The sequence below is a fragment of the Hibiscus syriacus genome, unplaced genomic scaffold (genome assembly GCF_006381635.1).
Source record: "Hibiscus syriacus cultivar Baekdansim isolate YM2019G1 unplaced genomic scaffold, ASM638163v2 tig00111644_pilon, whole genome shotgun sequence".
NCBI lineage: Eukaryota > Viridiplantae > Streptophyta > Magnoliopsida > Malvales > Malvaceae > Hibiscus > Hibiscus syriacus.
In genome coordinates this window covers 1269371-1341459 of record NW_024063144.1, presented here as the reverse complement: position 1 = coordinate 1341459, position 72089 = coordinate 1269371, and the positions used below count along the sequence as shown (strand labels likewise).

Below are 72089 nucleotides of genomic sequence, written 5' to 3'. Positions count from 1 at the left end.
TACCTCTAATTATTTTATTTGGACAATATTTAGTATGTTAAATACTTTGGGATATTGGATTTAAACATTGTTTGGATTTTGGGATTTGAACTTTGGATTTTTATAAATGCTCGTTTAATGGTTTTAATTATTGAAAATTGATTTTGGATACATTAAGTTTTTGATTACAATAAATGCGAGGGTAAATTTCATTGTATTTAAAGTGACATTTGGGGTTGATTTAAGAAAATAAGATGAAGGTGCTCTTGGATCCGGCCTTTTCCCTCTACGTCGGGTAAAAGGGGTTACACACTTAATTTTAGAAGAATAACATTTAAGTTCACGATTAATTGGGAAAGTGATTGAAATTCTAATTATTTTGAATTTTAGGTATATTATTTAATGATATGTCATTGGAGTTATTCTTTTGGTCGGAAAATAAGTCCACACTCACGAGTGGTTGAAGTTCTAATTATTTTGATTTTCGAGGAAAATTTCCCCATGATTTGTTATTGGAGTGATTCTTTTGATTGAGAGTTAATTTCACACTCATTGCTTTAATTGTCGATGCATAAATAGGGTACGACGAATATAGGCAGTTCACCCTCCTTGGTCCTTAAGACAGGATGAAAAACTATAGGTTATGATGGTGGAAGCTAGAATAAGAGAAAGGGAAAAAATAATCACCCAAAGAAACTTCAAGAGAACTAACAAAAAACATATCCTTCTATGTTTCCTATTGGCCAAGTGTTGAGAGGAACAAACATAAGATGTAACGTTAAAGGGGTAAAATTTTAAAATTTTAAGAGTAAAAACATAATATGAATATATAATTCAAAACAATATAAAATATATAGTAATAATTTAAAATTTTTAAAGAGTGTCATCGGTTGTCCTCATTGGATCCATCCCTAGAGTTAGAGTTCGTATGGATAAGGGCAATCATAATAAAGGAGGTTTCCGAACTTGTGAACTCCATCACGCAACCAACATGTAGTGTGTTGAGTGCCGACCCCCATATTTGCATATAGGATCCGTTGTGCTCTTAATCTGTTTTGCGGCAAGCAGAGCCATAATGATACTATCAAATATTTGGAGAGAACTAAAAAATAAAATGTCAAATAACCTTATTCTTCCTTATCCTCAATCTATCACCCCAAAGATAACTTCCCTACGTTAGATGCAACCTCGCCTGGTGTGTATTCCAAAGTAGAATAAGTATGAATTAAGTGACCTAAGTGATTAAGGGATTGTTCATGCATGGATTTATACGTTCATTGTGAAATGATTGAAAGTCTTTTGAACAGATACTACCTTGTAATCTAACTATTGATACCAAAAACATCCCAAGATACGCACCGGTAACGTCATCACAATTTTTAGGATAAACTACATATTTAGTACTTCAACTATTACTTTTGTTCTGTTTTGGTACCTATTTTTTTTTCTTTCTAAATCATACCTTATATTTAGTTTAGATCTTAATTTGATATCTCACAGTTAAAAAATTAACAGAATTATTGATGTGATATTTTTTTCAGCGATCACGTGACATTACCTTATGGTGATACGTCGACATCACTGTGAAGCTTTTAACAGTGAGGTACCAAAATGAAACATAAATTAAATGTTAGATATTGTTTTTTAAATAAAATTTAGGTATCAAAGCGGAGCAGAAGCAATAGTTTATGTACTAAATATGTATTTTACCCTTTTTATTCAATATGTCATATATGCATATGTTTGCACCGGTATGAATATATTGTGGGATTGAAAAACTTGACAATTCCAAAATCACCATTAAATAACAAATATTTATTAACCAGGAGGTAAAATACTAGCTTATGATTTGGGGTGACCAAATGGAAAACACAATGAAGAGAGCTCTGATCAAGGAGTTTTGGCATTCAAAGTACCAGGCATGGATTTTTCAATGTTCAACAGTTTTTGTAACATGCATCATGGTACTCTCCTGTTCCTACTTTTTAAATATCAATAGCATCAAGAAGTACATCATTTTTAATATAGTCGGATTCATCAAAATAAGAACAAAAAGAATTAATCTTCGACGAGACCCGGTGAATCAAGGAGTGATCAACCCTATTCGCATCACAGTTGGTACAAGGAGGGTGCTTCTAGGGTAACACTTTCCCCGACTGGTGCTTTATAGCACATAAACCAAGGTATGCGTGGCAGGACATTCCACCAATGGCTATAAACGCACCAAAAATAATGGTCGTGCCAGGATTCGAACCAAAAACATAATAGTTTCCAAGGAGGATCACACAAGTTTTGAATTGTCCAAGAACAACAGAGGAGATGGCAGACGTAGCCCTTCAAAAAACAAGAGAGCACACAACAGATGAAGTTAAAGGAAGAAAATTGCTTTATATATGAGAATAACTACTAGTTCCTATGGAAAATAATCCTCCATCCTTTTAACATATTTATCACCATTTCCATTTAGAGTATGAAATTGGAGAAATTATTTTATAAATTCAGTTCACCACGTCATCTATGATCTCAGTAAATCATATCTATTAATTTTAAAATAATTTTCAAATAATTACTCACTCCTTATTTACACGTAGGAAAGAGATGAAAATTTACCTTGGAAAAATGTTATTAGTTAAGACTGCGGATGACGTGATGAGCCAGATACATCTAATAATTTTTTCTAAAATTAAAAAGCATCTTGAAAAAACGGAATATAGCAATTCCTATCCTCTGTTTTTTTTTACTTAGACCGATCTATTTTGTATAAATTAACTTCTAAACAGTACTTTTCTATATAAAAGTGGAGATTTTCTAGAAACTCAAGTATTTTTTTTTTTATATTTGAGAAATGTTTTCTGTTGTTAGAGTTTCATTTTGATTTTTTTTTCTTTCCAAATAGCAACGCTGACATAAATGTATAAGTATTGGATGATTAAAATAATACTATTTAATTACTAAAACAATAATATTATTCATAATTAAAATATTATTTCCAATTTTTTCAAATATTAATATTGGCATAAATATTAAAATACTATTAAAATGATAATATATTATTAAAATATAAATATTTGTTCAATAGTATTCAAAACAGAAATACTGAAAATTACAATATTAAATATTTTCTATTAAGATTTATTTTTTAAGAAACATTTTTTATTAATATAATGATATTAGGCTCAAGTCAAGTCTCAACCTAAAATATTAAGTTAAATCCGTTTGATAGACTGTACTTGGTTTTCTGAAAAATAATGCATGTAAAATGAATTACCTGAAAACTTTACGTAAAAATAAATTACATTTTCTGAAAACTATCTTAAGTGTTTTGACGGTATTGTGTAAACCTTTTTTCACTTGTTGTATACATTGTGATTCATTTTTTGGAAAATGATTTACGTAAATTAAATTACCTGAAAATCAATTTACGTAAAATGAATTATTAAAAAAATAATTTTTGAAAAATATTTTACGATGTTTAAATGATGTTTGTAAATCATTTATAGTAGATAATTTTCCATATAAATATCAAATATAATAAATTATTATTTTACCACCGAAGAACTCGAGGAATAACAATAGTTCCTTTACCATAGAGGTCTTTTGGTTCATGCATTATTATATTAAAATTAAATATATGAAATAATAATACTCATTATTAATAATTTAATAATATTATTAAATTAAAAATATAATATCATATATTATTATAATATAACTGAGTATATATTAATATAATATTATTAAAATTATATTATAAATATTAAATATTTTAATAATTAATATTTTATTAAAATAATATGTTAATATGAAATAAATAAAATAATATTATTTTGAGTTGTTTAGGAAAATATTTTACGAAAAATTAGATAAAAAATATTTTACAAAAAATAAAAAAGAATTAGGAAAATAAACTATATCGTGGAAAACCAATTATAGCTATCAAACATTGGAAAAATATTTTCTGTAAAACCAATTACAGGTATCAAACATTAGAAAACATTTTTCAAAAAATATTTTGCAGCTATCAAACACAAGAAACTGAGGAAAACATTTTCTGAAAAATATTTTCCACCTATCAAAACACACCCAAAGTTTACGGTTCCGAGAGTAGCCTACTAATCACCTCTTTAATCTTTGGGTACTTAAACTTTTTTTCTTTCAAAATCATACATAATGTTTTGTTTAGGTTTCATTTTGATACCCACCGTTAAAATTTTAACGGTAATGTTGACGTGTCACCATAAAATAATGTCACATCAACATTGAAAAATAAAAAAATATCACATCATCAATTCTCTTATTTTTAACGATGGTGTACCAAAGTGAAACCTTAATTAAACATTAGGTATGATTTTAAAAAATAGAGTTTAATTACTAAAATAAAATAAAATAAATAATTTATGAACTAAATGTGTAATTTACCTTTAATTTTTTTCAAGAAACTGTCAGAGAAAAATAATTAGAAAAATTTAATTTTCAGTTTAGGACAGTTAGTTTCCTTAAACAGTCAATATTCTGTCAAATGAACATCAGAAAATGCAAAAATCATTTTCCCAAAGTTATTTTGAAATTGATACACACGTTTCAACACAGACTTTGTTGACCTAGCTAGCCATGAACACACCAGTTTTTCTTTCAACTTTTTCCTTCTGTTAATGCTAAACCCATAAAACAAAAGAGATGAAATCAAAGCAAGTCCTAAACATCTAGGAGAGCAAGTTGCAGCATGGATCAAAAAGTTATTAAAATTAAGGGTAAAGTAAACAAATGGTCTCATGTCTATATGATACTGCTTTGTTTATTCTATTGACTATTGAAAGTTACAAAATGATCCTCCGACTATAAGGTGTTGCTTTGTTGAGTCCTTCAACTATTAAAAGTTACAAAATAGTCACCAACTATTCATATATTCCAAACCAGTCCTTTTTCTTTAAAAAAATAATGACATTTTAAATTAGACGTTAACCTGTTGACTGAGATATGATAGTCAGTACATTAACGTTCAGCTCAAACTATCGTCAATTTTTTTAATAGAAAACAACGAGTTTGGAACATATGAATAATTAAGTGACCATTTTATAACTTTTAATTATCGAGAGACTCAATAAAGCAATACACTATTGCCAATAGACCATTTCGTAACTTTTAATAGTCGGGAGACTCAACAAAATAATATCACGTAGTCGGGTATCATTTTTATACTTTACCCTAAACTTAAAACATAGCTTAGTTGGAACTTACCCCAAGTGTCAAAGCACTTGACCATTGAAGTAAGAAGCCGAGAAAAGCAGACATGAGAATTGCTGATGCATTGCTGAAGCTCCAATGGAATGCAAACACACCAGGAGGATCCAAGAAAGGAATCATAAAAACCAGAAAAAGCAAAGTGATTGGTGTTGTCTTCCACATTAACCTGTTAAGCAAATTCGCAACTTCAACCGGTGAGAAATTGTGAAAAAATTCAGTAACATAATTAACATAAACGAAGAGAAAAATTTCTTGCATGCAGTCAAGGATGGATCGAAGGAGAGGCGGGTGGAGACAGTCACCCATGAAAATTTTAAATTATTATATATTTTAGATTTTTTTATTTTCAATTGATAATATATTTTTATCTCTAAAAATTTTATAAATTTAGACCATCCTAAAATATTATAAGCTTGTCCCCTAATCTAATATATGCGTTTGTCACGCATAAAGAAAAGGAAAATAACTATGAAAGCTATGTTTGGAAATTAACGGGCAAAAGGAAGAGTAAGGATAAGAAAGGATTAATATCCATTTATCGAGAAATTATTTTATAGATCCGGCTCATCACGTCATCTATAGTCCTAATGAATGACAACCACAAATTTTAAAATAACTTCTGTTGAGTTAATCGATTGACTAAATCGGCCAAGAGGGGGGTGAATTGACAATTAAAATTTTGTGGAAGCTTTTGCAGAAAATTGAAAGTAATTTCACAACGATTTAGAGTGGTTCGACTTTATCAACCAAAATCTACGTCCACTACCTTAGCTATCCACACTAAGAATTTTCCAAAATTCACTAATTTGTCTTTCTTTTGAGGACAAAGAGTAACCTTACAAACCCTCAAGAATTATACCCCAAATTCTTGAGAACACTCTCTCCCAAAAAGAACAATACAAATTTGCAAACTTACAAGGAAATCCTCACTAGGTAGGTTGTTTGCATAATTCTAGAACAAGAAAAGAACACTAAAAAATAATTACAAATGAGCACAAATGGTGTTCTTGAAAGCAAAATGATATTGAAAGAAAAATTGGCTTGATTTGCACAAACTTGGTATTTGATGCTTTCTCTCTTGTTTCTCTATGATTTCTTATTGATCAAAGGCTTCAGAACTTGTTTAAATACACCTTGAATCACTTCTGAACGTTGGGGATGATTAGTGGAGATACTAGAGCCGTTTAAGTGTGAAATCATTTAATAAAACAACTTGGAGCGTGGGGGGAATCGGTACCCCTGATGGGGAATCGGTTCCCTAAGTGTAAAATTCAAATATTTCGACCGTTGAACAGTAGGGGGAATCGATACCCCTGGGGGGAATCAGTTCCGTCCGAGCATACTGGAATTCTCGGAGCTAAACCATTCAGGGGGAATCGGTTCCCTCTGGACAAACTGTAATTTTTGGCTTTGAAACGGTTCGAAATACTTTGTAAAATTGTTTTAAAATTATTTTAATATTAAAACTTAATTTTACACTTTAGTAAGGATTTAAAATAAAATTTGAAATACTTTGAGTAATATTTTGATATTTGATTAATATATCGAATGTGCTTAGAAAAATCTTTTTCAAAATTAAAATTCTTTTAATTTAATTTGTTATATCGAAACATCAAAATATTTTCAACAACTTCCAAATAACCACCCACTTTTTATTTACATGTAGGAAAGATGTGAAGATATACCTTGGAAAAAGATGATGTGGACAAATGTTATTGGTTGTAACAACAGATAACGTGGTGAACCAAAACCATCTAATAATTTATCACATTTATCCCTCTAAACATCCAAAAGTAAGAGTTTTGTTTGGGGTAAAGTATATAAATGATTCTACGATTATATGATTAGGGATGACAAAAAAACTCGAATCCGACGGGGAAAATCGAAAACCGAATTAAATGGTGAAGGGAAAAAACTGTTTATGCTAAACGGGGACGGGGATGAGGGAAAAAACGTTTATGTTAAACGGGGACGGGGACAGGTTTAGTAATCCCCGCCCCGATTACTCGGCCTGATATCCTGCCCGATAAATATTAAAAATAATTATTATATATATATATATATATAAATATAATATTAATAAATTTAATTTAAATTTAAAAATATATATTATATTTATATATTTAATTTAAATATATATACTTGGCCCGGTACCCGTTTAAATAATCGTTTATGCTAAACGGGGATACTCGTTTCCTCGTGGTTTTCCTCGATTACCCGATGGGGATCTCCGTTTAAATCCCCGCGGTTTTTTAAGCGGGGACGGGTACGAGTTTTTTAAACGGGGACGGGGACGGGAGGACCAATACCCGGCCCGAAACCGGCCCGTTGCCATCCCTATATATGATGTGTTGTTTTGTTGCTACTTCAATTATTAAAATTTATAAAGTAGTCTCTTAATTATAAAGTGTTGTTTTATTGAGTTATCAAACTATTAAAAGTTACAAAATTGCCACTCGACTATTCATATATTTCAAAGTCGTCGTTTTCTATTAAAAAAATTGACATTTGTTTGAGTTGTACGTTAACTTGTTGATTGAGATATGATAAAATCATATTTTAATGATGTATACTAGCACCGTTGTTGCTTTCAAGCACTAGCTTGATGTCATAATGTAAACAAATAGTCGGTCTACAAAATACAACTCAAATGATTCTGAGATCAGCTATTATCATATCCCTGTCAACATGTTAACGTCCATCTCAGACGACTGCCAATTTTTAAACGAAAAATGATGAGTTTGGAACACATGAATGGTCAAGTGATTATTTTATAACTTCTAATAGCAGGTTACTCAACAAAACAATGCCCTATAGTCGAGAGACCATTTTGTAACTTTTTAATAATCAGATAACTTAACAAAACATAATCCTATAGTCAAGAGACCATTTGTTTTTTGTTTCCTTTCTCACAAGCTCCATTTATTCTTGGCATCCCTCTTAATCTAAAAAAGCCAAATAAGCTGAGAGGGACATGAAACAAACGGCAATGCCGTCCAAATTTGTTGTTTTTGCACATTGGACCAAAGTATTTTATTCACTGCACTAGGTATTATCCACGCCAATGCTACACAGGCACCAAGGAGGCTGAATTGCAAATCAGTGACAGTAGCAACGGCAACCCCAACAGATACAACTGTTAATGCAATCGCCTGAAAGATATCGTGGTCAAGAATTAGCTTCTCGTTTCAGTTCAAGAATTAGAAACGCAAAATTACCTTTGAGAAAGCGATTCTCTTCTTGTACCACATAAATTCTGCTAGGACAATCAATGGAGTAATGGCGATCTTAGCCATCTGATAAAACTGAAATTAGTTAGTAACTTAGTATCTCTTGTTAATTGCACAGTATGTCCCCAAGCTATAACCTTCATTTTAAATTAGTCCTTAAACTTTTAAATACTTTAGTTTCATCCCTAAGTTATGACTCTCATTTTAAATCAATCCTTGAACTTTTGAATATTCTAATTTCATCCCTACACTATGAAACTTTCTAAATTAGTCACCAAACTTTTGAATATTCCAGCTTCATCCCCAAATTCATCCATATATGTAATTAGTTTCAACAATAGTTTAACTTAAATGTTTTTTTTTCTCAAACATATAATAATATAACTTTCCCTAAAGATTTTATTAACAATGGATGTCAATAGTATATACATATAGTTTAGGATGAAATTTGAATATTCAAAAAGTTTGGGGACCAATGTAGAATGAAGGTCATACTTTGGGGATGATGTTGAAATGTTCAAGAGTTCGAGGACCAATTTAGAATGTTAATAATAGTTTAAGGATGAAATTGGAATATTTAAAAGTTTATGGATCAATTTAAACCGAGAGTCATACTTTTAAGGACAAATGATGCAATTAGCTCCAATATCTCACCTATTGTACTTCAAGCTGACATTAGCAAGGCCAGTAGACACAGTTAACCAAGCTGAAAGTAAACAAAGATGAAGGGGTCAACGCTGATGAAGGAGATGCAGGAAGGATAGAAAATAATTTCAAACTCGCCATTAATGCCCAGCTCACAGCATAATGAATAACAGTCAGAAGTACTGGGAACTGGAACCCAACATTTTTAAGAACCTGGATGAACAGAGCAGAGTGGAGCATTCAAATGTTAGACTGATTCTACATCTAAAACAGACAACGCAGGAAAAGACTTATGTAAGAAAAATTGTAGAACGCACGTCGTATACTAAAACACACTATTAATGTGATAAATCGATGTACATCATTTATAGAAAATGGCGCTTGCAGTTGTAGTAAGCGACTCTTGGTGAACATCCAGAATTTGAAAGCATGATAACAATTTATGTCATAGTTTGTATGATCATAGCAGCCTTCGGAGGCTCGATGTTTGGTTTTGACATTGGCAATTCAGGACAATTTTTTCATATTTATTTAAAAGGATAATTTTGTTAGTGATATGCATCAGTGTATCACATTAGTAGCGCGTTTCGGTATACGACGTATATTCTAGACTCAACTATATTACATACACAAAATTAGGCATACATACCCATTTGTTCATGAAAATGATGCCAACAGCAACCACTAAGTTTAAAGTAAGAGCAGCAAGAAGGCCACAAATCTGTCGTTCATGCTTTACACTTCCAGATGAAGGCAACGCCTCATACGAAGAAGCTTCACTGTTCTTTGGATTCATACCTTTTATTCCAAAGGGAAATATATTGAAATGTTCAAAGATTTATAATTTATAATTATAGAATTTACAAATGTTAAGAAGATGTTATTACCTCCGTTTAGGGATGCAAATGAGACGACATAAATTGCGAGTTACTAGAGATCTACTTGGCCAAAGTTTGATCAACACTGAAATTGAATGAACTCGATTTGAACTAGAACTTGACTAAATTTTTTAACGAACCGAAGCGAGCTACTTGATACTCGACTCAAAAAGCTCGTAAGCTACTAAAAAATATATTTAAATTTTATATTTTTAAATTAAATTATTAATAATATACATTTATATGTTTTTTTTTTATAAAAATGAAATGTAAGGCATCCATGTACTTAAGATTTAAGTTCGAGTCGAGCTTCAAATTTTTTATTTCGAGTTCTAGTTGAATTTGAAAATTTTAAACTCGTGAATTTTCAAGTCAAAACAAGTTAAATTTTAAAGTTTTCAAGTCAAGTCGAGCTCAACAACACTTAAACTTGACTTGACTTGATTACATACCTACCTCCATTGACCAAAATGTAAAAAGGGTTTTAGTGACGGATTCAGAAATTTAAGAATTGAGTCCAAAATATAATGGGTATACAAAAATTTTTTTTTTCATTAACATATTAAATTAAATTTTACATTTTTTCCCTAAATAATGGGATGCACTAGGTCCCTTAAGGGCCTTAGTGCATTCGCCTTGAAGAGTGGCGATATGAGGTAACCGTTCCAATGGAATATGTCGATAAATAGAGGTCCAAACAACCAAAGGTAGGCTGTAAACGAGCCGAGTCGAGCTCGTGTATTGCTGAGCTCGGCTCGACTTGACTCGAAAACTCACGAGCATAAAATTTTCAAGCTCGACTGAAACTTGAAACCATGAATTGAAGCTCATAAAAGTTCGAAAAGGCTCAAAATGGAAAAATATCTTACACTTAATTCGATTGAAGCCTCAAATTCAAACTCGAACTTGAACCTTAAATACATGAAAACCTTCTATTGCATTTTTTTTAAAAATCAACACATAAATATTATTAATAATTTATTTTTAAAATAAAATATTAATATATTATTTTTGAGTTGTTCGCGAGTATCAAGTAGCTCGTTTCGACTCATTAAGAACTCGATCGATTATTTATCGAGCTTAAACCGAATCGATTTCGAGTAGCTCATGATCTATCTCGTCTCATTTACTTTCCTCCCAAAGGGACTATTGTAAATAACAAAAATTTGTGTTTTACATATCAATATGGGAGAACTAAATATGCTTAAGCTATAAATAAAGGCTAAAAGAAGATTGCGCCATACATGTAGTAACCGAACTTATAACATTTCATCCAAAATTTTGAAATTAAATAGGGGAAAGTTTACATATGGTAATTGATTATAGGACGTTATTTTTTTAGTCTTCGATTATTAGAAGTTACAAATAGTTATTTGATTATAGAGTGTTGTTTGTTGAATCTCTCGGCTATTAAAAATTATAAAATAGTCATTTGACTATTCAGATGTTCCAATGCGTCTTTTCCCATTAAAAAATTGACAATCATCTGAACTGGACGTTAATTCTCCATTTATATTATATCGTCGAGTCATTACTTGAGAGCAACAACGGTTGATAGATATCATTAAAATATAATTATATTACATTTCAGTCAAGAGGATAACGACCAACACACACATCTGTCAACTTTTAATAAGTTTGGAACATATAAATAATTGAATGATCACTAGTCGGACACTCGATAAAGAACACCTTATAATCGAGAGGCCTTTTTTAACTTCTAATAAACATGAGTCAATAAAATAAGTTCTATAGTTGAGAGAGCATTTGTGTACTTTATCCAATTAAATAATACAAACACTAAATATTAACAGAGTTGTCGATGGGAAATCTAAAAACAGAAGAAACCAAAACTGGGGAATTAATAGCTTAACGCAAGCAAATTTCAAAGTAAAAGAGGGAAAACGAAGGTGAAAACAGAGTACTAATGGGATTACCTGGTTTGGCGTTTGGCTCTTCACATCTGTACTAAAGGAAAGAGACGAAATCTGATTAAGGCGATGCATTTTTGGGGTTGAAGTTTTGGGGCGAAATTTGATTTACAGGGAGCAGACATTGAGCTGATTACCATTGCAATGGAATTCAAAAACAGGGAACTGTTTGGAAATTGTATGTTGGGCAGCCGGCCGGGGTATTCGTTTTTTCTTATTTTAAAATTATAAATACCTTTTGCTTCGGCCCCTTTGAGTCGAAACATATACATATAATACGGAAAATACATAAATTATTCCCGACTATAGAATATTATTTTGTTAAATCCCTCGATTATTAAAGGTTATATAATAATCCCTAATTGTAGGTCATTACTTTATTGAGTCTCCGACTATTAAAAGTTATAAAACGATTACTCGACTATTCATATGTTTCAAACATGTCTTTTTTCATTAAAAAGTTGAAGATAGTCTGAGTTGGATATTAACATGTTAACTGATATATGATAAAATTTGATCTAAAAATCTCAAATGGTTATCATATATTCATATCTCAGTCAGCATGTTAAAGTCTAGCTCAAACGATCGTCAAATTTTTAACGAAAAAGGATTTTGAATATATAAATAGTCGGGTGTCCGCTTCGTATCTTTTAATAGTCGAGAGATTTAAAAAAGCAACACACAATAGTTGAAAGACTATTTTATAACTTTTAATAGTCGGAGACTCAACAAAATAACACCCTATAACCGGTAGATCATTTATCTACTTCACCCTTATAATAGATATTGATCGCACCTATCCAGCAAGATTTAGTTCAAATTGGACAGGCTCTGCATGTAATTGAGTGGTAGAAGTGTAGAACCTTGGGGGAAATTGCAGGCATTTTGGGGAGGGTTGATTCCATTGATGCAAGACAACTTTAGCCATGAACTTAATCTCAACATGACTGATCAGTTGAGGAGAATTAATGATATAATTCTCGATCAGTTGATGGTTGATGATTGTTTTAAACATCGGTTAATTCGGTTTAAAATTGATTAATTCATTGAATTAATCGATTAATTCATCGAATTAATCGATTAATCAAAAATATTAAATATTAAATATATTTTAATTCTTTCGTTTGTTTTCACTTCTTCTCTTTCATTTGATAGAGTAGAAACTAAGAGTTTAGGAACAGAGAAGTAATTTTTGTTCTCAGGTTTTCTTTGTCATTGATTACATAGGTTTAAGCCTCAATATAGTAAGATTACAATAGAAATACAATTCTAGTGTGATACTAACTTATCCTATTAGATTTTAACTGGTTTAGTCAATATCCTATCCACTCTTCTACTTAAATAAGATCTACAATACCTAATTCGTGATTCTTTTTAGTTCGCGAGACTAGTAAGATATCGTAATTCGTTAATTTCACCATTTGCAATTCGTTAGGGTAATCTTCTTTAGAACTTTGGGATTACGATTTGTGATGATATTTTTTTGTACGCTGATAAATTACTTAAAAATTTGTCTGTATGTTAAACAGTAAAAGTATAATGATATTTCAATAATTCTTTAGTTATTAGAAATTAAAAGATTAAATTTATAATTAAACTAATTATCTTAACAATAAAAATACAATAACAAAAAAGAGTTGTTCTTCGAGAGATCTCAATCTTACTTTTCTCTCCATCTTCCTTTCTTTTCCTTTACCAATAGATCGATATAAAAATCTGTGACTTACAAGATCAACCCTTACACTATTTTTATTATCGCTCATTCCACCCCTTCTCCTAGTGAACTCTTACCTCTTTGTTTTTGCAGTGATGGGTTTTCGTTCCTCTACTTTTATTGAGATGAATTTCTGTTTCTTTAGTTTGTTGTGATGGGTTTCTACAGGGACAGAGTCGAAATTATATACTGAGAGGGCCAAGATATCAAAGTTCGAAATAATAAGATTTATTATATATAATCTCTAAAATTGAGAGAAAGTCTAATTTATTTAAATTTAAATTAATAAGGACCTAAAATACTATTAAACTAAAATTTTGTGATATATATATATATATAAATAAAGTTAAATTGTATTAAATTATTAATCAATTATTACATCAAAATAATAATTTAAATTTATTAATATTTAAAACTATTTTATATAATCTAATTTCTAATCTAATAAAATTGATAATCAATAAATAAATCATTTAATAAAATTAATATAATAGATATAATTAAAATTTTAATTTAACTATCATTATTAATATAGAAATTAAATTTATTAATCTAGTGATCATAATTAAATTTATTAATCTAATGGTCGTTATTAATACTTTGTTCTAAATCGTGAAGAATCATTTTTATTAACTTTATCAATCACATGTTATTAACTTAACATGATTTTTAAATATATTTATAGATTATAATTTATAAATATAAAAAGTAAATATATTAATTTAATGATCATAGTTACTCATGTACTTTAAATACTGAAGAATTATTTTATCACATTACAATATCGTAAATTCGTAATCTCACAACTTTATCAATTGCAACTTATAAGTAGTAAATATCAAGTTGGACCAATATCAAACCAGTTCAGTAATAAATCAGATTATTTACAGATTGAGTCAATTACAAGTCATGTTCATAATAGATCAAAGAAAATAACCTCAGTGACAAAAAATGCCTTATAATATACGATTTTAACCAACTTTTTTTGGATTTGCCAAAATGACCAACTAAATCGCAATGCGATCGATAATTTGCAACGCGATCTCCGGTATCGCAAATCAGTTTCCAGATTCGCAACGCGATTCTGACTATCGCATTGCGATTTTCTAAATTCGCGTTGCGATTTTCCGAAATCGCAATGCGAATATGTAAATTGCAATGCGATTCTGACTATCGCAACGCGATTCTGACTATCGCAACGCGATTCTGACTATCACAATGCGATTTTCAAAGCGCCATTATTATCGCAACGCGTATTTTTTTTTTCAAATTCCAAACACGAATATTAATATATCATAACACTGAACCGTCCATAGTATATCCCGTAATTGCAACTCATAACCTAAAACCCTAAATCACAACTCAGTCCCATCTCCATCTCTCACTCTCTAAGGCGACATCCGTCCCCATCTCCGACGAAATCAGTCCCCATCTCTGGCGAAATCCGTCTATCTCCATCTCTCAGAGCCACCCTCACAATCATTCACGGTCAGAAATGGAAAAGCAACCAAATCAACCACCGAGGGTTAGTTTTTTAATTATTTTTATTTTAAATTTTTTGCATTATTATTAGGTTTTTATATTGAAATTGATGATAAGTTTACTGGTAATTTCAATAATAGATTAACCATTTCATTTAGATTGCTTATTAAATTCATTCGATTGCTGCCAATACTGCTAAACTGTTTAGTCTTTAAACCCTGTGAATTTAGTATTTGTCTTTGTTTTGTCTTTTGGTTGAAGTAATGCAATCCATTCAAGTTTCAATTTTAGTATTTGAAACCGAGAATCGCAACGCGAAATGAAAATCGCAATGCGATTTTAGTTTCGCGTTGCAATAGTCAAATTCGTGTTGCGATAGTCATTTTCGTGTTGCAATTTTCATTTTTGTGTTGCGATTTTAAGTTTCAGAAACTATTCTTCTTCTGTAAATTGAAACTTGAATGAATTGAATTACTTCAACAAAAAAAAACAAAGACAAATACTAAATTCACAGTGTTGCAAATTTAAGTTTGAAGAATAAACTACTACTCTTTATGTTTATTGTTCTTGGTATATCTTCACAGTGTAGTTTTAGGTATATCTAACTTGGTATGTTTATTATTTTTGTAGAACTTTTATTCGGCTCAATTGACCTTAAGAAATAAAGTAAGCCTGGCCAAAACAATTGCGTCAAAGCTTTCACCTGCACAAAGAAAAATATTTGAGGATACTTGCTTCGGGCCATGGCTTAAAGTACAACATTCGGTTGGAGATGCTATGTTGACCCATCTGTTTCTTCAAACCATGACTAGCGATCTACCAGAGACTATACAACATCATGATGAAGAGATATGGTTTGATTTTCCACCGGCGTATACTGTTTTGGGCGGGAGGAGTTTTGCTTAATCACCGGTCTACGCTTCGGACACGATGATGTAGGTCGGTACACTAGACATATTACCCGCCTATCATGGTTATCCCGGGTTTTTCCTGAGCTGTCAATGGAGAAGCCGAATTTACACGTGGAAGACTTGACGAGATTATTGAATAAGAAAGATGGTTTTACTCGGATGGATGACGTCGATGTTGTCAGAGTATGCCTTCTAATACTTTTGCATGCCGAACTTTTTAGGCAGAGGCCAGACAACCTATTCCTAATGATCTAATTAAATTGGTAGAGGACCTAAATGCATGGAACCTGTTTCTGTGTCGTATCTATGGAAAGCTACATGGAATAAGTTGTCGTCTGCCTTTGATGATCGAAAAGTTTGTGTGGCGATGGTTCCAAATACACTTTGTCAGGCTTTATTTGGGCCTTTAAGGTAAGAATTTTTTATAATGTTTCCAAAATTATAATTAATTATTTAACAATTACTAATGTTTGTTATTATATTGTTTGTAGATTTGGATATTTGAGGCCTTTCCCGCCATGCAAATATATGCATTAAAAACTTCTAATGATATTCCTAGGGCTATTTCCTGGAAGAGGAAACGGACCTTGCAGCAATGAGAAGATTTAGTATCGTATACGACAATAAATAATGTAAGTTAACACAAATACTACCATATGTTTATAAACAAGTTATTACCAGTACACATTTAACTTTGTTTGAGCTTTTATATTGTTAGGAGGCCAACACTCCATTACAGAGGCTGACACCCACGGAAGCTGAGCTTGCCACTGATTGGTGGCAAGCTAGTAAGCATTTTTTTGATGGCACAGATGATGAGTAACCTCCACTTCGAGAGCCATCACCCACCCAGAGCCATCACCTGATCGACTCGACTATACACCTCCACAACGAGAGCTATCACCTATTCTGTCACATCATCGAGCCTCTTCTCCACCATCACCTCATGATAGGTGACCGGCAAAGATGCCACGACGTTTATCTCCCTGTTCTCCACCTCCACGGGATGGGTTAGGGGAGTTACGTGATGAGTTCAATGCCTTGCATGAGGAGGTCGATACTTTACGCGATGACAATGGTGCATGGCGTGTTGAGGTGTCTACTTTACGTGGTGAGGTAGCCGCTCTACGTGATATGGTAGCATCGTTGCAGAATGAGGTTCATACTCTACGCAACGAGGTAAGTTTAATATTTTTCATATTTAACTTGATGATAAATTTACTCGTAATTTCACTTAGATTAACCATTTCACTTAGATTAACCATTTCACTTATATTGCTTAGTAAATTTATTCTGTTGCTGCCAATACTGCTAAACTGTTTATTCTTTAACCCTGTGAAGTTAGTATTTGTTTTTGGTTGTCTTTTGGTTGAAGTAATGTAATCCATTCAAGTTTCAATTTGCAGAAGAAGAATAGTTTACTTTCGCAACGCGAAAATGACTATTGCAACGCGAAAATGACTATCGCAACGCGAAAATGACTATCGCAACGAGAGAATCTCGCATTGCGATTCTCTCGTTGCGATAGTCATTTTCGCGTTGCGATAGTCATTCGTGTTGCGATTTTAAGTTTCAGATTCTATTATTCTTCTGCAAATTGAAACTTGAATGAATTGCATTACTTCAACCAAAAGACAAAGACAAATACTAACTTCACAGTGTTGAAAATTTAAGTTTCAAGAATAAACTACTACTCTTTATGTTGTCATTGAACCTGCACTAAACCTATATGTTATCCTTTTAAATGTTATATAAGTGATTACTTCTGGAATGTTATCTGATGCATTTTGTGAACAATGATAGAATAATGACTTGGGTGAATACCGTGCAAGTTTGAAATATATTTGTCTTTGATTTCACTGTTTAATATCATGTCTGTTTATTTACTGATTTATGTATTAATTTATTTTTAGCGGCCCGCTAAGGTGGATGCTCTACGTCGGGTTTTTCTTGCAAGACGGAGTTCACGCATCAGACGACGTACATGTGCCATTACATCTCCGTTCACCCCAATAGTGCGAAGAATCCGTAAGAAAAAGCCCGACTCACATGTCATCGTTCAAGAGGCCTCCCCTATCGTTCAAGAGGCCTCCCCTATCGTTCAAGAGGCCCCTATCATCCCTCAAGAGTCCCCTCCCACCGTTCAAGAGGCCACTGTCATCGTTGAAGAGGTCCCTCCCAACATTCTAGAGCTTGATTCACACGGCGTAAAATATCGAATTATTGAGAAACCCCCTCACATGCCGGACATGATGGATGACTGTTGGCTTTCGTATAAGTTACCGGCCAGTACCATTCCGGCAGATGAAGTGGAGAGGAAACAACTACCAGAAACAATTTTGGATAATACCCTTTGGGCTAAGACCGCAGTTGATTTTTATCTACATGAGCGGAGCAAAGGGTTTTACGCTGACATATACAAACTCAACGATGATATGCATTTGTTGATTGAACGGTCTTGGTGGGGTGTGTTATTAGGGGTTGAAGACAATGGCTATTTCGATGGGGGGTAAGTCTTATATTTCTTCTTATATTTCATTTTGATTAATTTTTTTAAAATTTATGTAATTCACTAATATATGTCTTTTTTTGTAAAACAACATATTGACGCATGGGTGTCACGTCTTCTAATAGTAAGGAAATTGAAGAAAAATAAAAAAAATATGCGATATACAATTATGCCGACATCTTTTCACGTAGTTCACTTGAAGAATCAACGACAGGAATCATATGTGTTGGCTAATGGACAAGCTAAACTTTATCCTGCATGGTGGGTGGTCGATAAGGTTAGTATTTATTTGTTTAAATATTTTAAAGGTGTTCATAAATAAGTGCGCAATTTGAATTATTACATTTCGATGCAGGTGTTTATCCCTATTTTGGAACATACTCATTGGCTTCTCGTCGAGCTTCAGCTCCAATCCTAAAGACAATAGTATATAACAGCATGATAAATTATATCATTGTCTAATTTGAGAGATATTATTAAGGGATGGAGCTCTCATTTGGCTAAATTCTTGGATGCGATTAATTATTGGACTTATTCTGGAAACAAGAAGCCAAAGAAGTTCAATGTTATAGTTATCAGAGACGAGACCGCGCCACAAAAAACGCAGGAAGCCAGAGGGGATTGTGGTCCTCTCGTATGCATGTGCTTGGAGCGTTTGACGACAGGAAGTACACAGTTTCTACCTCCCACCGATAGAGATAGAGGTGCAGTAGACTTGTGGTTTCGGTATTTATGGCTAGAGCGATATATGCGAGACGCTGCCTACCTACATCCGCGTTATGAAAGTGTCCATAAACAATTTGTAAGTCAAATGCAAGTGTTGTTAAGTACCTAGAATTCAATAATAATTGATGTTTGTTGGTTTTAGATGTGTAGAAAGTTTTGTTTGAGCAAATGTTTGGTTTCTGCAGGTTAATCCTGAAGTGAGCTGCGTGAAATTGATGTATGGGTGCATAAACAACTGTCTGGGGTACACTTTTTTTTATTGTTTAATTGATTCTTAAAAGTCTGATTTGTTTAATTGATGAGGAAAAAATAAGAATTATTAGCAATTTTTGCTTTTTTAATTGATTTGTAAAAGTTGATTTGTTTAATATTGATGTGTAAATAATTCTTATTTGTGCTTATTTAATTGATTGAAATGTAAAAGTTGATTTGTTGATTTCAATCTGCATCATATTAAAGGAAAAAGACCTGTTGAAGGTACACTTTCGCAACGCTAAACTCAAAATCGCAATGCGAAAGCCAAAATCGCAACGCGAAAGTCAATTCGCGTTGCGATAGTCTAATACGCTTTGCGATTTTCTCGTTGCGATAGTCGAATACCCGTTGCGATAATTAAATTCACGCTGCGATAGTCAAATTCGCGTTGCGATTTTTTCGTTGCGATAGTCAAATTCGCGTTGTGATTTTTGAGTTGTGATAATCAAATTCGCGTTGCGATAGTCAAATTCGCGTTGCGATAGTCAAATGAATGTGTAATAAGTGATAACAACTGAACAGATCATAGCAATGTTCAAACTCAAGTTACTAATACATGCCTAACTGAAAATGTTAAAAGTTTACACATAAAATACACATAATACAACGTTTGCATTTAAAAATCACCTAAGTTAATAGTCCCAAAAGGTGAAGCCGGTTGTGATTGGGATTTTGATTTTGATTGCGATTTTGATTGCCTTTTTCTTGACACCATATGAGCTTTGGATTTTGATGAGGATCCATATTTTGGTAGAGGAAAAGATGATTGTGATGGCACTGGTGATCCACATGTCAACCTTGTATGACCACTTTCCTTGCACCGACTACATGTCGATCTCTTCTTCTCTTCACCCTTAGACGGTATACGATCGTGACTTTTTGGTCGGCCAGGTAGCCTTCTGTCTATGGCTGGTGGTAAAACTGTTTGTAAGTCATCTGATATGTCCCACTCAAGAGGATCATGAGTTTCCTCATCTTTCGTTTCTTCCTTTGATGATGATTCTCCAACGTCATGTCTAACGTCATTTGTATTAATAATACCTACATCATCATTCAAACAAGAATCCTTCCTCGGAAGGAGATTATCATCGAAAACAACATGTATAGACTCTTCTACAACCAAAGTTCTTTTATTAAATACTCGATAAGCTTTAGAATTTAAGGAATAACCTAGAAAAATTCCTTCATTACTTTTAGCATCAAATTTGCTAAGGTTTTCTTTACCGTTGTTTAAAACAAAACATTTACATCCAAAAGGATGAAAATAGCTAATGATAGGCTTTTATTTTTGAAAATTTCATATGGAGTTTTCTTTAAAATTGGTCTAATCATTACTCGATTTACAACATAACAAGCGGTATTTGTGGCTTCCGCCCAAAAATATTTTGGCAAATTATTTTCACAAAGTATGGTTCTAGCCATTTCTTCTAAAGTTCGATTTTTCCTCTCAACAACTCCATTTTGTTGAGGGGTTCTAGGTGCTGAAAAATTATGGCTAATACCATTAGAATTACAAAACTCATTAAATACAAGATTTTCAAATTCAGTGCCATGATCACTTCTAACACTAGTGATAGAGTAACCTTTTTCGTTTTAGATTACTTTTGAAAATGTGATGAAATTTTCTAATGCTTCATCTTTAGTACTTAAGAATAGAACCAAAGTATATCTAGAGTAGTCATCTACCAAGACAAATGCATATTATTTTCCACCCAAGCTAGTAGTCCTAGTTGGCCCAAAAAGATCTATATGGATCAATTGTAATACTCTACTAGTTGACACATCATTAATGGTTTTAAAAGAAACTCGCTTTTGTTTTCCTTTAGCACAAACATCACAGATTTTATCATTATCAAATTTAAGTTTAGGCATCCCTCGAACCAATTCTCCTTGAACTAACCGTTGCAAACACTCATGCTAGCATGTCCTAGTCTCCTATGCCATAACCAACTATCATGCTCATCCTTTGCAACTAGGCATAAATTAGTCATTTCTTTAGAGTCTAAATGCACCATGTATATGTTTCCTATTATATGACCAACAAGCATAATCCTATTAGATGCAATGTCAATGACTTTACAACCATTAGTTTCAAATATGACATTCAATCCCTTATCACATAATTGACTAATACTCAAGAGATTATACTTTAATCCATTCACATATAACACATTTTTAATTTGTATGGAAGAGGTTTACCTATTGTACCTATACCTTCAATGTGACCTTTTGAATTATCACCAAAAGTCACTTCTTCTCCATTTTTGGCGTTAAGCTCTATGAACCAGTTTTTGTCTCCGGTCATGTGTCTCGAGCATCCACTATCAAGGTACTATGAATTTGGATTTGTTTCCCGTGCCTTGTAGCAATGCTCATTTTCCTACAAACATAGATTAATTTCTAATTTTTGGTACCCAAATTCTTTTGGGTCCATATTCATTAGTTTCCAAAATCCTAGTCACATTTGGTATCCATTTATGAAGGACATCCTTATCTTTAATAGTAATGAGTTCTTTAGGAACCCACATACTTCTAACGATTTTTCCATTAGAGGTTCTTCGGGGACCTCTATGATTGTAGTTTTTAAAACTTTTTCTAACAAAGTTGGATTTTAAATTTTCTCCTTTTTCAAAACGTTTTGTTCCAACTTTATCAAAAGAAGCTTTAAGATCATCTCTTTTGATGATCCTCATTGACCTTTGAAAGTAAATTTTGCAAATTCGAATTTTTCTTTTCAAACTCTTCTAGTTTGATTTGCAATCTTTGATTTACTTTCAAGATCGTTGTTGGTTTTGGATATGAGTTTATTTTCATTTTTCAATTTTGAAATATCCTTTTTATGTTTTAAAAATAATTTCTCATAATCCGAAGCTAACCCATTATATTCCTCTAATAGCTCATCATAAGATAAATCATCAAAATCAGATGAGTTAGAGGTTACCTTAGAATCTTCCCCGAATGCCATCAAGCATAAGTTTGCTACTTCTTGTTCCTCTTCATCGGAACCTTCTTTATCACTCCATGTAGCCACATGAGCCTTGTGCTTATTCTTTGATTGACCCTTTCTCTTCAATTGTGGGCAATCATATTGACATGCCCCGATTTTTTGCATTCATAGAAAATGATTGGGTCCTTCTCTTTTGGTTCATTTTTGAGGCCTTCATTTCGTTTGAACTTTCTTCCTTGGTAATGTCTCATCATTTTCTGAACCGTTTGGCAAACAATTCCATTTCCTCATCATCGTCATCTTTATTCGAATCACTCTCATCTTTTGTGGATTTGAGAGCAACTCCAATGTTTTTCTTCTTCTCCTTCTCCTTTGGTGTTTCGTCAATCTTATCGAGATCCACCTCATCTTCAAGCATCATTTCATGAGTGAGGAGGGAACCGATTAGTTCTTCAAGAGTTAAGGACGTTAGGTCCTTAGACTCGATGATTGTCGTCTTCTTTGATTGCCATGATTTTGGAAGTGAGTAAACTAACTTCCTCACAAGCTTTTCATTTGAAACGATCTCTCTATATGATTTGAGACCATTGACAATCGTTGAGAATCTATCCGTCATAGCTTTGATATCTTCATTTGGTTTTATCCTGAAATTTTCATAGTTATACGTTAGAATACTAATTTTAGATTTTTTTACCTCATCGGTACCTTCATAAGTGACTTGAAGTTTGTCCCATATTTCTTTGGCGGTTGTACAAGATGAAACTCTTCCGTATTCAGCTGGTCCAAGAGCACAAAATATGATATGGATGGTTTTGGAGTTGAGCTGAAATATTTTTGTCTCTCCTTCACTCCACAATCTTGGATGAGTGAGAGGCTTGATGTATCCTTCTTCTACGACATTTCATGCTCCCATGTCACTTGCTTGAATGAAGTACATCATCCTATTTTCCCAATAGGCATAGTTAGCCCCATTGAAGAATGAGGCTTGTTAACGGTCATCGAATCGAGACCGAAGTCGAAGTTTGAAGTATAGGCAATGCGATAGTTAGAATCGCATTGCGATTTTCTAAATTCGCATTGCGATTTTCTAAATTAGCGTTGCGATTTTCCGAATTCGCAATGCGAATATGTAAATCGCAATGCGAATATGTAAATCGCAATGCGATTCTAACTATCGCAACGAGATTCTGACTATCGCAACGCGATTCTGACTATCGCAATGCGATTTTCAAAGCGCCATTATTATCGCAACGCGTATTTTTTTTTCAAATTCCAAACACGAATATTAATATATCGGAACACTGAACCATCCATAGTATATCCCGTAATTGCAACTCATAACCTAAAACCCTAAATCACAACTCAGTCCCATCTCTATCTCTCACTCTCTAAGGCGACATCTGTCCCCATCTCCGACGAAATTAGTCCCCATCTCTAGCGAAATCCGTCTATCTCCATCTCTCAGAGTCACCCTCACAATCATTCACGGTCAGAAATGGAAAAGTAACCAAATCAACCACCGAGGGTTAGTTTTTTTAATTATTTTTATTTTAAATTTTTTGCATTATTATTAGGTTTTTCATATTGAAATTGATGATAAGTTTACTGGTAATTTCAATAATAGATTAACCATTTCATTTAGATTGCTTATTAAATTCATTCGATTGCTGCCAATACTGCTAAACTGTTTAGTCTTTAAACCATGTGAATTTAGTATTTGTCTTTGTTTTGTCTTTTGGTTGAAGTAATGCAATCCATTCAAGTTTCAATTTTAGTATTTGAAACCGAGAATCGCAACGCGAAATGAAAATCGCAATGACAGAATCGCAATGCGATTTTAGTTTCGCGTTGCAATAGTCAAATTCGTGTTGCGATAGTCATTTTCGTGTTGCGATTTTAAGTTTCAGAAACTATTCTTCTTCTGCAAATTGAAACTTGAATGAATTGAATTACTTCAACAAAAAAAACAAAGACAAATACTAAATTCACAGTGTTGCAAATTTAAGTTTGAAGAATAAACTACTACTCTTTATGTTTATTGTTCTTGGTATATCTTCACAGTGTAGTTTTTGGTATATCTAACTTGGTATGTTTATTGTTTTTGTAGAACTTTTATTCGGCTCAATTGACCTTAAGAAATAAAGTAAGCCTGGCCAAAACAATTGCGTCGAAGCTTTCACCTGCACAAAGAAAATATTTGAGGATACTTGCTTCGGGCCATGGCTGAAAGTACAACATTCGGGTGGAGATGCTATGTTGACCCATCTATTTCTTCAAACCATGACTAGCGATCTACCAGAGACTATACAACATCATGATGAAGAGATATGGTTTGATTTTCCACCGGCGTATACGTGTTTTGGGAAGGAGTTTTGCTTAATCACCGGTCTACGCTTCGGACACGATGATGTAGGTCGGTACACTAGACATATTACCCGCCTATCATGGTTATCCCGGGTTTTTCCTGAGCTGTCAATGGAGAAGCCGAATTTACACGTGGAAGACTTGACGAGATTATTGAATAAGAAAGATGGTTTTACTCGGATGGATGACGTCGATGTTGTCCGAGTATGCCTTCTAATACTTTTGCATGCCGAACTTTTTAGGCAGAGAGGCCAGACAACCTATTCCTAATGATCTAATTAAATTGGTAGAGGACCTAAATGCATGGAACCTGTTTCCGTGTCGTATCTATGGAAAGCTACATGGAATAAGTTGTCGTCTGCCTTTGATGATCGAAAAAGTTTGCGTGGCGATGGTTCCAAATACACTTTGTCAGGCTTTATTTGGGCCTTTAAGGTAAGAATTTTTATATAATGTTTCCAAAATTATAATTAATTATTTAACAATTACTAATGTTTGTTATTATATTGTTTGTAGATTTGGATATTTGAGGCCTTTCCCGCCATGCAAATATATGCATTAAAAACTTCTAATGATATTCTTAGGGCTATTTCCTGGAAGAGGAAACAGACCTTGCAGCAATGGGAAGATTTACTATCGTATACGACAATAAATAATGTAAGTTAACACAAATACTACCATGTTTATAAACAAGTTATTACCAGTACACTTTAATTTTGTTTGAGCTTTTATATTGTTAGGAGGCCAACACTCCATTACAGAGGCTGACACCCACGGAAGCTGAGCTTGCCACTGATTGGTGGCAAGCTAGTAAGCGTTTTTTTGATGGCACAGATGATGAGTATCCTCCACTTCGAGTGCCATCACCTCACCCAGAGCCATCACCTGATCGACTCGACTATACACCTCCACAACGAGAGCTATCACCTATTCTGTCACATCATCGAGCCTCTTCTCCACCATCACCTCATGATAGGTGACCGTCAAAGATGCCACGACGTTTATCTCCATGTTCTCCACCTCCACGGGATGAGTTAGGGGAGTTACGTGATGAGTTCAATGCCTTGCGTGAGGAGGTCGGTACTTTACGCGATGACAATGGTGCATTGCGTGTTGAGGTGTCTACTTTACGTGGTGAGGTAGCCGCTCTACGTGATATGATAGCATCGTTGCAGAATGAGGTTCATACTCTACGCAACGAGGTAAGTTTAATATTTTTCATATTTAACTTGATGATAAATTTACTCGTAATTTCACTTAGATTAACCATTTCACTTAGATTAACCATTTCACTTAGATTGCTTAGTAAATTTATTCTGTTGCTACCAATACTGCTAAACTGTTTATTCTTTAACCCTGTGAAGTTAGTATTTGTTTTTGGTTGTCTTTTGGTTGAAGTAATGTAATCCATTCAAGTTTCAATTTGCAGAAGAAGAATAGTTTACTTTCGCAACGCGAAAATGACTATCGCAACGAAAGAATCGCAATGTGAAATGAAAATCGCATTGCGATTCTCTCGTTGCGATAGTCAAATTCACGTTGCGATAGTCATTTTCGCGTTGCGATAGTCATTCGTGTTGCGATAGTCATTCGTGTTGCGATTTTAAGTTTCATATTCTATTATTCTTCTGCAAATTGAAACTTGAATGAATTGCATTACTTCAACCAAAAGACAAAGACAAATACTAACTTCACAGTGTTGAAAATTTAAGTTTCAAGAATAAACTACTACTCTTTATGTTGTCATTGAACCTGCACTAAACCTATATGTTTTCCTTTTAAATGTTTATATAAGTGATTACTTCTGGAATGTTATCTGATGCATTTTGTGAACAATGATAGAATAATGACTTGGGTGAATACCGTGCAAGTTTGAAATATATTTGTCTTTGATTTCACTGTTTAATATCATGTCTGTTTATTTACTGATTTATGTATTAATTTATTTTTAGCGGCCCGCTAAGGTGGATGCTCTACGTCGGGTTTTTCTTGTAAGACGGAGTTCACGCATCAGACGGCGTGCACGTGCCATTACGTCTCCGTTCACCCCAATAGTGCGAAGAATCCGTAAGAAAAAGCCCGACTCACCTGTCATCGTTCAAGAGGCCTCCCCTATCGTTCAAGAGGCCCCTATCATCCCTCAAGAGTCCCCTCCCACCGTTCAAGAGGCCACTGTCATCGTTGAAGAGGTCCCTCCCAACATTCTAGAGCTCGATTCACACGGCGTAATATATCGAATTATTGAGAAACCCCCTCACGTGCCGGACATGATGGATGACTGTTGGCTTTCGTATAAGTTACCGGCTAGTACCATTCCGGCAGATGAAGTGGAGAGGAAACAACTACCAGAAACAATTTTGGATAATACCCTTTGGGCTAAGACCGCAGTTGATTTTTATCTACATGAGCGGAGCCAAGGGTTTTACGCTGACATATACAAACTCAACGATGATATGCATTTGTTGATTGAACGGTCTTGGTGGGGTGTGTTATTAGGGGTTGAAGACAATGGCTATTTCGATGGGGGGTAAGTCTTATATTTCTTCTTATATTTCATTTTGATTAATTTTTTTAAAATTTATGTAATTCACTAATATATGTCTTTTTTTTTGTAAAACAACATATTGACGCATAAGTGTCACGTCTTCTAATAGTAAGGAAATTGAAGAAAAATAAAAAAATATGCGATATACAATTATGCCGACGTCTTTTCACGTAGTTCACTTGAAGAATCAACGACATGAATCATATGTGTTGGCTAATGGACAAGCTAAACTTTATCCTGCATGGTGGGAGGTCGATAAGGTTAGTATTTATTTGTTTAAATATTTTAAAGGTGTTCATAAATAAGTGCGCAATTTGAATTATTACATTTCGATACAGGTGTTTATCCCTATTTTGGAACGTACTCATTGGCTTCTCGTCGAGCTTCAGCTCCAATCCCTAAAGACAATAGTATATAACAGCATGATAAATTATATATCATTGTCTAATTTGAGAGATATTATTAAGGGATGGAGCTCTCATTTGGCTAAATTCTTGGATGCGATTAATTATTGGACTTATTCTGGAAACAAGAAGCCAAAGAAGTTCAATGTTACAGTTATCAGAGACGAGACCGCGCCACAAAAAACACAGGAAGCCAGAGGGGATTGTGGTCCTCTCGTATGCATGTGCTTGGAGCGTTTGACGACAGGAAGTACACAGTTTCTACCTCCCACCGATAGAGATAGAGGTGCAGTATGCTTGTGGTTTCGGCATTTTATGGCTAGACCGATATATGCGAGACGCTGCCTACTTACATCCGCGTTATGAAAGTGTCCATAAACAATTTGTAAGTCAAATGCAAGTGTTGTTAAGTACCTAGAATTCAATAATAATTTGATGTTTGTTGGTTTTAGATGTGTAGAAAGTGTTGTTTGAGCAAATGTTTGGTTTCTACAGGTTAATCCTGAAGTGAGCTGCGTGAAATTGATGTATGGGTGCATAAACAACTGTCTGGGGTACATTTTTTTGTTTAATTGATTCTTAAAAGTCTGATTTGTTTAATTAATGAGGAAAAAAAAAAGAATTATTAGCAATTTTTGCTTGTTTAATTGATTTGCAAAAATTGATTTGTAAAAGTTGATTTGTTTAATATTGATGTGTAAATAATTCTTATTTGTGCTTATTTAATTGATTGAAATGTAAAAGTTGATTTGTTGATTTCAATCTGCATCATATTAAAGGAAAAAGACCTGTTGAAGGTACACTTTCGCAACGCTAAACTCAAAATCGCAATGCGAAAGCCAAAATCGCAACGCGAAAGTCAATTCGCGTTGCGATAGTCTAATACGCTTTGCGATTTTCTCATTGCGATAGTCGAATACCCGTTGCGATAATCAAATTCACGCTGCGATAGTCAAATTCGCGTTGCGATTTTTTCGTTGCGATAGTCAAATTCGCGTTGTGATTTTTGAGTTGTGATAATCAAATTCGCGTTGCGATAGTCAAATTCGCGTTGCGATATTCAAATGAATGTGTAATAAGTGATAACAACTGAACATATCATAGCAATGTTCAAACTCAAGTTACTAATACATGCCTAACTGAAAATGTTAAAAGTTTATACATAAAATACACATAATGCAACGTTTGCATTTAAAAATCACCTAAGTTAATAGTCCCAAAAGGTGAAGCCGGTTGTGATTGGGATTTTGATTTTGATTGCGATTTTGATTGCCTTTTTCTTGACACCATATGAGCTTTGGATTTTGATGAGGATCCATATTTTGGTAGAGGAAAAGATGATTGTGATGGCACTGGTGATCCACATGTCAATCTTGTATGACCACTTTCCTTGTACCGACTACATGTCAATCTCTTCTTCTCTTCACCCTTAGACGGTATACGATCGTGACTTTTTGGTCGGCCAGGTAGCCTTCTGTCTATGGCTGGTGGTAAAACTGTTTGTAAGTCATCTGATATGTCCCACTCAGAAGGATGTGGAATAGGGTAGATAATCTCGACATAAGTCTATCGATATACTTCTGTAGTGTAACAATCCATAGCGTATGCGCTTGAATCATCTTGGTTTAGATGAAGAGCAACTTTTATAACATGGCCACACGGATAACCAGATTTTTGTCGTTTCATACAACTACACGTCTTTGCATTTAGATTGACAAGCCCATTTAAGTTATTATCCAGTACTTCAAACAAAGTGTTTGAACATGGTTCAACTCTCCATGACGTTGACTTCACAACACGTTTCGTTATCTTTTTTTCAGTCCATGGTGTAACACGATGTTCCAATGTTCATGTAAATTTAAATAAATAATACTTAGTAAAATATATGATAAGTTACGAATTTAAAGAAATAATACCTGCATGGTTTCTTTTCTTGTAGTACCACTGTTGAATAGAGGCTCGAAAAAACATCATTAACATAGTAATGGGTAATTTCCGGGAATGACGACTTAGAGCGTTGATTGATTCTGCACTATTATATGTCATGAAACCATATCTTGCTCCAAGTTGATGTACTCTTGACCATCTTTCAAACCTGACATCTTCTAGTATTTGAGCACACTGAGGCAAAACACGTCTTAAACAATTTATATGCTTATTAAAATCTATTTCCCGATAAGCTTTTACAGCCTTCCAGTATGTCCATTTGTGATTTTTTATACCAGCAGACCTTGATTTTAGATTTCTATACAAATGAACACCATAAAGTCCATGAAAAGCATATGAGAAACACCTTCTAACAGCGTTGTCAATTGATTTTGCCCTATCGGATATGATTGTCAGATTGCTAATAGGACCTATACAATCCCTAAGATGCCCCATAAACCATGTCCATAAATCAGAGGTTTCAGATTTGCCAACCCCGTAAGCTATTGGCAGTATCCCATTGTTAGCATCCATGGCTACCGCTAATAAGTTTACTCCAAGGTATCGACCTTTTAAATGTGTTCCGTCAACTATAATAATTGGGCACATGCAAGTAATAAACGAATGAATCTACAAAATCATATACACAAGAAATATAATCATTTAAATGTGAAATGCATGTAACTAACAAAAATGAGTCAACAAAATTATATTGATTTACTAACCGCAGCACCAATGGCAATAAACAGTAACTCAACCCAGGATTTTTCAGCTTTAAATTGTGACAATAAGCCGACAGTTGGGCAAACAATGCTTCTGGCGACCCCCTCAACAATTCCAAGGCATAACATTTGGCTCTCCAAGCTTAAGACTATGAGATACTAATCTTGAACCGAGCATTCATGTCAGTTATAATTTCATGTCCCCGATATACCCTGCCATTCAAAAACATTAACTCCGCCAGAAAACCGCCCAACACCTTTTTGTTTGCATGTCTATGGTGAGGAAAAACTTGGGTCCTTGAACATGTATGTTTATCAATAAAAGTCCTAACTTGAAACATTTCACAATCTTTTATCCTCTTTGCAATCATACGCCACGTACAGTTTTTGTCAATCATACACCTTGTTTCGAAACGATCTTTGCTTGATTTGTTAACTTTTAGTTGATAGCTATCTTCCACACATTTCGTATACAAAGCTATCTTCAAGTCTTCCTTTATATCAAAACAATCATCTTTCTTGATACGAATAATTTTTGTGTAACAATCAACTGCTATCTTTACCAACTCTTCTTCTGGTATCTGAAGTAATTCTGGCATATTCCAGTTATACTCCCGTGGTATTTTCTTCGGGGACTTTTCTTTGGGGATTTCTTCTTCTTCTTCTTCTTCAGGGTTATATGAATTACAGAATGAATGTTCAACATGTTCATTCACAATCGTAACTTCCTCCTCATTATCATCAACAACATCTTCCTCGGCAGCGGCTGTTTCATCATCAAAATTCGGGTATTGACCAATATCAAAATCATTACACGCAGGGTTTGTTTCTTCTTCTGAAACATCATCAAAATTCGAGTATTGACCAAGATCAAAGTCCGGGTATTGACCAAGATCAAATTTCGAATACTGACTAGTACTCACAATTTTTTCTGTTGGCTCATCATCATCTAACTGGTCAATACGAAAACCGGAATTTGGTGCTGAAAGTTAATTGGGATTTGGATTAGGGAAAGGTTGTGGGTTTTGAGATTGTGTTTGGTATTGGAAATGTGGTGAAATAAAATTTGCTTGGTGATGAAATTGTGGTGGAACCATTAAATTTTGAGCACCATAAACTGGGGTTGAAAAACTTAGTTGATTACTACCCGCTACTGACCCAACTTCACTACTTCTAGGTTCAATAACATACAATGTAACATCATCTTGCGAAACACTAATGTAAGCAATGAATCGTTCAACATCTTCATTGTCGGTTAACAAATAAACTTTACCTTTTCTCTGATAAGATAGCCTAAATCTACTTAAAGGCTCTAAATTCAATTTATTTGCAACACGTAACATTAGAATTTCATAAGTTAACTTTTTTAATGACAGTTTTAGTTGAAGATTCATGGGTAAATGCATATATTGTAAAATACCATGAACATTCTCCCATGACCCTCCAAAACACAAATTTATCCAAACATGATCAACATTAGATGATTTCATTATTGTAAATTAATTTACTAAACAAACGAGCTGCGAAACTAAAACCTGTTGCCGAATGAGGAAGAATGTCGTTGGATATAGGAACGGATGTCGCCGGAGAGAGTGATAGATGGAGATGGAATGAGTTGCGATTTAGGGATTTAGGTTATGAGTTGCTTATGCTGCGTAGTTATATACCCAAAACATTTGTGTTGAGAAACTAAAACCTGTTGCGAATTTGAAATTCAGTGTTGCGACAATCAGAATCGCATTGCGATAGTCAGAATCGCGTTGCGATAATCAGAATCGCGTTGCGATAGTCAGAATCGCATTGCGATAGTCATAATCGAATTGTGATTTACATATTCGCATTGCGAATTTGGAAAATCGCAATGCGATAGTCAGAATCGCGTTGCGAATCTTGAAACTGATTTGCGATACCGGAGATCGCGTTGCGAATTATCGATTGCATTACGATTTAGTTGGTCATTTTGGCAAATCCAAAAAAAATTGGTTAAAATCGTATATTATAAGGCATTTTTGGTCACTGAGGTTATTTTCTCTAGATCAAATTGATATCAGGTTAGGTACTATAAGTTATTGCTAGATTAATATCGGGTTTGGGGTAGGGATGGCAAAAAAACCCGAATCCGACGGGAAAAACTGAAAACCGAATTAAACAGGGATGGGAAAAAACCGTTTATGTTAAATGGGGACGGGGACAGGGACGGGTTTAGTAATCCCCGCCCTGATTACCCGACCCGATACCCGACTCGATACCCGGCCGATAAATATTAAAAATAAATTATATATATATATATATTAATAAATTTAATTTAAATTAAAATATATATATAATATTTATATTTAATTTAATATATATACCCGGCCCGATACCCATTTAAATAACTGTTTATGCTAAACGAAGATACCCATTTCCCCGCGGTTTTCCCCGATTACCCGATGGGGATCCCTGTTTAAATCCCCGCAATTTTTTAAGCGGGGACGAGTACGAGTTTTTTAAACGGGGTCGGGGACAAGGGGACCAATACCCGACCCGAATCCGACCCGTTGCCATCCCTAGTGGTCATATAAGATCATATGCAGGTCAGATTCAATTATCACATTATCATATTCAATTCAAGTTCAATTCATTCTCGAGTGTAGGTGAAGTTCAAATCCCAAATTAAAAGTGTTCACTTCTTTATTTTAATCACATTAACCGATCAAATTGAATTAGTCCAGTTGATTCAACCAACCACCAAATTAATTCAATCAGGGAATAATTAATTTTCTTTTAATATTCGATTAATGATTAATTTGATTCAAACTCGGTTAATTAATCGAATATATTAAATATTAAATATATTTTAAAAACATATTTTAAACTCAAATTGATTAATAATTAAGACTATTATTTTTTTAACCACACTAGACCGATTAAATTTTCAAGCCCTAATTAAATTTTAACCCAAATAAAAAAATATCTATTAAACTTAAATTAATCCAACTAAAAAAATTGATTAATTCGATCACCGATCAAATTAACCGACTTTGTTCGATTCAGTTAATATTTTTTTTAAAAAAAGTACAATTCGATTAATGATTAAAGGAAAAAAAATTCGATCAATGAAATTTTGATTCTGTAAGTGATCTAGGGCTAAAGAGAGATTGCCAATGCACAAAATGGCCATATTTACTCTAAACAACCCAAGAGGACGACTTAAAAAAAAACTCGAACTAAGGAATTTTATATTCTACCGCAAAAATGTGTAATGATCAATGAGAATGCGGCAAAATAACTTCAGACAGCTTTAACAAAGTAGTCGAGGATAAATACGGCAGTTAGAACCTGAAAATTTGTGCTAATTACAAATCGCATAAATTACACGAAAGATTAATAAGGGGACTAAAATTAAAACTAACCTCAGATTCCTGGTCCAAATGCTACAAGAGGTTGTAGCCTCCGAACAGATCTTCAAAGCAAGTGCTGCCCAAGGTTCTCATTGTTAAGACTCGAGATCCCATCCCGGTTAAATGTTCCTAGATCGTTCTTCATAAATCGCACCGATGGCGGGACGTGCATGAGTTCAAAATAGACGACGGGTTTAAATTCTGCTGCTAATTACCGACTACCTCTGTCAATGCATTTGACGTGTTCTCAACGACGTCTGCCATAACAGAAGCATGCATCTGGTGTCTTGTCAGTTCTTGAGCTTTTCTTCGGTTGCTTTCAAGTATAATCATAAGAGCAGTGATGTCTGCTGGACTAACCCCACCCACTCTGCTCGCTTGACCAATAGTTTGCGGCCTGACCTGTTGGGATCAAAATTAAATTTCAGTTACGATTGAACAAGTCTAATCTGAGGAGAATCAATCTTCACAAACATTTTAACAATTTATCCAGGCAAATTCCCTCTACTGTAAACTTCTTAAAGTTGTGTATTCAATGCAGTCTCCACATCCGGAAAAGAAATATCGTATGTTATTGTGAAATATTTCGAAGCGCACCACAAACGCACAGACAATCACACATTAATCATTGCCAAGTTCTCTCCACAGGCTGAATGCATAAACATGATCCCCAAAAGTAAAGGATCTCCACTCCTTTCGTAGCATGCTTCAAGATATATTTCAAATCCAAATTTTTATACTACAGACCTTGGAGAGTTTTTCACGTGCTTCAAGGGACAAAGTTGTCATTGCATAGTAATCCAAGTCTTCTGGAAGTCGTCTATGCTGTTGATGGACCATCTGCAAGCAAAGAGTGTTGGATTTGACAAATAAAATAAACAAATCAAAGAAACATTGATAAATAATTTCCTCCCTATTTATATGTATAGAGAGAGAGTTAGGATTCACTTGCGCAATGTAAACTCTTTTAATTTTACGCAGATTTAGGACTATTAGATAAGTGAAAATAGATGGCTGAGATTAACTCCTTATTTTTTCCAATGAATATCTTCTCATTTCTGACTGTTACTCTCAACCGTCTATTTTCACTCATTCAACGGTCCTAAATCTGTGTAAAACTAAAAGAATTTTACAGTGTAATTGAATCCTATCCCAAATTTATATATTGATGCAAAGGAGTGTCGAAAGTGGCAGATACATGCAGAGCAATGACGGCATAGAATGATGTTTGACTCTGCAACTCTAGACTCATACCTGTTGGAGCTGGATTTTTTGGCGATTAATGAAGCCTTCATACTTTATATCTATTTCGACACATTCTTTCTCTGTTCTTGATAACGATTCATTCCCAAAACCATGCTTATCAAGAAGTTTATATTCAATGTGTGGCTTCTTTAGAAGACTCTCTAGCGTTGAAGATTCCTTCACAGGTTGACCAGAGAGATGAGAAACCTCGGCAGTGAAGTCTCCTCCTGGAAAGCAATCACAAAATGCAACCATTTTTTTAACTCCAACAAATCACAAACTTCTATCATTGCTTCTAATACTATCAAGGCTTACATCAAGTTGAAGTTCAGATTAATGACGAAATTTGATGCAAAGAACAAAACAATCAAGCATAATAGAAAGATGAGGCCACTGACAACAGGCATGAAATTTGGCCAAACTTCCTATTTATAATTGTTTAGGAACAAGATCCATATCTAGTACGGCAACTCTTTTCAATTTGGCTGGGGTTAAATTTCTCTTAGATTTGCATTAATAAGTTCTATCATGCAAGTTCGAGAAAATTAAAGGTCAACAGTTTCATGGGCAACAAATAAAACGGTAAAGAATAACAATGATCCATAACTATATTGGATTAATCTTAGTCTGTCATACAAAAAAAAAAAAAAAAAACCCAGAGAAAAACAAATGTTCCCCACGTATGAATCTGGATCACTTTCATAAAAGTTTTCCCCTTTCCCAACTATTTATTAGTCATAATCTTCTTCCAAATTATAATTAAAAATAAAAGTTCCATATGAGATGTATAATTTGCAAGCTGCAGGCTGTCGAGGAGGGGGGGGGGGTTAGAGATAATACGAACCTGAAACCCTGACAGTTTTCAATCGCTTTTTCTCATCTGAAATCCTTGATTGTTTGTCCTGGTATATTTTCCAGCGCCTGTCGTTTATCAACCCAATCTCACGCCCCAAAGGTGTGAGACGACTATCCGCATTATCGGATCGAAGAAGTAATCGATGTTCTGAACGGCTAGAGAAGGGAAAAGAACGAGACACAAATAGACATGATTAATATGTGTAGTTTAATGCTAAAACCGGTGCTAATCAAGTCTACCAAAAGAAAGAAAAGAATGGATGATACAACTTCATAAGAACATCACTTATAAACTAAATTAGAACTTACGAGGGAACCAAAAACTAGATTGAACTGTAGTATTGAAACTGCTTTTAATGGCTCCGAATTGGAGAAGAATGAAATACATTCATTTAAGTTGAAACAAAAGGAAAAAATCTAAAAACTTAAACCAAATTTATGTTTTACTGATATAAATGCTAATCATTCTAATTTAAAAGATGAATATGTAAAAAAACATTACTACTATACTAGAAAAAAATCAAGCAGCCAAACCAATCCAAAACATTAGAATTCAGTTTGGTTTTATAGAACTTTTTACACAATTCCATTTGGTTTTGGTTTTGGTTTTTTCCCCTTCTTATTTCTATCCACCGAGAATATAAATTATTCAATTTCGTTTGAACGTAAGAAAATAAAATAGAAAAGAAACAGACAAAAACAACAAACAAGCAAACCAAACCTTATACAACTTTATTCAAAAGGATTTAATGTCAACTCAATAAAACTCTTTTAAGAGACTAATTAGATTTTATTTTTGAGTGTTGACTTTAATAGTTCTCTGATTATTATCAAGTGCATTGGCAGTGGATATTTTTCCCACAAGTGGGATAAAATGGTGACAAGTTCCCCATTCTTTTATTTTTTTTTAATTCTTAAATTTACTACAAAGACAATTGCCATTATTCTATCACTGCTTGTGGAAAATATCTTCCATTGGTATTGCACCAAATAGTTGTCCATAGTTTTTACATCAAACAAAAAATGATTAAATACTTTTAAATCATCTCAAACCAATATAATTATTAGCTAGGCAAGAGCCCACGAAATAATCTTATTGTCTTTTGGCCTAGATTAAGACTAATTGGTGTCGGTACATGTCCAGGTTAATTAAAAGGAAAGTCCTAAGGTAAACAGAGAAATTAAATTTAAATCTTTCAGATTCAATTAAATCTTTCACAAATGAAATATTTGAAAATTTGGATTTTGGAAGTGTCCTCATATCCACAATCATTTCCAAGCATAAATAAATTTAAATTCCTGAACTCGGCATAAAGAAGAATGTCTAATTGCCCTACCTTCAAAAACCAAAGCAAACAGCGAAATGGAAAAAGCATGATATACATAGAGAACTATCATAACCGATTGAATCTGGAGTTGCTTACCTGGTTAACATTCGATAAGGCTCTCGAAGATCCTTAGTGACCAGATCATCAATCAATGTTCCAACATAACTGCTTTCCCTCTCAAGAACAATAAGGGGTTTCTCATCCGAAAGCCTGGCAGCATTGATACCAGAAATGACACCCTGTTTAAAACATTTTTTTTTTTAAATAAGTGATAATAGAAAGAACCAAAAGAACTTGCTGCCATTTAATACAGAAATTTTCAAGTGAATAAAAAATCTATTTTGAATTGGGAAAGGCACCCTAATGTACAGAATTTAGAAAATTAAATATATAAACCTGTGCAGCAGCTTCTTCATAGCCAGTGGTTCCATTTATCTGACCAGAGAAGAATAAACCTTCAATTTTCTTTGTCATAAGAGACCTAGAGCACTGATGAGCTGGTAGATAATCGTATTCAACAGCATATGCAGGTCTTAACATTGAACAGTTCTCTAGTCCAGGTAAAGTTCTCAAGAGTGGCAACTGTAATCTTTCTGGTAAACCAGTTGAGAAACCCTGTTAAATTGATAAAAAAAATTAATAAACCATTTATGTTAAAGAGAAGATGTACGAGAATTTACTTAATAAGCACATACTAGAAAGCAACATGTAACTATTAATATGATAATATGGGCAATTCAACACATCTTCAGCATGTTTAAACAATGAATAAAACTATTATAGAAAAAGAAAACCGGAAATAGAACATTTATAGCACAGCCCAATGTAGCATTCTAGTTACATGAATGAAACTAATTTCAGAACCTTAGTAGTAAAAGATTTTTCAAATAGAAAGATTTTAGTCAACACTTCCAACTAATAAAAAGCAATGTGGAAGAAACATAAGAATTTCCTAGGATACCCATCATAGGACAGCCCAACATAGCAACTAAGATACCCTTCGTACAAAAGCCCAAAATAGAAACAAAGCATATCGTAGTGGAGACCTTATTTATTGCGTTGACACTTTCAAATATGTACTGACCACAAGAGTTTGAAGTATTTTCTTGATCATGGAATTTCTTCTACTGAACAACAGAGATGGGTTACTAAGCTATTAGGATTTGATTATGAGATTGATTATAAGAAGGAAAGTGAAAAGCTAGTTGCTGACGCACTTTCTCACCTTTCAGAACAAGTAGAACTGATGGTAATATCCACTCTCACTTGTAATAAACTTGACATAATCATAAGTGAGTGGCTGAAGGACCCTGAAGTTTTACATGTTCTCAAAAAGTTGGAAGATCCTGATTTAGTTCCTAATTGTAGTTGGAATTCCATAGATTTGCAAAATAAGGGACAAATTGTTGACTTCAAAATATTTTTGTCAGAATCTTATCCTAAAAGAATTTCATTCGTTCCCAACTACAGGTAATTCTGGCTTTCTTCGCACATATTGATGCATTAAACAACTTTTTTACTGAGAAGGTAAGAAGAACACCGTTAAGCAGTTTGTTGTCGAATGTGATGTTTGCCAACATAATAAAAGTGAGACAGTTGTTACTTCTGGTTTACTTCAACCTCTATCGATTCTTGAGGAGGCTTAGATTGATATATCTAAGGATTTCATTGATGGTCTTCCGACATCTCAAGGAAAAAACTATTGTCTTTGTGATTGTGGATCGTCTCATAAAGTATGCTCATTTCTGTGTTATTCGACATCCTTATACTGTCGCAACAGTTGATCAAGACAAGGTATTTACCAGAACCTTTTGGGAAGAGCTTTTTCGCTAATAAGGTACTCAATTGAATGAATATTGTTTATCATCCGCAAATTGATGGGCAAACTGAAGCAGTGAATCAGTGCTTGGAGAACTATCTTCAATGTTTCGCAGGTGACAAGCCAAAAGATTGGCTTAGGTGACTACCATGAGCAGAACGGTGGTACAATACCACATATCACTCTTCCATAAGGATGACTTTATTAGACAGTTTATAGTTGACTTCCTCCTATGATTGCTAAATGCATGTTCGGTTCTTCTAAAGTCGATCAAGTAGATGGGGAAATGTGTGATAGAGATAAGGTGATCAAACTTCTAAGAGAAAATCTAGTTGTTGCACAGGCTCGAATGAAACAAGGAGCAGATAGATGCAGAAGTGAACGGTTGTTATGACAAGTGAAATCCAAATAACACCTCAAGCCATACTCGATAAGCATATTGTGAAACATCACAGATTTTCTACTATTGAAATACTTGTTCAATGGGCTGATTTAACGGTTGAAGATGCTACTTGGGAGTCCTACAAATCGTTGAAAGAGAAATTTCCTGAGTTCGTGGCTGCTCAATCTTGAGGGAAAGACTGTTTTGAAGAGACGAGGAATGATAGGATCCTTGATTTTAGGAATTTATTATTTTAAATAATTGATTACTTAATCTTATGAATTTATATTAGAATATTTAATTTCCTTAAATGTTTTCTGTTTCCTTGTTCGAGAACCCTAATTCTTGGTCACCAAAGATTATAAATCCTATAAATATGTAATGCCACTAGCTTTTTTCTCAAGCAATAAAAATATAACAAAAAGGCTTGTGGAAACTGTTTGGAGGTTGATCCTCTTGAATTGATCAAATTTTTTTATAGAATCTTATATTTAGGGATGGCAAACGGGCGGGTCGAGTGCGGATACCCCCTCCCCCATCCCCATACCCACCTAATATTTTTCAATCTACCACCAGCCCACCACCCATGATGGGTACAAATTTTCAAATCCACACCCGCCCACGCGAGTACATTTTTCAAATCCATCCCCACTACCCACTAGCGACATACCCATCTAGACCCGCCTGACAGCAAACTAATGGGATGTTGGAGTTGGTTCCCAGACAGTTCGTGATGGGGTAGCAACGCATGCTTCAATTTGTCAGAGGAGTGGCTCTACGAATGTTATGGAGACAAATTGTAGGGAGCATGTAGTCGCAGAGCTGGATTGTTGAGTTGCTTTCGATGTTAATGCTCATAGTGCGCCTAATATGGGTTTTGAGGGGCTAAAGAACATGGAAACTACTGCTTTTGATGTTAATGCATATAGTACGGCTAATTTGTGTTTGGATGGGCAGCATGGGCTAAAAAACATGGAAAGTGACGTGGTTAGTGGGATTATGGGTTTAATCAAAGAGCCGAATATTTCCCTAATTAAAGACCAGATTAAAGACTAAATATCCTTAATATTTGGTTAAATTATATGTTATATATTATACAATATTAAAATTTATAAATTAGTCTCTAAAATTATACCTAAATTCATAATGGTCCAAAATTTAATAGATATTTAGCTGGGCGGGCGGATGCGGGGTGGGTAATGTCTCAAACCCATTACCCGCCCACCACCCACGACGGGTACCACTTTATAAATCCACACCCGCCCACTACCCTTTAAAATTATACCCATCCCCGCTCCAATTGGAGCGGATGCGGTGCGGAATCCACGAAACTGTACCCGTTTTCCATCCCTACCTATGTTTAGGGATGGCAAAAAAACCCGAATCCGACGGAGAAAACCGAAAACCGAATTAAACGGGTCGGGTTCGTGGATGATAAACGGGGACGGGGAAAACCCATTTATTTTAAACGGGGACGGGGACGGGGACGGGTTTGGTAATCCCCGCCCCGATTACCCGATTACCCGCCCCGATACCCGACCCGATAAATATTAAAAATAATTATATATATATATATATAATATTAATAAATTTAATTTAAATAAAAAATATATATTTAATTTAAATATATATATATATACCCGGCCCGATTCCCAACCCAATACCCGACCCAATACCTGGCCCAATACCCGTTTAAATAATCGTTTGTGCTAAACGGGGATACCCGTTTCCCCGCGGTTTTTCCCGATTACCCGACGGGGATCCCCGTTTAAATCCCCGCGGTTTTTTAAACGGGGACGGGTACCGGTTTTTTAAATGAGGACGGGGACGGGGGACCAATACCCGGCCCGAACCCGGCCCGAACCCGGCCCGTTGCCATCCCTACCTATGTTCTTATCAACTTTCCTATTAATAAAGGCAGCATAGAATAAAAAAGAAAGAAAATTTTGTGACACCCTTCGTTACTTTCCCAACCCATTTTCCTGACCCAAGTATCCATAAAAGAAAACTCCCCAAGCAAGGGAGAAAAGGGTATCATCACGTCAAAAGGCATAACTAAGCAATCATCTACTGATCGACCCCATATTATTTGTGAATGAGGCACAAAAGCATTACCTGCACATAGAGCTCCGGCACAGTCCGACCCTCTGGTTCAAGAAAAATCTGATGAGACTCTTTGTCTTGAAATCTCACAATCTAAAGAACCAATGCGAAATATGTTTAAAAAAAGAAGAAGCTAAATTACATTATTTGGAAAATTCTAATTCAAATGCAAACAGAAAGGGTTTTTTTTTCTTTTGAAAAATATTATCAGCAAATAAGATTGAACCAACAACGCAACAGCATACTAGGAAGCTTAAACTGTAACAAAAACATAACTATTTGGAAAAATAAAAGGAATCATCCCATGTACTATAAGAAGAGCCAAAGTTACAGCATAAAATAATAGGTTAAACTGTAACAATCCATGCTGTAGTATAGCATTAAAAAAAAGAGTTATGTGTCAATCCAGAGTTACAGCATAACTCCAAGTATGCTGTTAATCATCCATATTTGTATGAGAGAAGAGTTATGTTTTTTACCCGTGAAATGCTAACAATCTATATAAAATAATGGGTAGATCAAATAAAAAAATTAAATATGAAAAAAGAAACAATTTGAATGGCAAAAAGAGCTAGAGTTACACTTGCAAATATACTATCAGCAGAGCATATTGTCAACAAATAAAAGTCTCATGTGATAGCTAAAATCTTCTCTAGGTGTGCATGTGTATGTGAACAGAAACAGCTTGGAGTTCAGCCACCTATATCACAAAGAAATCTTTGCACTAACTTTAAACCGAAGCACATGAAAATTTACATTCTCATAGCATTATGAACACAAGTCAAGATATAGCTCTTTAAAGTTTAAGAATCATGTAGGCTATCACGCCGAACTTATGAAATGCATGGTAACAAACAAAAAGGGAGAAGTGAAGCATCATGGATAGATAAATGCACTACACCGCATAGAAAGACTTCTCACTGCAAGTTCAACCAATAAAGTAAACACAAGAGAATAGTCTTAAAAACTCTAAGATGCCTATGTAGGAATGAAAAAGTGAAAAATTACTTCAGCTAGTGATAAGTGAAACACCATATATGGCTATAACACTAAAGTGCTTAACAAGACATTTAAATGCTGGTTCAGCCAACAAAAGTATAATTCAAACAATAAGACGTTACCTTATCTTCAATTGAAGGGCAGTATCTAGGCCCCTTAGCTTCAACCCATCCTCCATAGGTAGGAGTTTCATGCAAATTATTTTTTATAAGCTGGTGGGTACTCTTAGTAGTCCGTGTCAGATAACAGCACATTTGTTCCCTTTCAATGTGGAAATCAGGATCAAAACTAAACCAGCTGACCTGAAAAATATTAAATCACATATCAAAACTATCATAAGAATCAAAACTAAACCAGCTGACCTGAAAAATATTAAATCACATATCAAAACTATCATAAGAATCAAATATATCAGAAATTTCTCTTTTTTCTCTTACCAGAATAAGTATCAGTAACTTATTGGTAAGAAAGGAAGAATAAGTCTTAAGCAGCTTACAAGCCAACTGTATTGCATCATGTAATCTTATGTTGTTATCAGATACATTCTGAATGACAAAAACCAGAAATTTTCTACACGCGATTACCCATTTCTCTGTGTAATTGATATTATAAAGTTCTTACAATGGTGAAACTAAAAACTCTCTTTCACTATTTTTTTTTATAGAAAGGAGAAGCCTCACTAAAAAACCCCTTCATAACCATCAAGCTACTAAGTAACTCAACTGACATTGGAAGGAGGAAAAGAGTGCCTCATATTTTATTGCTAAAAAGGAGTTGCACCACATACATCACCAGGATATTACAACCAGATCAACCACCATCCTAATCAAAACCCTGTAAACAACAACAAATTACCCAAACAATAAATACAAACAAATTATCCTATACCCTCCTTAGCCAAACTATCAGCCTCCCAATTGACACCTCTCTTTACAATCCTAATAATTACACTACAATCCAATACACAATTGACAATTTCCTTAACTAAATGAGAAAACAAAGCAGGGCAAGCCCCCGGATTATTTATCCAGTTCACTGCAATAGCAAAATTAGTCTCTATAATTAACCGACCCTTTCCCTCCTACTCTGACTCCATAAAGAAGGCTAAACCAGTTTGAATGGCCTTCAACTCGGCTAAAATAGGCGGGCCTGGGCCAGAAGAAACTGAGAAAGAACCCAGCATCTTTCTCTTCTCATCTCTAAGGATTCCACCAATCCCACTGCTTTTCCAGTCTCTGCTCACTGCCCCATCCACATTAACTTCAAAAAGAACCAGGGGGCGGGGGACTCCACAAGTCTGATGAGGAGATTGACTTCTTAGACCATTTACAAGAATCAGCCAACACCAGATCAGCCACTAGACAGTCTGGGGTTTACAATCTATGCACACTCTTTCACTATTTCGAATATAAGAAAATTACTATATGGCCCAAATATTTTTCAATCTATGCACCCTCTGTTAGAGGGTGCCAATTTTTGAAGCATGATTTAATATCTTAAGTTTTACAATATTAATCCACTGAACCTACATATGAGATTAAATGGAAGGACCTCTTCATCTCCACGCTGAGGCTCCAAAATAGAGAAATCAACAGTACGACAGTCCACTCGTGCCGGTGTTCCAGTTTTTAACCGATCAGTTTCAAATCCAAGACGCTGCAAGTTCTCTGTCAGACCATGTGATGCAGACTCACCAGCTCTTCCAGCAGGCAAAGAAGTCCTACCAACCCATATTTTACCACTCATAAAAGTTCCAGTAGTCAGTACAACAGCAGGGGCGTAGAAGTTCATTCCAAAAAATGTGCAAACACCTTCAACATTGTCATTCTTTCCAAGCAAAATATCTGTCACCATTGCCTCCCTAATTGAGAGATTTGGAGTGCTGAAAATAAAAGCAAACCCACAGGTTAGCAAAATAAACAGTTACGTCATCCATGAGTATAGGCATGTTAGCATTATGATAAACATTGGCACAAAGTAGGCAAAAGAGGTGAATCAAGTATATATGATTTGATTTTAGAAAATTAAGGATCTCAACTGCTAATAACTGTTAGCATACAACTTTGTTTCCCTGAAAAGCAAAGGACCAATCAATATCGGTGAATCAAATTAAACTGCAAATTTGAAAAATGAACACCTCAGATAGTCGAGGTGTTCAAGCAAGTTATAAATCAACCACAAGAGAGAAGAAGCACCTTACCCACCTTGTATCGGTAAAACCCTAAGCACGCTTATATGGAATGCAAGAGATGGTTAAAAACAATGTTTCAAAATCAAACTAATTGTTGAATCCATGGGAATACTTATGCCTTCAGTTTGATGCTTAAGACAATAGTTAAAAGCCTTTGTTTGGAAAGTAATTCATAAAAAATTGGCTGTTAATGTGGAACTTGTAAAACATGGGATTTCGCTTGAAATCTTCTCTGCCCGATGTGTGGAACCTTTGGATGAATTTTTTAAAGTTGTGGAATGTATCGTTTGCTATGCCAGTAAACCCGGCTGGGCTGTTATCTGTTTGGGGAGACTTGGTCCCGAGGTCGAGTATTTGGCCTTTAATTCCAACTGTGATTATGTGGTCAATTTGGAAATTCAGTAATGAGGCGGTATTTGAGAAGAAGAAGCTGAATTTTGCGCATCTGTTATCCCTGTCTAGATATAGAGTTGCTGCTTGGTTTCCTGCAAAATATCCCAAGGTTGTGGTTCCATTTGATGTCTTGTGGGGGATCCGTCTTTGGCTGATCAATGCCTTAGTGCCCCGAGTAATCCTTCTTGCTCCTTGACATGGTGTCCTCCTAATGGTTATTTCAAAGTTAAAGTCGATGGGGCAATGGATAAGCATTGGAGTAAAGGGGGTATTCTTAGAGATTCAGATCGTAAGGTCTTGGGGTCCTTTTCGGAAAGTGTTGGCTCGGGACCTCCTATTTTGGCTGAGCTTATGGCGGTGAAGGCTGGTTTATGCCTATTTTTTTTATTCCAGTTGGAGTAGGAAGGGGCGGCTTATCTTAGAAACTACCTGTAATAAAGCTGTGGATTGGATAAAGGAGCCTGGTTCTTGCTCGCCCCTGTTTACCACATTGGTGAAGGAGATTGCTGCTTTAGTTGTGGAGAGGAATGTGATCGTGAGAGTCATTCCGAGATGTGCAAACTGGGAAGCTGACAGCTTAGCTAAATCTGGAATTGGTTAAAGATAGAGGATTGATGTATTGTGCTTTTGGTGTAATTTTGTAATGTGTAAGTTGGTTTTTTAGGTGTTTTTGTTATTTTAGAGGTCTGTCTGGTTTTCAGGTGGCAGGTATAGTATTGAGTCTAGTAGGAGTGGCGTCCTGAATTTATGTAGGAGGATGTATTTTGTTGATTATTGTACTGGCCGTATGGTTGTTGTTTTTCTTGTTTTTGATTGATAATAAAATTTTGAGGCACTCTTTCCTCCTCCCAATGTCCGTCGAGATACATCCGTGTATTTTGACGGTTATGAAGGGGGGTTTTAACGAGGCCTCCCATTCTTATAAAAAAAATATACTAATGGGTAGCAATGGATTTATTCTTCTCCTATTTGATTTCCAAATTCTCTTAAGAATTCAAATCTAGAAGCAACCAAGAGACTTTTTTTTATAAGAATTGGAGGTCTCATTAACGAACTTATAACCATCAAGACCTGCGAGCTAGCACTCAGTTACACTCCCTTTATAGTACAAAATGCATCAGAAAAAATATCAGGGCCACATATGTTGTTTTACATTTTTCTCAGAAAATAGGTCAATACAGCCAAAGAAACAAATGGTTATAACAAATCAAACTCTTAACTTTCTTCAGAATACAGACCCCTCTAAAATAACATTTCTAAATTCATATACTTGATGCACCACAAATCATTGTCCTCTTTAATTAAAGCTGAAAGAATGAGAGGCTATATTTTAAATCAAATATTATTTGCATGGTATTACAGTTTTATCTGCGATTGTTTTTTTTATCTTCAGCCTTAGTGAAAATAGCTACTCTAAGGATTTAAATAGAAGTCTGGTTATAACTATTCTTTAACTTCTGCGGCAACAGTTCTATTTCGATGTCCCAAACAAAAACAGATCAGTTAAGACTTTTTCTATCATGCCTATGTTTCTTTATCAGTTTTATTATATTAGAATAAAGAACTCTATCAATTTCCTTTGAATATAAGAATGCAATCACAAATGCCCATATAAGATATACTCATATACACCTAACTATAAGCTAGAAATACCATGATACAAAAATTAATCAGCTAGTTTTAATGCTGTCACAATATCAAGGTTTACTCCTACTGAACAATATTAAGTTATTAATTACACCTTAAAAATATGTTTTCAATACATGCTAATTACCAAAAATGGATATATAAATAGGAATAAAAAGAAAGAAACTTGCCTCTCTACCACTTTTTTCATTTCCATCGCATATTCCCTTTTGTCAGTTTGTGCACGCAATGCTCGGACAGCAGGACCTCTTGAAGAATTAAGAATGCGCTTTTGTAAATAGCACCTACAAGTACCAAAAGTCTCAATAAGTAAATAATTGGATTGCATTGTTTTGCTTAAAACAAATAAATTTGAAATAAACAAGTAAGATGAGAGTTATTGATTCTTCTGGTTTTTCTTCCAAATTATTGCTCAAAAAACAAAATCATGTCCAATTAAAAAAAATGGCTGCAAAATGTAAAAAAAAAAAAAATCCAAACATAAATGTACTGTAAAAGAATTAAATTTATAGAACTTATCAAATTTAAACACATTTTACTTTTAGGTTAAAGCCTCCCAAAGAAAACCAACACAATTGGCAAATGTAACTACATTTGGAGAATTAAAGAAATTACCTATCTGCAATCTTTCCAATTTCACCACCAACCGCATCGACTTCATGTACAAGTTGTGATTTTGCAAGTCCGCCCACCGCTGGATTGCAAGGCTGTAAGTAAAGAAAACCAACTTATGCCAGTAAGTATGGAAGGAAGGAGGATTTTATGTTAGGGGGCGAATTTCTAACATTCTAAGGGGCAAAAAATATTATCAATAAAAAATATAAAGAAAAAATTCAAAATATATGATTGTCGACGCCGTTTGGTCAGTGCACTAAGGAACCAAATTAAATCAAATAAAATGATAAAATAAAGATAACCAACCTGCCAAGCTATCCGGTCGATGTTTAGAGTAAGAAGCAAAGTTTTGGCCCCCAACCGAGCGGACGCGAGAGCAGCTTCACAACCCGCGTGTCCACCTCCAACCACAATAACATCGTACTTTTCATCGCCAGCTCCCGCATGCAGATTCCAATCTGCAGGTTTTTCGAATGAGAAATTTAAATTTGAAAGTTGAAAATTACCCAACACAAAACCTGTTCGATGAAATGTCTGAAAAGCTAATCATACTCGAATGGGCAGCTGAAGAAGAGTAAAAGCAGCGGAAGGAGAATTTTTTGAGCACGGAGAAACCAAAATTGCAGCGGCGATGAGCGAAGGCGTAGCTATGAGGGCCAGAGGAAGGAGAGAATATGGAATATAGAGGGAAATGGTGGCGCGTGAAGCGCGGGAAGTGGACGGATAACATTGACATTATTTTCAGAGATAGAACTACTGTTTATTTCCTTGGTGCTTTGGTCTTTAAACTGGTTGTTTTGAGGCTCCCAGTCTACAAGATAACAATCTGGTCAAAAGACCTATAGGTCCCTTTAAATTTCGAAATTGGGTAAACCGGTCCTCAAAATAATGCAATTTAGTCCCTATCAATTTTGAAAATCAGCAATTAAAGGTAATTATAGTGTTAATATTTTCTACAAATTTTACATAATTTTAATTGAAATAATAACAAATGTAGTCATCAACATTTACATATTAGGTCAATTTGGTATTAACTGTATATAAGGTAAAAATATGTAAATAGTCACTCGAATATGAACCATGTTTTTATTTAGTCTTCCAATTATAAATAAAAAGTTATGGTAACTTAAAAAAGTAACAAGTTGGGTTGTCTTATATAAATAAAAAAGTAATAGAGGATAGCGTGAAAGTTAATAAATTTGATATAATAAGAAATTTAACACTCGACTTTTACAATTTGTTTTAATTTGATCCTAATTCCAAAATATCAACGCCAAGATTTAAATATTATTTTAATTTGGTCCAAACACTTTGATTTCATTAGCTCCAACGTGAATATGCACTTCCACTGAATAATCTGACCACTTCTTGACAATAGGAAAATTACTATTGATTGAAAAAACATTGACCCAGTGAGTTCGAAGAAATCTCGACTCACTTCCGGAAGAGGTGATCTCATTTTCGAGTCCGTTGTCTGACTTCTTCTTCAATCACTAATGACGACGTAAAAAGAAAAATACAAAAAAAAATCGGTTCAAAAGATTAGAACCAAAAGATAAGCGAATGAATAAAAAGACACATATCTCATAGATTTGGGTGTTAAAAGCGACATTATCGCCGAATTATTAGAATTTACTCCTAAAACTCATTTTTTGTTATGTTTCAAATATTTCCCATAGCTTGTTATTTTAACAGTTTTGGTTGGGCAACTTTAGTATTTTAGTTTCAAATCTTGTTCTCTACTTTTAGAGGAGTTTGTCTGTACATTGCTCTTTTATGTATATACATAAAATGTATGCAAATCACAATGATTGTTACCTAAAAGTGACTTTCATGTAAATAATTCATTTAGCTTTTAAACATGCTTATGCAATTTCACCGCAAGTTGTTTTAATGTATATTATATAACCCTTTATGTTGGTCATTCATTGGTTAGTAGAAGGAAAAAAATGTTATCAGAGTAATATCTGTTGTTGGAGCTAGGTGATCACAATAGTATATGTTATATGGCGGTAGCAGTGTCTTTCGTGGCCGTTATTGTATGATTGCGATACTCGCAGTCACCGCAATAGCGTCTGCTATAACTGCAGACCATAATCACAATAAATATAACGTAACTAAAAATATGACCACAACCATAATTTAAATCTATACTTTGACTTGTAGCAAAGAAGTATCAACGAGTTAGACAAGAGTCATGGAGTAGTGAAAGGTTTTACCTATATTACATAAATTGACTAAATAATTGTATACTACAAATATCATATCTGTAATTTATTTTATTTTAAGATCCTTCCAAGATTCTTAAAGTGTGAGACGTAAAATCAATCTTGACGTATATTTGTCGAAGATAATAATTAGAGAGGTAAAAGGTTGATCCGACCTGTAAAATTAATTGAAACTGATTTAAGTTAAAAATTTTTTTATCTAAGCATTGATGATCTGAAACTGATTTGAGTCAAAATTGGTATTGACTTGAACCCGAATTGGACCTAGAAATTGTGGATCTGAACTCGACCTACACCCGATCTGAGAACGACTTGAACCCGAATTATACCGAAAATATGAAAATCGAACCTGACCTGCATCCGACTGATATAAACTCGAACCTGATATTAACCTGATAAATAACTGGTATTACCTGACCCATTTTCAACCTGACCTGTAATTGACCCATCATGTAAATGATCCGACTTGTTATTGAACTGATATGATATTTACATGACTTATATATTATCATTGATGAAATTATAAGATTTTAATGAAGTTACGAGATTTTGAGATTATAATAAATCATGCTAATTAATATGGTTAAATTTTAAATGTTATAATAAAACATTAATTATGGTAATTAAGTTAATAAATGTACTTACTATATTTAATTATGATTCTTATATTATAAATCTTAATTATAATCATTAATTTTATTTTATTAAGTAATTTATTTATTGAACATAATTAACTAAAAAATAATTTAAATGTATATAAGATTAATTTATGTTTTATGTAATAATTAATTAATAATATAAAAATAATTTATTCTAAAAATTTTGACATATATATAAAAGATAATATAAAAGATAAATTTAATTGACGTTGAAAATTTGAATAACATTCGATTGAAAATTTGAATAACATAAAATTTATAATAACATTAACAAAAGTAAATATGTTAAAATTTAAGCTCTCAGATCTTATAAAAAAAAAATTTATAAGTCTAAAAATCTTACTTTAATGCCAAAAATTTCTTCATAGAGTTTTTATCTCAAAATATCTAAATGTTGCCAACATTATTAAATTATGGGTAACTTTTCCGCTTTAAAAGTCGAAATGCCACCAACATAATTTAACATGAGTAACTATTTAGAAAATAATTTACAAGTTACAACAATTTATTTAAGTCAGATCCTCTACAAGAAAATACATTTAATGACACATGAACAATGACACACGCTAATTTATGACTTGCAAAACATGTGTATCATAAAAAAATGTCATGTTTTTTAAAATCTGAATGATTTATGACTTACAATAATGTGTGTCATATTTAATAGTCATAATTCAAAAAATTTTAAAAAACACGGAGTACACTTTTAATTGTGTGTCATCTGTAAAAGTCGTCTTTTAATTCCCCCAATATTTTCATCCTTTCCCGCTTCTTCCCCTCGATAATCAGTTCATTCTGGTCCACAACTCCCGCAGACAATCGCTTGCACATCTACTCTCCTTCTCCAACCACCGCCACCACCACTGATTCTGTCATCTTTTCCGAGCCAACTCCTCAGCCTTCGACTCCAGTGCCTCATCCTCTCGATTCTCTTTGATTAGGCGATTCTCTTTTTCTTTTACTTCATTCTTTTTTTGTTTCTAATTTCCATTCTTTTCAATTGTCTAAGAAGGTGATAAATATGTGGGAATTGCAGAGGTTCACGTCGCAGGGGATTCCTGATGGTGCACGGATTAGATCTACTATGTGGAAGGTAGTTTTTTCCCTTTCCCTTTATACTATTTGCTTGCTGAGAATTTGAAAAATGTGGAAATTCCTCGAAAAATGTGATTATTTTTTTATTAATACTAAAGACCGTATTGTTTGGTTATTGTGGTAGTTGTTGTTGGGGTATTTACCACCTGAACGTGGGCAGTGGTCGTCAGAATTAGCTAATAAAAGGTCTCAGTAAATGTATTTTAAGGAAGAGCTCTTGATGAATCATGTAAGTCATTTTCTTTACCTTTTGCTTGATAAAATAGTGTATATGACTTAGTACGCAACTATGACATTCATTCTGTGGATGTGCTAGTTGTGAGTAAGTATGATACGATTAGTTGCTTTGCTTAATTCTAATGTAGAATTCCAACATCATCTATAAAGTATTAAGTGGAAAGAAACCGATATTAGTAGAGAGCTAGAACATGTAACTACTATTTTGTAAGAGAAAAGTGAGGCTTATCCATCTCTTGCTGGCTGTACATTGTTTTTCTCTCCTAATAATAGAATGACTTTGCATGAGTTTATTTATTTTTCGGCATTATTGTCCTGAAAAGTAGTGTTATCTTTTGTGGTTGTTGTCTTTCACTTCCTTTTGTTCCTGTAAGAGATTTGGGGTTTTTGAATGTTTTTATGGCTAGTCAGTCAGAAATCATAAGGAGGTTGGAGAAGTCTGTGGCTTGTGACAATGATGAATCAAACTCTGAGAGCATGGGTCTGCTTTCAAGATCACATATAACTCACGAAGAGCAACCTTTAAGCCTTGGGAAAAGCAGTTTCTGGAACCAATTCTTCCAGGTACCTTCTTAGGCTGGTCTGAAATATAAGTTTTTGGAAGCCGTACATCATTCCATGTGTTTTTAAACTTTAATGTATGAATGTGTTAAATATAACATTATAAAAAACTTGGTTAATCTTGTATGAATTGATTAAGTTTTAAAACATGAGCTAGCCTAGCAGTCTTCATGTTAGCTATTCCTGAAGCCTTTTGCACTACATGCATCGTTGGAGAATATTATGCCTTGCAATATCTATATTTAATTTACCAATAATAATTTCTTTCGTATTGAATCTTTCTATAATTTCTTAGAGATCAAGGTTTATTATTTATTATGTTGATGTTGTTTGGCAAATATAGTAGGAAAGATTGCATCATCTAAGCTTCATATTGATGCAAGCCTTAAGCTAAGTTAAAATGAGGGGGAAATTACACAGTCCATGCAATTCAGCCAAGTCGGTTTCCATCAATGCTTAGTTGAGCATACATGGAGTCTTAGTTCAAAACACTAGAATATATGTGACAGCAATACAAGGGAATTATGATTTTCAGATTTTAATAGAATCTATGAATGGAGTGCTTATGGATATTAAACCTTTATTCTTTATTTTTTATTTTGGGGACGGGGTTATTTGTAGGAGTCAAAAATCATAGAACATATTGACTGAGATGTGATGCGCACTCATCCAAACATGCACTTTTTCTCTGGGGACTAGCAGCTTGCAAAATCTAATCAGGTAACAATCTTCTTCTTTTCTTTTATTATTTCATGTGAATTTAGTGTTTCACCCCTTTGGACTTAAGTTTAGATATGGATTGAATAATTTCCAGACTTACATGCATATTGCTTGTTCATGATGCAATGAGAAACATATTAATCGTATTTTCCAAGTTAAATCCGGGTATAAGATATGTTCAAGGAATGAATGAAATCTTGACACCTCTATTTTATGTATTCAAGAATGACCCTGATGCGGAAATGGCGGTAAGATCTCATTATTGTCCCCACCCAGTTGTTTTTTATTAAATCTCTAACATGCGATTGTTTTGATTTTCATATATTGAATATGAAAGGAGGTTTCCATGATTTTCTTGTTTTTGTTTGCAACTCCATTGCATCAAATCCATCCCTTTTCTTTCCCCAAGATACCTAAAAAGTTGAAATAAAAATAGTATCTTTCAAATAGATTACAGCTTTTGAAAAACAATACGGTAATGTTCATTTATCATTATTGTTATCAACTTGGCGGACATATACATATCATATGCACCAAATATGGAGTATATATGCCAACATATAGCCATAGACCAATTACAATTTCAATAAGAATAACATAGATTATAGTTTCTTTGTTATCATGATTTATGATCAAAGTACTGATTATCTTCTTCAATATTTTCCATATTTTAAGTTTTGAAGGCTGCTGCCGAAGCCGACACATTCTTTTGTTGAGTTATTGAGTGGATCCCGTGATCATTTCTGCCAGCAACTTGACAACAGCAGTGTGGGAATTCGTTCCACAATTTCTAGGTTGTCACAACTTCTGAAGGAACATGATGAAGAGCTTTGGTGTCATCTAGAGATCATAACTAAAATAAGATATCGTTGCAAAATTTAAACATCTTTTATATCTTGACTCATGCTTGCCTCTTACCTGCAAAATTTTGAACACTTTCACCTTTGTCGTTTTCTGCAGCTTGTCAAGGTAAATAGTTGGGCTTGAATGCTAACTGTTGTGTTTAAATATCACACAGGTCAACCCCCAGTTTTACGCATTCAGGTGGATTACTTTGCTATTGACACATGAATTCAACTTTACGGACAGTCTCCACATATGTGACACGCTTCTTAGTGACCCTGAAGGCCCTCTGGTATGATTACAATTTTTATCTCATTCAATTCTCTAGAACTTTGCTCTAAGATTAGGGGAGGAGATTAGGGATGACAACAACATGGACCGGGTTAGATTTTAATCCAACCTATCACTTAACAACTTTAAAATTTTAATCCAACCCATATATGGCCAAAATTTTAATCCATTGACTTCTACAACAGACATATATGAATGAGTTTTTCAGTGCATTAGTTTAGTAACGTACAGTATGGTTAAAGTCCAAACTAATTATAGTACCAAACCAAATATCTACTTGTGCCTTCAGATGCTCTGGAGTTTTTTGGCCGCCAGTAGTGCACATGCATATACATAGATATGGTTTAATGGATTTACTTTAACAAGACCTAAAACTTTTCATTCCAAAAGTTCATATTTCAAAGTTTGGGACCATGTTTGAAATGAATGTTTTCCCATGGTGTAACAGCTAGTGTTCGGTTCACTAATTCCGTTTCTGATCAGGTTTTGGATCGTGAGGAGAAGATTGAACTTCTAGTGGACAAAACAGAAAACTTGCAATTCCAGGTTGGTGTTATCTTCTCTTTTGTGGTTTAATTTAGGGTCTGGGTAAGCATCATAATATATATATATATATGGTTTTGTAATAATATCGCAGGCTGATAGCTTCCAGAGGCAAGGGCGGCAACTGCGACGAAGGATGTGGCTGCAGAATCTGCAAATGAAACTGATGGTAGGAAGAGCTATAGTTGTGTTCATTTTGTGGCTTTTTGTGTGTTGGGTTTCAAATGTTGACTTTGATCATCCAAAGTTAAGAACCATTACAATATTTTTTATAACTTAAAGGGAATATATTGTATGCAAATAGATTGCTTATATATAATATGATATATATATTTAGTATTATGAGGCATTAAATGTTATTTAGTTTGATTATTTGTCAATCTACAATATATATATATATATATATATATGATTTACAAAATATAATCACGACACAAGAATGTGTGTCACCTTTTTTAATGACGTGTGCTTCAATGACACGCAATGAGCAACATACATGTGTGTCATAAATTTATGACGAGGGCTTCAATGACGCGCAATGAGCGTCATAAATGCGCGTCATAGATTTATGACACACAATTGCGCGTCATAAAAAATTCTTGTCGGTGGCTTCAACGACATGCATTTGTGTGTCATCCGCACCCATAGACGACGCACAATGCACGTCATTAAAGGGGTTTTTTCTAGTAGTGGCCAACAATAATTTACAAGGCAGCAATAGCAACAGAAAGCAGTAGCAAATAACATTGCATCAATTCAACATTTCTGCATTCAACAAGCATACAGTTTGCGGTAAAGCCAAAGGGAATATGATGGCCAACAATGCCAAATATTTTTGACTTTACCAAACTCTTACAGAATCAAGCATTCAACAAACATTTCTAAATCAAGCAATATATCATGACATAATAATTCAAGAACCATTTAGCATGATGCTTGTTGTAACTTGTAAGGCATCCTACAAAAAACAAAAGTATGAATAAACCTTTTGAATTTAATAAACATAATAAATATAAAAAAAATGAAGTTACCTCTAAAGGGAATAAACAAGACAAAATCATTCACAAACCAATCACAATGTTTTGACTTACTATTAAACACCCTACAAAATTAAAATTAAAATCATTAATAAACAATTTAAAATATTAATGAAATTAAAATTAAAATAAAATAAATAATTTATTTACCTTTACATAGTAGACTCATTAACTACAGTAAGATAATATTCATCTGTTTCCTCCTGCTCAAAACCATACAATCAATTACATGTTGTTACAAAAATCTCAACATTTTTAGGTAAGATTTTAGCTCTCAACTTATTCAAAATTCGACCCCCATACTAAAGGACGATTCAGATGCAACCGAAGTAATTGCAATAGCCAATATATCTCTCTCCATGCGAGAAAGTTATGGATAAGAAATACTTTGATTTTTCTAATACTCCAAAATATCAAAGTCATATTCTTTAGTTCGAGGGAAAAGGGGCAAACTGATGTAAGAATCAAAATCCGATCGTCCACTCCTTGAAGTAGCTAAATTGGCATCCAAATTCTGGAAAAAAAAAAGAATAATTAGTCAGAAAACATAATAAAATAAATAAAATTGAATATAAAATTCTAAAAACTAACATGAAATAGATCTAATTTTTTAAATGATCGAGGCCAATTGGAACTTGACCCACTTCTATCTAAAGATGTGTTACTTTGGACAGAAGATGATGATGATGATGAGCCACAAGGTGCATTTTTTTTAACAAAATACATATAACTCAAGAAACTCATTATAATGAGACTTACCCTCTGTTGAACCTCATCATCAACATAAATAATGTTATACAACTCCTTCAAAAGTTGTAATTTATATTGAGGATCAAGTAAAACAGCAAAAGATAAAATCATTGAATGATCAGACCAATATTTCTCATATAGTTCAACCATGGGTCCTGTCATTGCAGAAATACCTTCACATGGATCATTATGAGCATCACACAACAATTTCTCAATTGTGACAATTTTACATTTTTCAGAGTTCTCTATGAGCAGTGGGATGGTTAGTCATACACCTCCAGAGTCCTCATTCTATAGAGGTGTACATCGTCATCCGTCTCTCATCAATAAAATGTAGTCGTTGTTAATGTTTGATGATGATGAGAGTGAGGAGGAAGAGCAACTTATACGAAAAAACCCTTATAGAAATAGACAACCACCGTCTTGTGGAACAATTTTAAGATGCAGACATCGATAAACTTGTTTACTTTGTAATGTTTTTTTTTTGTTTATCAACAAATGAAATGAATTATGTGTTTTTATTTATTTTGTCTCTTAATGTTTTTATTATTTAGTTTTTTAATTGTAACGATTGTATTTAATGTTTCTATTCTATTTAATGTTTATCTTAAGGAAAAAAACAACCCAATAATTCTAGAAGGCTTCCTGAGGGCCTATAAATTTTTGTGAACTCAAGCTATTTGAATCTCACTTGAAGTAGAAAATATCTAAAAATATTTCAGTATTTCAAAAGAAAAACTTGATTTTTTTTTGCTAAGATGGTTACTATTCTTGCAGTTGTTTTTTATGATTGCAAATCTCTGTGCATGTCTTTAAAAAAAAATTCAATTAGAGGAGATGAAGTTTAAAATAGAAAGGAAGATTCAACTCAGAAGAAAAAGGAGAATACATTCATTATTTTTTATACTGCCACTATCATCCAGGTGGTTTCCTATAAGCGATGATGTCAACCTTTCTGGTATGATTGAGACATACTATTCTCATTCTGTTTCTCATGTGGATTTGTTTATAGAGTTTGAGGATGTTAATGATGATCCTTCAAGTTCAAATATCCAACAAACTAAGAAATATGAGTTTAGTCAAACAGAGATAGATGATGATGACCTGGAAGCTTAGTTCCAACATAATTGGGATTGAAATATGAATAAGAAAAGTTATATGTCTCTGTTTATGGTTTGTTCTTTAATGTAATATTTATTTTAACTTGTTTTGATATCTTTAATGTCATGTTAAATGGTTTGTTCTTTAATGTAATGTTTATGTTTCGTTGTTTTTTAATAAAAATTTATTACAATATCATATTGAATTTAATTAGTCCTACTACAAACAAAACTTATTATAATATTGCTTTCATGATTCCAGAAACAGTAGAAGCAACATGTCATCACATGAGAAATTTTGTGGAATATTTTCGATGTATGAAATTGAATTTGTTTTAGCAATATTAGAGATAGTGATGCTTCTACAATGGGTAAGCTCTTTTTGTTTCATCTTTAGATGCATTGTGTGAAGAGTGTATAACAGTTGATATCCTTCTTGCAACCTCTCTTTTATGTAAATTAATTGGATACCTATCACATAAGTTGCTTCGATGATACCCATGCTAGAGGCTTGCTTCAAGATATGACAACCAACTTCAATATTGGCACAATACTTTGAGAAACACTCAATTATACCTTCCCTAAACAATGCATCTGGATTTCTCAAAATATAAGTCTTTTGTAAGAGCAACTATTCAGAGATCCAAAGGTTTCCAGGCATATTGATGAAGTCAAACATTTACAAATATAAATTTGTAATTTGAAGCCAAGTAAAAGTCCCAGCAAGTTAAACGAAGGTTGAGGAAATCCTCAACAAAATTAGAAGCAACGCAACGTAATATCAGCTAATATATCATTTAGGAGATAAGATTATGAATATTTAACTGCCATTAAAAATGATAGATATGATACTTAAATAATAGAAAAAAAAACCTTTAATAAGGACCACTTGATTTCATTCAAATATATAGTTCACCGACTGCCAAGCCCAACATCATAACTTCTACATAATTAGCTAACGAAAAGGAAAGATGTATTCCATGGGAAACACTTTTCCTTTTCTCAGAGAATCTTTTCCATGTCATAGTGTCTCATCCCATTAAACATTATATCGGTATGATAGGAATAGTTCTCCTACTTCCTACAGAAATCTCAACATAATGGACTGAGACTTCTAGATAAAATCTGAGAAAAATGAAAGGCGCATTCCAGGGGAAGCGTTTGTCCTTTTCTTAGAGATTTTCTGCAATGTCATAGTGTCTCATCCCATCAAACATTATATCGGTCTGACGGGAATAGTTCCCCTACTGCCTATAGAAATCTCAACATATTGGACTGAGACTTCCAGATAAAATCTGACAAAAAGAAAAAGTGTGTCCCAGGGGAAGCGTTTTTCCTTTTCTCAAAGAATCTCTGCCATGTTATAATGTCTCACCCCATCAAACATGATATCCGTCTGACAGGAATAGTTCCCTAATGACTACATAAATCTCAATATAATGGACTGAGACTTCCAGATAAAATCTGACGAAAAAGAAAGGCGCGTTCCAGGGAAACATTTTTCTTTTTCTCAGAGAATCTCTGATAAAAAAGGAAAGACATATTCCAGGGGAAGGACTTTCCCTTTTTCGTTTTTACAAATATAAGACTTAACGCTAAAAATTTCATCACTACATCTCTCAAGCTTCTCAAACCTTCTAACTTTCAATCTTTTAAACTTCAAAACTCTCAATCTTAAACTCTCAAAATGAGGTTATTTCAACTATTATTTACTATGATGAAGAACTTCAAGAATATGAAACTGGTATTGTCTTCGCATCAAATCATTATATCACCTTATCCTTCAAGAGAAACATCACTATTGATGAGCTAATCAAAAATTTCAAGGAAGATTCATGTTGGAAGTACTAGAAAAATATCCTCACTTCAGTACAAATTTTCGACTGAACTATTTCCATTAACTTATACAACGTTCGATCTCTCCAACGATGACGATGCTGCTATGATGGTTGATACTCATAATCAAAATTCAGACTCTATTACACAAATGTATACAATATTTATTGAAGTGTCTGCAGTTCGTTGTATGTCATTATACTCCCACTATGGGCTGGCTTAACAAGTTGATCAAGTTTGTAACACCCCAACCCGAACCTAACCCGGATACGAGTAATGAACAGTACCAAATGTTAAATTTTTCCTGATTGCTTCAGGGATACCAATACCCCTGCTACAGGTATCGATACCCTACTATAATACTGCTACAGTAACTTTCGCAAAACATATAAAACTCACGAAAATTTAAACTTTCAACACTATAAAGTTCTCATTTACATATATACGTTTAAACATTACAAAACTCAATCATATGATTTTACAAAACCAATTGGAATATATATTGGTTTCAAATCTTTATTTACATGCCAACCTCAATCAATATTACAAAATACAATCTATTCAAATCTTTTCTGATCTGATCTTTGGAAAGGAGATCTGACCTGTCTTGCTTAACTTTATCATTATTCTTTTTCTCGGAACCTACGCGTGAAACAATAACACGCTAAGTCGTTGACTTAGTGAGGCATATAAAACATATAATAAAACCATAAAACATTTCATATAACAAAAGGCATACATGCATCTATACCATCATTATCCACAACAAACTCATTATCATGATCTCTACCATTATCATTAGCCCATTTATCATATGATCTTGTACTTATCTTTTCTGTGTACCATATAACATCATATAATTCCTGTGAAACATATCATATCACCAAAAATCATATACATAACATATATTGTAGTGGTTATTATCTCTTTATTAGCTCATGTACACAAAGAATTCAGTGTAAACAATAATAGCACGATATCATATAATAATGCAAATACTTTTGATATCTTTTATAGGCTCATGTACATTACTGAGAACTTAAGGTATTAGAGTACATTGAGGTTGTGTACTTATGTTGTCACCACAGCTCGTATAAGTCCTTTAATTCCTTGGATAATTACTAACAACTTTCTGGAAATATTCCTAAATAAATCATTAAACTATCCAACTATTCTACTTTAATCACCAAATTCTGAAATTTTACAATTTAGTCACTAACCTGGTATTGAGGATGTTACAAATCTCCCCTCCTTTTAAGAAAATTCTTCCTCAAATTTTCATTGCACACATTGATAAGAACATATCTCCTAATGTTCTTATGTTGTCTCCTTTACTTACTCTTTCCTCCCTTTAGTTCTTCAACTAACTTTTTCCTTTATTCATTCATCTATTGTCGCTATCATATAAACAGTAACCAGTAACCTCATTTATTTCTTTATTTTCTCTCCTTTTGATTCTGCATTTTCCTTTGATCTTTCTAAAATTCATATAATGTTACTCGTCATGTAGACAGTAACATCCATTTTTATCACTCAACATCATAAATCCATCTTTAATTATTTTATAACAATAACCAAACTCTTATTCCATCATCCTTTGACCAAGAACACAATCTTAGATCTTCTTTAATTGTGATTAAACACATACTTTACAGAATCAAACAATCTTTTCACATCACATTGCACACTTTTCGTATTTCTATATTGAACTTATCATCTAAACTTTCATATAACCTTGATCACATCTGATCCTTTATACTTCATCCTTTCATTTCCTTATTTCATTATTCCTTTAAAATTAAAATCTCTTATACATAGATCATATCTTTTCATTCATGTTCACATACTCTTTTCCTATCATATCTTTATAACTTTGGTAAGCAGCTTCACTTATACAGAATCTCATTCTTTACCATCTCTTGTACTTTGTATTTTTCTTCCTCAAAGCTCCCTTTAAAACATGTAATACTCATCTCCTTGCCTTGATCATATCTATATACTAAAAAAACATAACCATATTCAGATCCATATCATACTTGATTAACTCACTTTATCTTTTCTTTTCAATCTTATAACTCTATCACCTTTACTCTTACAACTAATCAATAACAATTGTTCAATCTAGGGCACATGCCCTAATCAATTAATCATATACCCCCTTTTCCAATCAAAATTATCTCAACAATAGTTTACTTAATTTATCAAATCCACATTCATTCTCATGCATCATGAACTCAACCTTTCAACATCTTCTATCTTATAAAATAATCATCGATGTACCTATTTCTTTAAAATCTTTCGAAATAATAATCATATCAATGAATCTTCTATTATTCCCATTATAACATTTGTTTACCATACTTTAACTCAACACATAACAACTAACTTAATTCATCTAAATTTTCTACTTTAGAATAGTGGAGATCCTTTAACATTGTTCTGTTGCACATTCAATTTTCTGAACACAATCCTTATCTTTTTAATCTATGGTACGACCCTTATCAATCCTATCATATACCTTCTTTTCCGTCAAAATTTTCTTCAACGGTATCTTACTCAACTTTTTAAACTCAAACTTTTACTTACACACAATACTATTCCTCTGTTTCAAAATCAAAAGTTGTAACTTTCTTTGTCTTATAAATTGATCACTGATATACTCATTCTTAAAGTTTTATATTACTCTGTATCTTCTCTTAAATATATAAATCGTTAACTCCTTCACCACATCACATTACATAATCAATATATACAATTGTATCCAGATCCACTTCATATTTGGTTATCATAACCTAACAATATCTTATAATTCCAATACATTTCCATCACATAATTTGTTAGCCATCGTTAACTCTTTCTATCTATAATGCAAACCCCTTATCATATCCACACTCTTGCTTATACACAATACTATTTACACGTATACTATTTCTTTTCACATATCACCTTTTCAATAAATCTTTCGTGTTATCATAAACTTCAGTTCATTACTTTAATTCTTTCATTACCTTTTTCTGTTATGCTTTTACATTCTTTTCATATAATTTATACTTATCCCTCTTTATCCTTTTAACTTTCTATCAATCCTTAGTTTCCATCAAACATATAAATCCTTAACTTTAATACACTCACTATCAGACTACTTTATTATTCAACTTATTTCTTTCAATCAAAACCTTCATCAAACTATCCATATATATATATATTCTTTCCATTCAAAATAATTCATCCTCTATTTCCTTCACTTATCAAAACTTTATTCTCACTCGTTCATAATACAATTCCTTTGGTTCGAATTCAACCATTCCATATACCTTTGTCTTATAACTGTTCACTGGTATACATATTCTTAAACCCTTCCTTGGTCTTTTAATATTCTCCAATTAACATCCATCTCTTTCACTTTATCTTGTCCATGTTGTAAAGAAACTATTCTATTTTAGAACAATAAAGTTTCTTTAATACTATAATTTCCAATCCGTCTGAACTGATTAGCTTTATTCTCGAGCGGAGAATACAACTAATTCATATATGGTTTAAAGTTGAAAACCAGAATCTCTACCTTTCTTTGACGGTGCTTAACTTTATGAAGCACTAATTTTCTTAATCATCTGATATTTTTGTTCTCTAATCCTTTCATTCTGAGCTCTCTCAAGAAATTTAATGTGATTAACCATTTCTTGAAATGAGAACAAATTCAAAACCAGTAACACTCTTTTAATTTAAGGCGCCCTAAACAACCAATCACATGTATCATTCTTATCCTTCTTAATCAGAATCAACTCAGCAATAAATCTGCTTAACTTATTAAACTTATGCTCATACACATGCACGTGTAATTCCCTTGCTTCAAGCTCGTATATTCTAGCTTCATTTGTATTATAAACTGGTCATTGATGTACTTATTCTTGAACTCTTACACAAACAATAATCATGTCACTTGATCTTTTAACATTCTTATGGTGGTATTGGTCCACCATACTCTAACTTGCCCACGTAGTAACGAATTACTAAATTTAACTTCTCTACTTTGGAGAAATGAAACCTTCTAGCATTATCTTTATATCATTTAACTAAAAGTCTGTAACAACAGAACATTCCTCAATTTCACCCTTGAACTTGGGTACTCTTAACTCTTTTAACTATTTTGATACATTCATTCTATGAGTTAAAGAAGTATAAAATTGAAAAAACATCATAATATCATTCAACATCATTCAACTTTCTTTAATCTTATACAGGCACTCCCTGAGGTGTTCGCTCTTCTCCCTACTTGGCCAGGGCAGGTGAATTGCTATTATCTTCAGTATATTGCCTTGTGCTTCACTTTGAAAACTCTCATAATCATACATCTAATATAACATAACACTTTAACTCTGTTATCAAGATAGCATACTCCTTACACTATCAGATCAGAAAATTTTTCACTTTATGTTGGCATGTATACTTTTTAAAACACTTTTGACTTTGTTTTTAGCCTAGAATCGGCTAAACCGTAGCTCTGATACCATTAAATTTAACACTCCAACCTGTACCCAACCCAGATACGAGTCCGAGATGTCGCGTTGACTTTTTAAAACAATATTCTTAACAAAATACATATCATTTAGACTTATATTAAGAAAATATGATAATATATTGTGGAATTGTGTTCGTTATAACCAATTTAAGAAAATATACGTATTTATAAATAGTACTATATGATATGAACAGTAATGTAAACAGTAATGAACATTATCGAATGTTAAATTTTTTCCAGATTACTTCAGGGGTACCGATACCCCTACTACAGTAACTTTTTACAAAACATATAAAACTCACAAAAATGTAAACTTTCAACACTATAAAGTTCTCATTTACATATATACGTTTAAAACATTACAAAACTCAATCATATGATTTTACAAAACCAATTGGAATATATATTGGTTTCAAATCTTTATTTACATGCCAACCTCAATCAATATTACAAAATACAATCTATTCAATTCTTTTCTGATTTGGTCTTTGGAAAGGAGAACTGACATGTCTTGCTTAACTTTTATCATTATTATTCTTCTCGGAACCTACGCGTGAAACAATCACACGCTAAGTCGTTGGCTTAGTGAGGCATGTAAAACATATAATAAAACCATAAAACATTTCATATAACAAAATGCATATATGCATCTATACCATCATTATCCACAACAACCTCATTATCATGATCTCTACCATTATCATTAACCCATTTATCATATGATCTTGTACTTATCTTTTCCTGTGTACCATATAACATCATATAATTCATGTGAAACATATCATATCACCAAAAGCATATACATAACATATATTGTAGTGGTTATTATTGTAACATCCCAAACTATGGGTTAGTGACTAAATTGTAAAATTTCAGAATTTGGTGATTAAAGTGGAAAAGTTAGAAAGTTCAATGATTTATGTGGAGATAATTCTTGGAAGTTTCTAGTAATTATCCAAAGAAGTAAAGGGCAAAATGGTCATTTGATAATAAAAGATATTTTTATCCCCTTTAATAGGAGATTAAAACGTGGAAGTTGAAAACATTTCATCTTTTCTTCCTTTCTTCTTTCTTCTCCCGTAAGAGCTCAAGGACAAAGGTAAGTTTCTTCATTAGTTGATTATTTGTTCAATTAAAGGTTGGGTTTTGATCATTAGATGGTAATTAAGCTTAAAGAAAGCTTAATTTGTTCTAAAACAACAAGATGAAAGGTATAGGAGAGATTACAGATTTTGAGTTTTGAATGAAATCTTGAAATAAAATTGATAAGTTGAATTTTAAGTTGAATTTGACTTGTCAATAGTTGAATTAAGATATTTGGAGTGATAGAAAGGAATTTAGAACATGTTGAAATTTGAGTATAATTATTGAATTTCATTAAGAGGAGAGGATTTTGAGAACTAAGATGGGTTAAATGAGTACAAATGGGCTTAAGTATGTGTGTTTGAATTTAGTATATAAAAGAGGTTGAAATATGAAGTGTTTAAGATGAAATGAAGTAAATTTCGTGTTGAAAATATGATTTCTGGGCTAGGGGAATCGGTACCCATTCAAGGGGAATCGATACCCCCTCAAACGAACCAGAAATTCCAGAATCTCATAGGGGAACCGATTCCCCCACAGGAGGGAACCGATTCCCCCTAAAGGAAAATTGTGAATATGGGTTTAATAAGTTCGTTTAAGTTGCTAGTATCCAATTACAAGGTGTAGGTATCTAATGATTGCCTTAAAATGTACATTTATGTAGATTCTGCGCGTAAAGCAATTCCGGAACATTTGGCAAGTAAGATCGATCAAGGGAAAATAAGAGATTGGAATTGACTAGTGAGGCCAAGGTGATTGCATACTAGTGACATTTAGTGTTTAATGGAAATAAGACTTGCGATGAGTCTATTTCCTAGAGTAATATGCATGAAGTCATAGACATGATTATGTGTTGGTTATAACTATATGTGATTATATGTATTACATTGATTGTATGTATGCATGAATAAAGATAATGATATGCTTTGTATATGCTATATGATTTATGTAAAACTTTATTATGTAATAATGGAAGAACATGGAATAAGTTATATGATAGAGTCATAAGAAATGAAATGAACATGAGAGAATAAGATAATCAAGTATAAGTCATATGACATGGTATAAGTGATTATACGAGAAATATTAGGAGACTCTAAGAGAATAGTATAAATTCGAGGGCATAAATAAGGATACATAAGTTATATAGGGAAGATTGATAAATTAAAGAAAACTATGGTTTATGTATTAAAGTGAAGAGCTACAAAGTTTTATTAAAGAGTATTGTGGAAGTCATGAGAAATTGAACTAAATAAATAGATGGTTTATGTGAGTGAAAAGGGAAATGATATAAAATAAGTGGAAATTATTTATAGGATAGAATGATACTAATTGAACCTGTAATATAAACTTTATAAAGGAGTACTTGGGTAAAATCATTATATGATACAATTATAGAATATTACTATACAAATTATATTAAAATAGTATATATGAGAATATGAGTAAGTTTATAGGTTATTGATAGGACATATAAGAGTATATAAATGTATGATAATATGAAAAAGTGAACTAAGTTTAATGATGTTGAACCCTATGAGTAGAAGTTATATGATTATAAGTAACATGATTATATGATCACAAGATATGATACATGATATGAGATATATGAAAGAGAAAATATGTGTTATATTAATTATTATATGACTATGGGATTATATGAAAATGTTCTACGCGTAAGTGAACCATGTGTTTATATGTATATGGGATATGTGATTTATATGACGATGAGCTATGTGAAAGAACTACATGACTATGTGTATATGTGAATGTATGTTAACATAAATATTAATGCCCATGTTATGTGTCATGAGAGCTAGGGGTATAGTTGGCATGCCAAGAGTCGAGGGTCTACGCAGTCCTTCGGGACATATATATATTCTTTGGAACATATGTGAAGTCTGGTGAGCCACATACTTGATCCTTGGCATATGTATATGATTCTTAAGGAATGATATGTTATGTATTCTTTGGAACATGTGTGAAGTCTGGTGAGACACATACTTGATCCCTAGTATATGTATATGATTCTTAAGGAATGATATGTGGTTCTTATGGACATTATTATATGGCACTACGTGCAATTCTATGCGGCACTCTGATGCAATTCTACGTGGCACTTCGGTGCAATTATACGAGCTGTGGTGATAGCATAGTGCACAACCTCTATAGACTCACATATCTATAGTTCTCACATGTGTACATGGGCTTTGAAAAGAGAACATAATTTGATATAATGATATGTGTATTTCTCGTGACAAGGTAGAAGTGCATATATGTCATGGTGATATGAGATGCTATGCGTTTATGTATTATATGATTATAGAAATTAGTAATGTATTGTGGCATATTAAAATATATATAATATGTTTATATTCATTATATGCTCATATGACGGAATTGAAGTAATGACAAGAGAATTAGTAAGGATAGACAGGTTGGTGATATGAGAACAATGTATGTGATATATGTATATGTGTGATATGAATTGCATGATATATATGTGTGATAGGGGTTATGGTATCTGTTACATAATATACATGAATATATGTTGATGTATATGTAAATGAATTGTATAATTTGATAGCATAAAACAATCATGCATGATTAGTGGGTATGAATTCCATTAGATGTGTTTTCTTTATGCCTCACTAAGTCATCGACTTAGCGTGTGAGTGTTTCACACGCAGGTTACAGAAAGTGAATATAGAAGCTGTGAGGAGCAATACAGGTCAGCATCTCCCTTACAAGATTTCAGATCAGAAAATAAATGAGTTAAATGATTTTTGTTATTTTGAATATAGTTGGCATGTACTAATTGATTGAGTTAAATATGCTCTGATCGATTTTGGTTATTGTGGTCAAATTATGTAACTAAACTGCTTTTACTTTAATGAAAGTTTTAAATTTTCTTTGAATTTTATCAAGAGTCAAAGTTTGAAAAGTCAATGTGACACCTCAGACTCATATTCGGATCGGGTACGGGTTGGGGTGTTACAATTATCTCTTTATTAGCTCATGTACACAAAGAATTCATTGTAAACAATAATAGCATGATATCATAATAATGCAAATACTTTTGATATCTTTTATACCCATGTACATTAGTGAGAACTTAAGGTATTCGAGTACATTGAGGTTGTGCACTTATGCTGTCACCACAGCTCGTATAAGTCCCACTGAGTGGCAATGAAATTTCTCTCGAATGACCTATGTATTTGTCCCCAAGGACTTATGTATTTGTCCCGAAGGATCGCGTAGACCCTCGTATCTTGGCATGCCAACTATACCTATAGCTCTCGTATCATATAACATGTGCATTATCATTTGTTCATTTCATATCATTTGTTCTTTCTCTTCTGTCACATACCACATGTATGTGTAACCATATGTCTCATATCATATCACATGTATCACAAGTGCATGTATTCACGTAGATCATTTCATATAGCTTATATAATTTCTCATTTGTTCATATAAACTCGCATATCATATCATATAACATATATCACATGTTGTACACATAGCATATAAACTTATACATATATTCATGTACATACATATATTTCGTATATCAATGCCAAATAACTTATTTCATATTTTCCTTTATTCATGTAATTCATTATTACATATTACATATTACATATACTCATTTCCGTTTACTCATATATTCATACAATTCATGTAACATATGCAATAATATATATATATCACATACACTCATGCCACATAAGCATCATATAAATCAAAATTCAAATAACATTTAAGGAGTCACTTCTTACCATAGTAACTCCATCACTGGCTCATCGCAAACCAATGTTTGTTCGATAACATAAGTACAATTAAATTTGCACTCACCTTAGCCTTGCTTTGATTCGATCCTAATTCTTTCATGGTTCTGAAACTTGTTTAGGCTCAATATCTACATAAACATAATTTTCTAGACGATTTTCAGAAGCCTAAACCTTATAACTTGATGTTAATAACTTAAGCTAGTTTAATAAATCAAAATTTCATTTTTCCTTTAGGGGGTATCAGTACCTCCCCCTAGGGTATCAATACCTCTACTGAAATCTATAAATTTTGCCCATAAATCACTGTTCAAATACGAAAATTCACTATTTTCAGCTTCAATACTTCATGTTTCATTCCCTTTCATATTCTTAACTTAAACATACATACTTAAACCAATTTATATCCATTTATCTCATCTTAAACCTCAAAATCCCATATTTCATATAAAATCAATAATCATACCCAATTTTCAATATACTCCAAATTCAATTATATCACTTCATATCTCTTAATTAAGTTAATGACAAGTCAAAAATCTCATCAAAACTCTAAAAACCACACCATATCAAAAAATACATCTTAAAACCCATTTTACAAATCCCTTCCTAATTCACTCATCTTATTGTTTAAATCCTATATAATCTTTCCTTAAGCTTATATAACACCCAAAGAATCAAAATCACATAGAAATCCAAGAATTGAACAACAAAATTAAACTCACCGTTGGAGCTCCCTTTGTTCATGGTGGAGAAGAAGAAAAGAAAAGAAGAAGAATAAGATAATTCTTCCCCCCATGTGATTCATTCATATAAGGGGAAAAATATCTTTCTTGTCAAATGACCATTTTGCCCTTTAATTCCTTGGATAAGTACTAACAACTTTCCGAAAATAGTCCCAAATAAATCATTGAACTATTCAACTATTCTACTTTAATCACCAAATTCTGAAATTTTACTAGTCACTAACCCGATATTGAGGATGTTACAAAGTTGATAGCCCAAGTCAAGTAATGTGTAATGATTTTACCTCGTTAATGGAAAATCCACATCATGTACCATTCCATCTAGTTCAAAGGGGAGACATTCAGCAGCAACTAGTTATGATCTCTACCGAGGTGGCTCCACAAACAATTTGTATAGTAACATCCCTTATAGTTCAAGGGGAAGACATTCATCTACCAATTTCTTTAACCTGAATAGGGAGATGCCTTCAGCATAACAATCTATTCAATACTTATATTACACGATGCCTTTAAGTTCCAGGGGGAGGCATTCAACTTCGAGCTTCTTCGACCTCAATATGAGTTGCATTCGATACAACAGTCAGTTTAAACCCCATATGACATGATGCCTTCAAGTTAAAGGGGAAGGCATTCAACTGTGAGCTTTTTCGACCTAAACACCGATATCTCAAAGGAACCCTCATCTCCACCAAAAGAACCTCTTCGCGAGTCAAGTGCAGATGGTGATGAGACCAGATTATTTGTTGAGTTCGAATCACCACAATTCAACATGGACTCTGATAATGATGTGGATGAAGTTCCCATAAATACGATACAAACCAAACCTCCAACACACATGTTTGAAGCTGACTATGATGCAATGTACGAGCCATAATTTTGGGTATGCCTAACGTTGGAGACCACAAATTTAACTTATCACTCAATGATGGTGGGTTATATATCAGAATGGAGTTTTCATCCAAAGATGAAGCGATGATTGCAATTAAGAATTACAATATCTGTAATTCTGTTCACTCTAGAGTAGACAGGTCCACCATCGAAAAATATGTCTTCCACTGTGACCAACGTGATAACGGATACAACTGGATGGTTCGTGTATCAAAGAAGAAGATGAAGAACAACATATGGGAACTGTAACACCCTTAACCCGTATACATACCCGAATATGAGTCAAATATATCACATAGCTTTTACATACATTCTATAGTTAAAAACCAAGTACAAATTTAAACTTTTAAAATTTATCCAATTTAATCCTTTCAATAAAATAATATAATCACGTAAAATAATAATATAATATTTAAACATTCGAATCAATATTAGTTTCAGGTAGTAACTAGACAGTTTTATACTCTTTAATATCATAAAGTAGACTGCTTAAAAACGGTCTATTTTAAAAATATTTCTTTATTCTACTAAAAATATAATTTTTATCTAAAACATAAAAACTTATATTCATATTTATATCCCTAATAACATATCTTAGACATTTATTATTTGTATACATGCCATCTAGAAAATTTAAAAAATAGGATGTCATTACTAATACATGTAAATATTCTTTGTTGATTGATGCCAAGCTGGACTCCTTACTTCACTTGCTCTTCTTCACCTACGCGTGAAAATCATCACACGCTAAATATACACTTAGTGATACATTATAAACAAACTAAGGTGATATAAAATATAAAACAACTTAAAATAATCAAATTGGTATATTTATTTATATAAAACTTAAAAATATCATAATAATCTAAACATTAAATTCAGATAGAATCATTAAATATCCAAACCTACTTATTCGAGCCATTTTTCTTCATCAGAAACTTGAAAATCATCATCTCATGATTTTTCAAAACCATGATAATCAATATTAGACATAACAATCATGTCATATTCTTTTTCTTCAAATACATTTTCAGAACTTTCATATTTCATTCTCATCTTTCACTTTCATATTCATTTATAGATTCATTTTCATATTTCATTTCCATAACAAGTACTTTAACATTTCATAATTAATTCTCATATTCAAAGCCTATTTCCATATTTATAACTTATTTTTAGATTCACAGCTTAATTTCATATTCATAGGTTTTTTTCAAATTCATGGCCCAATGCATATTTATGAGAATACAAGCTAAGTGAGTCATACATAATGTGCGCACTAGGCAATTCACGGTTCCAATCGTCATCATCATTATAAGATGCACTCCAAGTTCTATCTTATCAATTTCACCAGTGGTTCCATACATAATGTAAACAAATGTACCATATCGAAATCGAACTTTACTTTAACTTTACGCAACTTCCTGGCATGCCAAGTGTACCTACGACTCTCAATGCAACATACAATGGGATTTTCCATTAATCATTATATGTTATTGAATTATCAAAGATATCAATATATCAACATATCTAACTTTTCATATCATAACACAATGGGCAGTTCATACCATAAACATTTCATTTCCACTTAACATTTATATTTTATGATCATTATCAATTACCTTTCTTTAACATATACACATTATATTCATCATGTAATAATTATCATGAATATCATGCCAATTATAATAAAGCTGACTCATTTCAAACATTTATAATAGCATATAACATAGGAGTAACATGAAAACATAATTTATGACAAATTTCATATGCTAGTAGTTTGAACTACC

The 72089-nt window shown here is 33.2% G+C and overlaps 1 protein-coding gene and 2 pseudogenes across 1 annotated transcript; 1 reads left to right on the top strand and 2 right to left on the bottom strand.

Annotated features, from left to right (window-relative positions):
- Positions 1-2110: 2110 nt before the first annotated feature.
- Positions 2111-9894, bottom strand: LOC120166711 (annotated as a pseudogene).
- A 23879-nt stretch (positions 9895-33773) lies between these two features.
- LOC120166680 (tRNA uridine 5-carboxymethylaminomethyl modification enzyme MnmG-like) lies at positions 33774-48112 on the bottom strand. The gene is made up of 13 exons (XM_039175918.1): positions 47925-48112; positions 47679-47830; positions 47373-47464; positions 46928-47041; positions 44078-44408; positions 42649-42828; positions 41540-41620; positions 37620-37838; positions 37320-37462; positions 35885-36051; positions 35050-35267; positions 34543-34635; positions 33774-34197 (listed from the first exon to the last, which is right to left on the bottom strand). The coding sequence occupies exons 1-13, from the start codon at positions 48106-48108 to the stop codon at positions 34003-34005; spliced, it is 2169 nt and encodes a 722-aa protein (XP_039031849.1). The 5' UTR covers positions 48109-48112; the 3' UTR covers positions 33774-34002.
- A 2560-nt stretch (positions 48113-50672) lies between these two features.
- LOC120166710 lies at positions 50673-54013 on the top strand (annotated as a pseudogene).
- Positions 54014-72089: the final 18076 nt, after the last annotated feature.

What these genes read in the sequence shown, in the direction of transcription:
- LOC120166680 (XM_039175918.1), bottom strand. Translation starts at nt 48,108, where the DNA reads ATGTCAATGTTATCCGTCCACTTCCCGCGCTTCACGCGCCACCATTTC. An exon ending in TGCCGGAGCTCTATGTGCAG is followed by an intron (nt 37,839 to 41,539) that starts GTAATGCTTTTG and finishes TCAATTTAACAG; the next exon opens with GGTTTCTCAACTGGTTTACC. An exon ending in ATGAAGAAGCTGCTGCACAG is followed by an intron (nt 37,463 to 37,619) that starts GTTTATATATTT and finishes TGTTTTAAACAG; the next exon opens with GGTGTCATTTCTGGTATCAA.